The 71,002-nt window shown below is 52.2% G+C and overlaps 1 protein-coding gene across 1 annotated transcript; it reads left to right on the forward strand.

The window, feature by feature from the left end:
- The first annotated feature begins 5,277 nt into the window (after positions 1–5,277).
- On the forward strand, positions 5,278–41,725 carry LOC128903421 (olfactory receptor 5B21-like). The gene is made up of 3 exons (XM_054187431.1): positions 5,278–6,232; positions 41,301–41,438; positions 41,691–41,725. The coding sequence occupies exons 1-3, from the start codon at positions 5,278–5,280 to the stop codon at positions 41,723–41,725; spliced, it is 1,128 nt and encodes a 375-aa protein (XP_054043406.1).
- Positions 41,726–71,002: the final 29,277 nt, after the last annotated feature.

Below are 71,002 nucleotides of genomic sequence, written 5' to 3' on the forward strand. Positions count from 1 at the left end.
AAGGCTAAGCCTGGCAGGGACCTGGACAACCAAATCTCTGTTCATGCTTACAACAGTGTGCTGGGACAGAGGATCTCCAGAGGCCCCATTCCAGCGGGAACTCATTTATGAGCCATTGTTTGTCTTGGTATTGTAGGAGGTTTGGAAGTCACTCGTTCAGGCCAAATCCTCAGTCCAAATCCAAGATAGGACGATGGGCGAACCCAAGAAAAGCAACTTGAGGTGCTGAGGATCATCTTTGCAAAGATAGTTACAGAAGAAGCACCTCTTCTCCTCAGCTTTGGTGGAAGGATCCCCATGGAGGTGTCAACCATGCTCGAGTGCCTTAGTGGGCTGGTTTTGGCTGGGATAGACTTAATTTTCTTGACAGTAGCTATTATGGGGCTATGTTTTGTATTTGTGCTGAAAACGGTGTTGATAATACAGGGATGTTTTCACTCATGTGTAAGCTGAGCACTGCTTACAGAGAGTCAAGGACTTTTCAGCTTCTTATACTGCCCTGCCAGCGAGGAGCCTGGGAGTGCACAAGAAGACAGGACAGGACACAGCTGGGACAGCTGACCAGCCTACCCCTACTGATCAAAGAGATATTCCATGCCATGTGATGTCATGCTCAGCCTATAAAGCTGGGGTAAGGAGAAGGAAGCGGGGGTGTATGGAGTTAACGGCATTTGTCTTCCCAAGTAACCATTGCATGTGATGGAGCTCTGCTTTCTTGAAGATGGCTGAACACCTGCCTGCCAATGGGAAGTAGTGAATGAATTTCTTGGTTTGCTTTGCTTGCATGTGTGGCTTTTGTTTTACCTATTGAGCTATCTTTATCTCAATCTATAAGTTTTCTCATTTTCACTCTTTGGACTCTCTCCCCCATGCCACTGAGGTGTGTGTGAGCGAGCGGATGTGTAGTGCTTAGATGATGGCTGGGGTTAAACCACAAAGCTTTTGCTTTCCTTGCAAATCTGGCTGGTGGCCATGACTGTGGATGTGCTGCCTTCTGTGCTTACTGGGGCTGCTCAGAGCCACTGTTCCACCATCCTGCCCTCTTGGGCTGCTCTTCTCATCTGTTGGAACCGTCAGGCTCCTTGGAAGTCATGGTGATGCATTCAGAGAGACAAGATGGACAGAGACTAAAATCTCTTGCTCACTGAGGGTGAACCTGTAATTCAAGGGAAAGTTGTTCTTCCCTCTAGACAGGGTATCTTCTCCTTGCAGTCCAGGGAGCAAGCATACAGGGAGCCACAAGTGGACATGTTTTCAAGAGTTTCCAGGAAAGTCTTGTGAGAGCCTTATATTACCTGGAGAATACAGAAGCACGGGTACACCTCTGACCATAAAGTTGAGTGAACTCAATCCCTCCTGTTCACAGAATCATAGAATGGTTCGGGTTAGAAGGGGCCTTAAAGATCATCTAGTTCCACCCCCCTGCCCTGGGCAGGGACGCCTCCCACTAGACCAGGTTGCTCAGAGCCCCGTCCCACCTGGCCTTGAACACCTCCAGGGATGGGGCAGCCACAGCTTCTCTGGGCAACCTGGGCTAGGGGCTGACCACCCTCACAGCAAAGAATTTCTTCCTAATCTAAGTCTCCCTTCTTTCAGTTTAAAACTGTTACCCTTCGTCCTATCGCTCCATTCCCGGATAAAGAGTCCCTCCCCATCTTTCCTGTAGGCTTCATTTAGGTACTGGAAGGCTGTTCCTGCACTTCAGGCTCCTCTCTCCAGCCATGCCCAGGAGGCTGGAAGGTTGACATTTCCTCTAGGTTGGAAGGGCAACTGGTAGGATGCCTGGACATCTGTCCTCCTTCTGGTGAGTCAAATGAGGGGACAAGGTCTGGTGATGGACAGCACTGGACCAAGAAGTACAGACCAGTTGTGGTGATGGCTGCAGGGGTCAGCCGAGAGCCCAGTCAGTACTCAGTAGGTCAGTCATAATGGGACAGGTTTGAGGTGGGTTGTGAAAGGCAAGTCAGGAGGTTGGGATCAGGGCCAAGTCAGTGAGGAATGAGACCAGGTGGGACTGTACCTGCAAGAGGGAAAGGGCAAGGGGAAAACCTGAGCTGAAAAGCAAGCATCTGAGTGTGGATTGGCCTCTCTATGGGACCTCTCTATGGGGCTGGCCCTGGGCCCACACAACCCACTGCCCCCAGGTGGGACAAAGGCGTCTGCCTCAGGGCCCTTTGCAGTCTGGACTCTATGGGGCACCAGCTGAGTAAAGGAGGCCCTGTCAGGGATTTTTTTCATGCTTCTTCCTTAATGGAAAGTGTCCAACAGCTTGGGGTGAGAGGACCTCATTTCCCATGTTCAGTTATTCCCTGTGCTGAGAGGTTGAAAAAAGAAATCTCAGTTCCAGAAATATCCTTAAGTGAAAATATGTCATACCATGTTTGGGGAGCAGAGAGGTCCAGCTTCTAAGGGATGGAGAACTGTGAACCCAGCACAGGAGCACAGCCACCAGGGCAGGGATCTACCTAGCAAGAGGACTGGGGCAGGCCTGGAGATGGCGGCCTGGGTCAACTGGGAGTCCAGATCATCAGATGGCTTTGTGGTGATGCGGCAGGATCAAGATCAAGACAGGAGCACAGATGAGCAAATCAGGATTAGATTCAATGAGGGTAATGAGGGTCAGAGAGAGGCCAGTACTCAACAGGCAGGTCCACAGGGACAAGGCAGGTCCCAGGTCCTGTTATTGCCCTTGGGGCCCTGACATCATCAGGACTGGGAGCAGCTCTGTGGAAAGGCCCTTGGTGCTGTGGTGCACAGCAAGGTGGCTGTTAGCCATTTGTGTGCTCAAGCAGCGAGGAGTGCACACAGCACTGAGGGCTGCATGAAGAGGAACATGGCCTGGGGGTGACGAGACATGATCCTTGTTCTCCAGTCAGCACCTCAGAGAACATAACATCCCTTCATCCTATCACGCTCCAGGCCCTTGTGCCTCAGGGAGAGGTTCGGAGGCCCTCTTCCAACAGGGAACAGAGCCTGTCACCTGAGGAGGACTCAACCCATCCAACAGGGCAAGTCTCTGTGGCTGGAGAAAATGCTCCTGGCTCTGGCTCTGCCTCTTCCTCCCTACTGGCCACTGGAGCAAGCTGGAGGGACCAGCTCAGGCCACCAGGGCTGTATTAGTCTAAAAGTCAATGACAGCGCAGTCATCTGTGAGGAGAGGGGCTGAATACCATTTCTGGGATCCCATCATGTCTTGTGTTCCCGATAACCAAGTTCAGACATGCCCGTGCTCACTGCTCTGCCTCACTTTCCCTTTTTGAAAGAGCAGGTTTCAAGTCTACCCTAGAGGTTTTAGGGGAGCTCAGCCCTTTCTTGAGATGTTTATTAAGAGTAATCCTTAGGGAGAGCTGAGACACAGAGAAAAAAAACATGTGGGAGACTGAACACTGCTCTAAACCCCAGGACACACTGGAGAACAGGAGCATTTGGGTGCTGCTGAAAAGTCACTGCAGGAGCTGCTGGGGGAAGACAGCAAGGGCAGAGACAGGGTTTTGACAGGGCTGAGACACTCTGGTTTGCAGAGAGCCCAGGGAAAGGAACAGCATGGTGGAGAAAAAGCAGAGAGTGAGACCCTGACCTCAGTCCTCATTTCCAGCCACTGTCAGCACAGAATTCACCCCTTCATGCTGAGGTAGGTGCTGAAGATGCTGAGGGTGGAAGGGTGGAATCATTCTATGATTCTATGATTCTTAGATTCTAAGTAAAGTCTGGGTGTTGTTGATGAAACTGCTGGATCTTTCAAAAGAAGAAACTTGTAAGGGGAGAACAGGGTCCTGTCCTTTCCTGTATGTCTTCCAACCCCAGCCCCCTCCTTCCCCCAGAGACCCTGAGTCCAGGCACCATGGACCAGAGAAGCTTGGGAGGAGCTGGTGGTGCTGGGTTACAGCTGGGCTGGGGTGTGTTTGACCATCCCTGGGCACTCACTGCCTTGGCTGGGATGGAAGACGTGTCTGGGCAGGGTGTTTTCAGCCAGACTGCCTGTGACCTTCATTTTGCCACGCAAATTGCTGCTTTGTTTCTGTTTTTTTTTTACTTTTTCTCTGATTGTATGATGATCATGTAGGTTTTGATCTACAGTGGTCATGTTTCTCACTTCTAGTCTGTGAGGAGGGCTGGAGACATTAGTGACTCTGCAGTGACTCTAGTAACCTCTCCTAATGGTGTCTGTCATCATCACCTGCAGAAGCAATTCATCCAGACCAGGAGATGGGATTTCAAGGGATCCCTCTTCCAGGGAGTGCTGAGCAGAAGGATGTTTCTCAGGCATGGACTTCCCCTGGCTGCACTCTCAGGCATGTTCTGTGCACTTTTACACGCCCCCGACCCTGCTCTTGTGCCACCTCACCCCCAGGCACCCTGGGGACACCCTTGCCAGTGCCCAGCAATGCTGGGCAGTGAGCCCTGTGAGCACAGATGGCTGGGATGACCTCATGAGGTCCTGCTACTGGTCTGGGATGTGTAGGGAGGCAGCCCCAAAGCCCTCAGGAACCACCAACGAAGAGGGAAAGACATGACTGAAATGATCCTCCCTGTCCCTTTCCCTTCCTTCCTGCACAGTCTCTCCTGTTTCCCGATTCTCTCAGTTATGGTTTTCCTCCTGTTTAGTTTTTCAACTTCTGTACCAGTTTTTCCTCCATGGTTTGATACACAAAGTGATTTTAGGCATCCTCTCAGAGAGTCCCACAGCATCGACAGCCCCACCCTGCTGTTTCTCCAAGGCAGGAATTCCAGACTCAGTTTGCCAGTGGAAGTGATTGTTCTGGGTCAGTGTGGGAAGTAAGTGGCTTTGGGGGGACTCCTACATGAAGTGCTGGGACCACTTGCTTTGTGCAGCGTCCATCCTCTTCTTCGGAGGGAGAAGGGTCTCTGGTGTCGCATAGTTCACACAAAGGACTTTCAGAGTGAAAGGAGTGTGTTATATCCAATACCTTTCTCTCTCCTGAGAGCAGAAGGACCTCTGTCCTTGATACCTAAACTGGGTCTTCCTGGGAGCAAATTTGGGCACACGAAGGAAAGCTCTCTCTGAGAGACCAAGTGCACGTTTTGGTTTTGTTCTGTAGTGAGAAACATGCAGCTCTACAGGGCAGCTCAACTCCTTGGTATGAGGAGGTCTCTGGAAGAAACGGTTTCGCTGCTGTCTCTAGGCACAGAGTCCACAGAGTCAATGTGAAGAGATTTCTTTAAAAAAATCTTTTTAAAAGTAAAGACAGAAATACACATTCCTTCTTGGTGCTCCTCTTCTTGGGAACTGCAGAAATAAAAGAGAAACACCACAGCATGGATGGAGGGCAATGGGTCAATGGGACACCACCAGTGGAGTTCCTGCTGCTGGGAATGAGTGATGATCCCTCTCTCCAGACACTGCCCTTCATCCTTTCACTTGTCATCTACACTGTGACTGTCTTTGGGAACATCCTCATTGTTGTGCTGGTGATGGCAGATCAGCATCTGCGCACCCCCATGTACTTCTTCCTGGACAATCTGTCCTCCTTGGAGATCTGCTACAGCTCTACCATCTTGTCCCGGCTGCTGGCCAGCTTCCTGACTGGGGACAAGACCATCTCTGCTCATGGCTGTATGGCTCAGTTCTACTTTTTTTCCACTTCTGCTGGTACTGAGTGTTACCTGCTGGCAGCCATGCCCTATAATCGGTACTTGGCCATCTGCCAGCCCTTACTCTATGCAAGCCACATGACCTGGAAGGTGAGTCTCCAGTTGGCAGCTGCGTCTTGGCTGGGGGGATTGCTGCTATTTGCAGTACTCATCTTCCTCTTATTTCAGTTGAAGTTCTACAGCCCCAAGGCAATTGACCACTTCTGTGATTTTACTCCGTTGATGGAGCTCTCCTGCAGTGACACCAACGTGCTTACAGGGGCCGCTTTAATCTTTGTCTTCTTGGATGCAGTATTCCCTTTTCTGTTCACACTGGCCTCCTATGTGTTTATCATAGCTGCCATCCTGAGGATCCCGTCCCATCAGGGCAGGCAAAAAGCCTTCTCCACCTGTTCCTCTCACCTTACTGTCGTCACTCTCTTCTATGGCACTCTTATCATTGTCTACATGCTGCCCAGGACAACTCCACCGAGGCAGCTCAACAAAGTATTCTCCTTTTTCTACACTGTCCTCACACCCCTGATTAACGCCCTCATCTCCAGTTTGAGGAACAGGGAGGTCAGGGAGGCCCTCTGGAAGGTGCTCAGGAAAGCAAAGGCCTGCACCCAGAACTCCTGGCGTGAGGGTGACAGTAGGAACAAACCACTTGCAAGTCTTTCACAAGGGCAAGTGCTGAATACTGGGCACACCTCCAGAAGTGTGTGCCATTGCGCCTACTTGAAACTAGCGCAGGGATGAAAGAGGAGAGTTCTCATAAATAAATACTCTTGTAGAGGACAGACTGTGAAAAATGCAATGGGTTGGCCTTTCCCTTCATGATAAATGGTTTGGTGACCTTATTTGTGTGAACTTCTTAAATGACAGTTCTCCTTTACTGAGAAAGTAGAAGATCAAATTTGGGCCGACATCCGAGTATCATCCAGACAAGCATGAGGGCATATCATTCCCTCCTCTGTTCCCTGAGGGGTCAACAAGCCCCTGCCCCAGCTGCACTCCTCTGGCTCCAGCTGTACCTTTGTTCTTTTCTCTTCACCTTTCTGGTAGGGAAATAGGGACAGCCTGATCCTAGCTTCTTCACCTTGAAGGATCAGGCTTTCCTTCTCAGCCATATTTCTCCACTGGAAAGCCCTGATTCAGCCTTCCTCCAGAGCCCAGGGACAGGAGTGGGCTTGGGGTCTGGATTCCCACAGATCTCGATTGCTTCAGTCCCCTTTGGGATGGGAGCCTTTGCCACCAGCACACACAGCTGACTCCTCTTCAGCTTCCTCACCAAGAGCCCTGTGGCCTCTTCTGCAAAGCTGTTCTCTGATCACTTGGCCCCTAGCTGACGCTTTGCACGGGGCTTTTGGGTTTACTGCACCCCAATGTGCAGGACTCTGCCCCTGCCTTGGCTGGATTTCAGGATGCTCCTGAAAGTCCCATTCTGCAGCATGTCATATAATAGAATCATATAATCATTTTGGTTGGAAGAGACCTTTAAGATCATCAAGTCCAAGCACTAACCTAGCACTGCCAAGTTACCCCTAAACCATGTCCCTTAGCACTACATTTACATGTCTTTTAAATACTTCCAGGGATGGCGACTCAACCACTTCCCTGGGCAGCCTGTTCCAATGTTTGATAACCCTTTCAGTGAAGACATTTTTCCTTATATCCAGTCTAAACCTCCCCTGGTGCAACTTGAGACTGTTCCCTCTTGTCCTATCGCCTGTTACTGACCAACCCCCACCTCGCGACAACCTCCTTTCAGGTCGATGTAGAGAGCAGTAATGTCTCTCCTCAGGCTCTTTTTCTCCAGGCTGAACAACCCAAGTTGGCTCAGATGCTTTTCAGAAGACTTGTGCTCTAGACCCCTCACCAGCTTCGTTGCCCTTCTTTGGATACGCTCCAGCACCTCAATGTCTTTCTTGTGGTGAGGCGCCCAAAACTGCACACAATATTTGAGGCGCGGCCTCACCAGTGCCGAGTCCAGGGGGACCATCACTGCCCTAGTCCTGCTGGCCACACTATTTCTAATACAAGTCAAGATGCAATTGGCCACCTTGGCCACCTGGACACCCTGCTGGCTTATATTCATCCAACTGTCAACCAACACCCGCAGGTCCTTTTCCGCCGGGCAGCTCTCCAGCCACTCTGCCCCTGGCCTGAGGCGTTCATGGGGTTGGTGTGACCCAAGTGCAGGACCCGGCACTTGGCCTTGTTGAACCTCATACCATTGCCTGGGTCCATCGATCCAGGAAGGCTGTAGAGCCTTCCTACCTCAAGCAGATCAACATCCCTCCCAACTTGGTGTCGTCTGCAAACTTACTGAGGGTGCACTGAATCCCCTTGTCCAGACTGTTGATAACGATATTAAAGAGAACCGGCCCCAATACTGAGCCCTGGGGAACACCACTTATGACCAGCTGCCAACTGGATTTAACCCTGTTCACTACGACTCTGGGCCATCCAGCCAGTTTTTCACCCAGTGAAGTGTACTCACATCCAAGCCACGGTCAGCCAGTTTCTCCAGGAGAATGCTGTGGTAAATGGTGTCAAAGGCTTTACTAAGGACTAGGCAGACAACATCCACAGCCTGTCCATCATTCACTAAGTGGGTCACCTTATCATAGAAGGAGATCAGGTTTGTCAAGCAAGACTTGCCTTTCGTAAACCCATGCTGACTGCGCCTGAGCAGCTGGTTGTCCTGTACGCGTCACGTGATGGCACTGAAGATGATCTGCTCCATGACCTTCCCCACCACCAAGGTCAGACTGACAGGCCTGTAATTCACCGGATCCTTCTTGCAGTCCTTCTTGTAGATGGGCGTCACATTTGCTAACCTCCAATCAACTGGGAGCTCCCCGGTTAGCCGGGACTGCTGATAAATGATGGAAAGTGGCTTCGTGAGCACATTCACCAACTCCCTCAGTTGGATCCTCCCTTAGGTGGATCCCATCCGGCTTCATAGAAATTTCAAGATGCCCCTCAATAGCAACCTGGCTTCCAGAGTCTCAAGCAGCAGTTAACAGAGACCAGAGCTCTTGGGTCAGCGGTGGATGGGCACTGAAGGATCTTCCTTTGGTTTAACTTGGGAGAGGCTCAAGAAAGGCCCTATCACAAAGGGATAAAATGATCCTTGGTCTCCTGTAAAGAGCAAACTCCTTGTGGGATAGTGAATGGGGTTTGTGGGAATGTATGAAGAGGACTGTAGGAACACACAAAGGTTATGCTAGGTTGTTCAGAAGGGCCAAAGGCAGGGATCTGGAGGGATCCAGGTCACTGTCCTGGTTTGAGGTGAACCAATTTTCTGTTCATTAATTTTACCTTTTAGCTGAGCCTTATGGAGACACTGTTCATTCTCAGAGCGATAAGACCAAGGGATGGTACGCAGAGAGGCTCTTGCTTATACTTACCACTATAACAACCAAGGCCAGATAACTTTTGTTATTTGCCCCATTGGAGGGACAAAAGTGGGAAAGCATAAAGGGGTCGCACCCACAGTGAGGAGAGTTCAGGATAGGTGACCCAAATGTAACCAAGAGGGTATTCCATCCCATCTGCCCCATGCTCAGAATAAAAGCTGAGGGATCAATGGGTCAGCCTCTTTCTTCAATGGCTGGCGTCCGAGGAGGACTCTGTCTGTTCATCTGCCTTTGATCCCAATCTGTGCCTTCCTGAATCCAGATCCAGAATCCAGTTCCCATCCATTGCTGAGTCCAGTCTGGGACTTTCCCAATGCCTGCTGGTAACGTGATCATCATCCTGGGAGCTTACTACAGTTTTGTGTATATTTTATATATTTCATTCTTTTCTTTTTATTTTATTATTAATATTTCATTAAAGTAGTTCAGGTTTTTTCCTAAACTCGTAAGTTTCTTTTTCTCTGTCCCTCCTCTCCTTGGAGACAGAGGTGGGGGAGAGCATCTGTCATTCATCTCGGTGGCCAGTCTGGCCCAAACCGTGACAGATGCCCAATGTGGGGCTTGAGTGGGGCTTGACCAGAGCTCTGATAGATTGCCTGAATAGTTTGAATTCCAGCTTGCTCAGAGATTAAAACAGAAAGCTGACATCATATCATTCTTAAGCAAAATGTTGTATCACGCCTTTAGACAGCTCTGTTTGAAGTTAGTTGTTGCAACGCTGCTTAACCTGCTGAATGTGTTGCATGGTTTATTTGCTCTTTGGGTTTGAATGCGGTGGTTTAAATGTGCAATTTTGCTGTAGTTTGGAATTCAGATGTATAATATGGTTACTTGGATAACAGTTCTTCCTGCATATCTTGGGCATCAAGTGATGTATTCTATTACTAATTACACTTTCAATTTTACCTGGGGAAAGTTTACTTCGCCCTTTAATACTTACCCCAAAGTCACACCATCAGAGCTAGGGGAAACCTTTTGGGCTGTTTAAAAAATGAATGTTACTTTCATAAAATCATGATTTAGTTGTTGGTATTTCTGAATGTGTTGCAGGGGTAGTTTTTTATTAAACCAGTGCAGGAGTGAGCGTTGTGTAACATGTGCTGCTGCTACTCAAAGACAACGAGCCACTCCCTGACCTGTACTGGCACCAGCCACTCTGCCGCCTGCACTGGCACAAGCCCCTCTGCAGCCTGTACTGCCACAAGCTACTCCAGCCTCAACAACGAGCACCGTCACTACTCCAGCTGCTTTAACAACAAGTACCACTGCTACTCAAACTCCATCAGAACTGGTACAAGTTGCCCCAGTGACCAGGAAGCAGAAAAGGAGGTCAGCTCATTCCCCTGCCCCTTATGAAAAAGACCAGCACAAGCCAGACAGCATGGGAGTTCTGATGAAGATCCAAGAGAGGGTCCTTCTAAAGCAAACAAAGGAAAGAGTCCTTCTAAAACAGACAAAGGAAAGATTCCTTCTAAAGCAGATCAGGGAGAAGGTCCTTCTCAGGCAGTGTCAATGCAGGAGGAGGATTCAGAGGCAGAGATAATTGTTAAATCCTTCTCTATGAAGGATTTGTGAAATATGAGGAAGGACTTTAGTTGTCATGAAGGTGAGATACTTATCTGCTGGTTGCTCTGATGCTGGGACAATGGGGCTGATACCATAGACTTAGAAGGTAAAGAAGCTAGGCAGCTGGGAAACCTGGCCAGAGACGGAGCTATCAATAAAGTGATTGGGAGAAAGACAAACACTCTCAGTCTCTGGAGGCAACTGTATCAGCCATAAAAGGCAGATATCCCTTCAGGGATGATATTGAATGCCATCCAAGCAAATGGACCAGCATAGAAAAAAGTAATTAAGTACCTGAGAGAAGAGGCTGGGCGAAAGGTGATTTGTGGTGACAGTAATGTCTGTGGTGATGGAGCTAAATGCAGTTTTGAAAGAACTGTATATTTTTCATTCTTTTATTTTTATTATTTTCCTAAAACTTCCATTAAATTAGTTTAGTTCTTCTAAACTCGTCTCTTTCTCTCTCTTCCAAGTCTCCTCAGAGAGTTGGGTAGAACATCTCTCTTTAATTTAGGTGGACCGTCCGTCCCAAAAAAGGACACTCAACTGTTAGGGCCAGTTCAGTTTGGCTTCCGGGTCTTCCTCAGCTCCATTTCTGATTGCAACTTCAGTCCTGAAGGCAACTCAGCTGGGATGTTGGACAGACTAATCTAGGCAGCTTGAACGAAGTTACCTTGGCTCCTGGTAGCAGCTCAGCTAAGCTCTTGGGGCCAGCGAATGGGACACACAAAGCTCAGCTCCGGGGGCTCACTGTGCTCAGCATGTGGGGCATCTTAGCCCGACTCCTGAGCTGACTCCGCTCCAAACTCGGCACAGCCTTGCCTTGTCTTTTAGCGCTAAGTCAGATGGGCTCCTGTGGCCAGCTCTACCCAAATCCTTGGCCGGCTCATCTCGGATCCTGGAATGGCTGGTGGAGGCTCCTACGCTGGCTCCGCAGGGTTCCTAGGGCCAGCTCTGCTCCTTGCGCTATCAGCCTGCTTCCTTCTGTGCTCTGAGCTCACCTCCTTGGTCCACCGCTGCTCTGCACCTGGGGCCGCATCAGCTTGGCTCTTGTGACGGACTCACCTGAATGTTTGTATCCAGCGCAGCTTGGCGTTCGGGCTGAGTTTGACTCGCCTACTGGGAACACCTCAGCTCGCCTCCTGGGATACCTCCAGAAGGCTCCTGGCCTGGCTCTGCATCGATCCTACGGCACACTCAACTCAGCTCCCTGCACCAACTCAACATGCCTCCTTCTGTCCCCGCACCTCCCATGTTTGAACCGCATCAGCTTGGCTCCTTGGGCCAACTCGACTCCTGGTGGCAGCTCAGCTCGCATTCTGAGGCCAGCGAAGCTCGACATTTGGGACGCCTCCACTCTGTTTCTGGGACACACGCGCTCGGCTCCTGGGGCTCGCTGCGCCCAGCATGTGGGGCATCTTGGACCAACTCCTGAGCTGACTCTGCTGGGACCTCAGCGCAGCCTTCTTTGAACCGCCTCGGTTTGACTGCTTGCACCAAGTCACCTCGACTCCTGGTGGCAGCTCACCTCACATTCTGAGGCCAGCGAAGCTCCACTTTTGGGGACGCCTCCACTCGGTTCCTGGGACGCACGCGCTCGGCCCCTGGGACTCACTGCACACGGCATGTCGGGAATCTTGGACCAACTCCTGAGCTGACTCCGCTCAGACCTCAGCGCAGCTTTGCCTTGTCTTTTGGCGCAAAGTCAGATGGGCTCCTGTGGCCAGCTCTGCCCAACTCCTTGGCCGGCACATCGCAGCTCCTGGGATGCCTGGTGGAGGCTCCTACGCTGGCTCCGCAGGGTTCCTAGGGCCAGCTCTGCTCCTTGCGCTATCTCAGCCTGGTTCCTCATTCGGACCCAGCTCGACTCCTTGGTCCACCGCTGCTCTGCACCTGGGGCTGCATCAGCTTGGCTCTTGTGACGGACTCACCTGAATGTTTGTATCCAGCGCAGCTCGGCGTTCGGGCTGTGTTCGACTCGCCTCCTGGGACACCTCCAGAAGGCTCCTGGCCTGGCTCTGCATCAATCCTAGGGCACACTCAACTCAGCTCCCTGCACCAACTCAACATGCCTCCTTCTCTCCCCGCACCTCCCATATTTGAACCGCCTCAGCTTGGCTCCTTGGGCCAACTCGACTCCTGTTGGCAGCTCAGCTCGCATTCTGAGGCCAGCGAAGCTCCACTTTTGGGACGCCTCCACTCTGTTTCTGGGACACACGCGCTCGGCTCCTGGGGCTCGCTGCGCCCAGCATGTGGGGCATCTTGGACCAACTCCTGACCTGACTCTGCTGGGACCTCAGCGCAGCCTTCTTTGAACCGCCTCGGTTTGACTGTTTGCACCAAGTCACCTCGACTCCTGGTGGCAGCTCAGCTCGCATTCTGAGGCCAGCGAAGCTCCACTTTTGGGGACGCCTCCACTCGGTTCCTGGGACGCACGCGTTCAGTTCCTGGGCCTCACTGCACACGGCATGTGGGGAATCTTGGACCAACTCCTGAGCTGACTCCGCTCAGACCTCGGCGCAGCTTTGCCTTGTCTTTTGGCGCAAAGTCAGACGGGCTCCTGCGGCCAGCTCTGCCCAACTCCTTGGCCGGTTCATCGCAGCTCCTGGGATGGCTGGTGGAGGCTCCAACACTGGCTCCGCAGGGTTCCTAGGGCCAGTTCCACTCCTTGCGCTATCTCAGCCTGGTTCATCGTGCGGTCTGAGCTCGCCTCCTTGGTCCACCGCTGCTCTGCACCTGGGGCCGCATCAGCTTGGCTCTTGTGATGGACTCACCTGAATGTTTGTATCCAGCGCAGCTCGGCGTTCGGGCCGTGTTCGACTGGGCTACGGGAAACACCTCAACTCGCCTCCCGGGACACCTCCGTAAGGCCCCTGGCCTGGCTCCTCATGGATCCTAGGGCACACTCAACTCAGCTCCCTGCACCAACTCAACATGCCTCCTTCTGTCCCCACACCTCCCATGTTTGAACCGCCTCAGCTTGGCTCCTTGGCCCAACTTGGCTCCTGCTGGAAGCTCAGCTCGCATTCTGAGGCCAGCGAAGCTCCACTTTTGGGGACGCCTGTACTCGGTTTCTGGGGCACACGCGCTCAGTTCCTGGGGCTCACTGCACACGGCATGTGGGGACTCTTGGACCAACTCCTGAGCTGACTCCGCTCAGACCTCGGCGCAGCTTTGCCTTGTCTTCTGGCGCAAAGTCAGATGGGCTCCTGCTCCCAGCTCTGCCCAACTCCTTGGCCGGCATATCGCAGCTCCTGGGATGCCTGGTGGAGGCTCCAACGCTGGCTCCGCAGGGTTCCTAGGGCCAGCTCCGCTCCTTGCGCTATCTCTGCCTGCTTCCTCGTACAATCTGAGCTCGCCTCCTTGGTCCACCGCTGCTCTGCACCTGGGGCCGCATCAGCTTGGCTCTTGTGACGGACTCTCCTGAATGAATGTATCCAGCACAGCTCGGCGTTCGGGCTGTGTTCGACTCGCCTCCTGGGACACCTCCAGAAGTCTCCTGGCCTGGCTCTGCATCGATCCTACGGCACACTCAACTCAGCTCCCTGCACCAACTCAACATGCCTCCTTTTGTCCCCGCACCTCCCGTGTTTCAACTGCCTCAACTTGGCTCCTTGGGCCAAACCACCTTGACTCCAGGTGGCAGCTCAGCTCAGATTCTGCGGCCAGTGAAGCTCCACTTTTGGGGACGCCTCCCCTTGGTTCCTGGGACACACGCCCTCGCTCCTGCGGCTTGATGCACCCAGCCTGTGGGGCATCATGGACCAACTCCTGAGCTGACTCCGTTCGGACCTCGGCGTAGCCTTGCCTTGTCTTTTGGCGCAAAGTCAGATGGGCTCCTGTGGCCAGCTCTGCCCAACTCCTTGGCCGGCACATCGCAGCTCCTGGGATGCCGGGTGGAGGCTCCTACGCTGGCTCCGCAGGGTTTCTAGGGCCAGCTCCACTCCTTGCGCTATCTCAGCCTGGTTCATCGTGCGGTCTGAGCTCGCCTCCTTGGTCCACCGCTGCTCTGCACCTGGGGCCGCATCGGCTTGGCTCTTGTGACGGACTCGTCTGAATGTTTGTATCTAGCGCAGCTCAGCGTTCGGGCTGTGTTCGACTGGGCTACTGGAAACACCTCAGCTTGCCTCCCGGGACACCTCCGTAAGGCTCCTGGCCTGGCTCCTCATGGATCCTAGGGCACACTCAACTCAGATCCCTGCACCAACTCAACATGCTACCTTCTGCCGCTGCACCTCCCATGTTTGAACCGCCTCAGCTTGGCTCCTTGGGCTAACTCGACTCCTGGTGGCAGCTCAGCTCGCATTCTGAGGCCAGCGAAGCTCCACTTTTGGGGACGCCTCCACTCGGTTCCAGGGACACACGCGTTCAGTTCCTGGGCCTCACTGCACACGGCATGTGGGGAATCTTGGACCAACTGCTGAGCTGACTCCGCTCAGACCTCGGCGCAGCTTTGCCTTGTCTTTTGGCGCAAAGTCAGATGGGCTCCTGTGGCCAGCTCTGCCCAACTCCTTGGCCGGCACATCGCAGCTCCTGGGATGGCTGGTGGAGGCTCCTACGCTGGCTCCGCAGGGTTCCTAGGGCCAGCTCTGCTCCTTGCGCTATCTCAGCCTGCTTCCTCATGCGGTCCCAGCTCGCCTCCTTGGTCCACCGCTGCTCTGCACCTGGGGCCGCATCAGCTTGGCTCTTGTGACGGACTCACCTGAATCTTTGTATCCAGCGCAGCTCGGCGTTCAGGCTGTGTTCGACTCGGCTACTGGGAACACCTCAGCTCGCCTCCTGGGATACCTCCAGAAGGCTCCTGGCCTGGCTCTGCATCGATCCTACGGCACACTCAACTCAGCTCCCTGCACCAACTCAACATGCCTCCTTCTGTCGCCGCACCTCCCCTGTTTAAACCGCCTCAGCTTGGCTCCTTGGCCCGCTCAACTTGGCTCCTGCTGGCAGCTCAGCTCGCATTCTGAGGCCAGCGAAGCTCCACTTTTGGGGACGCCTCCACTCGGTTCCTGGGGCACACGCGCTCAGTTCCTGGGGCTCACTGCACACGGCATGTGGGGAATCTTGGACCAACTCCTGAGCTGACTCCGCTCAGACCTCGGCGCAGCTTTGCCTTGTCTTTTGGCGCAAAGTCAGATGGGCTCCTGTGGCCAGCTCTGCCCAACTCCTTGGCCGGTTCATCGCAGCTCCTGGGATGCCGGGTGGAGGCTCCTACGCTGGCTCCGCAGGGTTCCTAGGGCCAGCTCTGCTCCTTGCGCTATCTCAGCCTGCTTCCTCGTACAATCTGAGCTCGCCTCCTTGGTCCACCGCTGCTCTGCACCTGGGGCCGCATCAGCTTGGCTCTTGTGACGGACTCGTCTGAATGTTTGTATCCAGTGCAGCTCGGCGTTCAGGCTGTGTTCGACTCGGCTGCTGGGAACACCTCAGCTCGCCTCCTGGGATACCTCCAGAAGTTTCCTGGCCTGGCTCTGCATCGATCCTACGGCACACTCAACTCAGCTCCCTGCACCAACTCAACATGCCTCCTTCTGTCGCCGCACCTCCCCTGTTTAAACCGCCTCAGCTTGGCTCCTTGGCCCGCTCAACTTGGCTCCTGCTGGCAGCTCAGCTCGCATTCTGAGGCCAGCGAAGCTCCACTTTTGGGGACGCCTCCACTCGGTTCCTGGGGCACACGCGCTCAGTTCCTGGGGCTCACTGCACACGGCATGTGGGGACTCTTGGACCAACTCCTGAGCTGACTCCGCTCAGACCTCGGCGCAGCTTTGCCTTGTCTTTTGGCGCAAAGTCAGATGGGCTCCTGTGGCCAGCTCTGCCCAACTCCTTGGCCGGCACATCGCAGCTCCTGGGATGCCGGGTGGAGGCTCCTACGCTGGCTCCGCAGGGTTCCTAGGGCCAGCTCTGCTCCTTGCGCTATCTCAGCCTGGTTCCTCATGCGGTCCCAGCTCGCCTCCTTGGTCCACCGCTGCTCTGCACCTGGGGCCGCATCAGCTTGGCTCTTGTGACGGACTCGTCTGAATGTTTGTATCCAGTGCAGCTCGGCGTTCGGGCTGTGTTCGACTCGGCTACTGGGAACACCTCAGCTCGCCTCCTGGGATACCTCCAGAAGTCTCCTGGCCTGGCTCTGCATCGATCCTACGGCACGCTCAACTCAGCTCCCTGCACCAACTCAACATGCCTCCTTCTGTCACCGCACCTCCCGTGTTTGAACCGCCTCAGCTTGGCTCCTTGGCCCGCTCAACTTGGCTCCTGCTGGCAGCTCAGCTCGCATTCTGAGGCCAGCGAAGCTCCACTTTTGGGGACGCCTCCACTCGGTTCCTGGGACGCACGCGCTCGGCCCCTGGGACTCACTGCACACGGCATGTGGGGAATCTTGGACCAAGTCCTGGGCTGACTCCGCTCAGACCTCGGCGCAGCTTTGCCTTGTCTTTTGGCGCAAAGTCAGATGGGCTCCTGTGGCCAGCTCTGCCAAATTCCTTGGCCGGCACATCGCAGCTCCAGGGATGTCGGGTGGAGGTTCCAACGCTGGCTCCGCAGGGTTCCTAGGGCCAGCTCCGCTCCTTGCGCTATCTCAGCCTGGTTCCTCATGTGGTCCCAGCTCACCTCCTTGGTCCACCGCTGCTCTGCACCTGGGGCCGCATCAGCTTGGCTCTTGTGACGGACTCGTCTGAATGTTTGTATCCAGCGCAGCTCGGCGTTCGGGCTGTGTTCGACTCAGCTACTAGGAACACCTCAGCTCGCCTCCTGGGATACCTCCAGAAGGCTCCTGGCCTGGCTCCGCATGGATGCTAGGGCACACTCAACTCAGCTCCCTGCACCAACTCAACATGCCTCCTTCTGTCCCCGCACCTCCTGTGTTTGAACCGCATCAGCTTGGCTCCTTGGGCCAACTCGACTCCTGGTGGCAGCTCAGCTCGCATTCTGAGGCCAGCGAAGCTCCACTTTTGGGACGCCTCCACTCTGTTTCTGGGACACACGCGCTCGGCTCCTGGGGCTCGCTGCGCCCAGCATGTGGGGCATCTTGGACCAACTCCTGAGCTGACTCTGCTGGGACCTAAGCGCAGCCTTCTTTGAAGCGCCTCGGTTTGACTGCTTGGACCAAGTCACCTCGACTCCTGGTGGCAGCTCAGCTCGCATTCTGAGGCCAGCGAAGCTCCACTTTTGGGGACGCCTCCACTCGGTTCCTGGGACACACGCGTTCAGTTCCTGGGGCTCACTGCACACGGCATGTGGGGAATCTTGGACCAACTCCTGAGCTGACTCCGCTCAGACCTCGGCGCAGCTTTGCCTTGTCTTTTGGCGCAAAGTCAGATGGGCTCCTGTGGCCAGCTCTGCCCAACTCCTTGGCCGGCATATCGCAGCTCCAGGGATGCCTGGTGGATGCTCCTACGCTGGCTCCGCAGGGTTCCTAGGGCCAGCTCTGCTCCTTGCGCTATCTCAGCCTGCTTCCTCGTACAATCTGAGCTCGCCTCCTTGGTCCACCGCTGCTCTGCACCTGGGGCCGCATCAGCTTGGCTCTTGTGACGGACTCGTCTGAATGTTTGTATCCAGCGCAGCTCGGCGTTCAGGCTGTGTTCGACTCGGCTACTGGGAACACCTCAGCTCGCCTCCTGGGATACCTCCAGAAGGCTCCTGGCCTGGCTCTGCATCGATCCTACGGCACACTCAACTCAGCTCCCTGCACCAACTCAACATGCCTCCTTCTGTCCCCGCACCTCCCATGTTTGAACCGCATCAGCTTGGCTCCTTGGGCCAACTCAACTCCTGGTGGCAGCTCAGCTCGTATTCTGAGGCCAGCGAAGCTCGACTTTTGGGACGCCTCCACTCTGTTTCTGGGACACACGCGCTCGGCTCCTGGGACTCGCTGCGCCCAGCATGTGGGGCATCTTGGACCAACTCCTGAGCTGACTCTGCTGGGACCTCAGCGCAGCCTTCTTTGAAGCGCCTCGGTTTGACTGCTTGCACCAAGTCACCTCGACTCCTGGTGGCAGCTCACCTCGCATTCTGAGGCCAGCGAAGCTCCACTTTTGGGGACGCCTCCACTCGGTTCCTGGGACACACGCGTTCAGTTCCTGGGCCTCACTGCACACGGCATGTGGGGAATCTTGGACCAACTCCTGAGCTGACTCCGCTCAGACCTCGGCGCAGCTTTGCCTTGTCTTTTGGCGCAAAGTCAGATGGGCTCCTGTGGCCAGCTCTGCCCAACTCCTTGGCCGGCACATCGCAGCTCCAGGGATGCCGGGTGGAGGCTCCTACACTGGCTCCGCAGGGTTCCTAGGGCCAGCTCTGCTCCTTGCGCTATCTCAGCCTGCTTCCTCGTACAATCTGAGCTCGCCTCCTTGGTCCACCGCTGCTCTGCACCTGGGGCCGCATCAGCTTGGCTCTTGTGACGGACTCGTCTGAATGTTTGTATCCAGCGCAGCTCGGCGTTCGGGCTGTCTTCGACTCGGCTACTGGGAACACCTCAGCTCACCTCCAGAAGTCGCCTGGCCTGCCTCCGCATGGATCTTAGGGCACACTCAACTCAGCTCCCTGCACCAACTCAACATGCCTCCTTCTGTCCCCGCACCTCCCATGTTTGAACCGCCTCAGCTTGGCTCCTTGGGCCAACTCAACTCCTGGTGGCAGCTCAGCTCGCATTCTGAGGCCAGCGAAGCTCGACTTTTGGGACGCCTCCACTCTGTTTCTGGGACACACACGCTCGGCTCCTGGGGCTCGCTGCGCCAGCATGTGGGGCATCTTGGACCAACTCCTGAGCTGACTCTGCTGGGACCTCAGCGCAGCCTTCTTTGAAGCGCCTCGGTTTGACTGCTTGCACCAAGTCACCTCGACTCCTGGTGGCAGCTCACCTCGCATTCTGAGGCCAGCGAAGCTCCACTTTTGGGGACGCCTCGACTACAGTTTCTGGGAATGCCGCAGCTCAACCCCTGGGGCTCGCTGCGCTCAGCATCTGGGGCATCTTGGACCAACTCCTGAGCTGACTCCGCTCGGAGCTCAACGAAGCTTTGCCTTGTCTTTTGGCGCCAAGTCAGATGGGCGCCTGCGGCCAGCTCTGCCCAACTCCTTGGCCGGTTCATCGCAGCTCCTGGGATGGCTGGTGGTGTCTCCTACGCTGGCTCCGCAGGGTTCCTAGGGCCAGCTCTGCTCCTTGCGCTATCTCAGCCTGGTTCCTCATGCGGTCCCAGCTCGCCTCCTTGGTCCACCGCTGCTCTGCACCTGGGGCCACATCAGCTTGGCTCTTGTGACGGACTCGTCTGAATGTTTGTATCCAGCGCAGCTCGGCGTTCGGGCTGTGTTCGACTCGGCTACTGGGAACACCTCAGCTCGCCTCCTGGGATACCTCGAGAAATTTCCTGGCCTGGCTCTGCATCGATCCTACGGCACACTCAACTCAGATCCCTGCACCAACTCAACATGCCTCCTTCTGTCACCGCACCTCCCCCGTTTCAACCGCCTCAGCTTGGCTCCTTGGGCCAATTCAACTTGACTCCTGGTGGTAGCTCAGCTCGCATTCTGAGGCCAGCGAAGCTCCACTTTTGGGGACGCCTCCACTCGGTTCCTGGGGCACACGCGCTCAGCTCCTGAGGCTCGCTGCACACGGCATGTGGGGCATCTCGGACCAACTCCTGAGCTGACTCCGCTCGGACCTCGGCGTAGCCTTGCCTTGTCTTTTGGCGCAAAGTCAGACGGGCTCCTGTGGCCAGCTCTGCCCAACTCCTTGGCCGGCACATCGCAGCTCCAGGGATTGCGGATGGAGGCTCCTACGCTGGCTCCGCAGGGTTCCTAGGGCCAGCTCTGCTCCTTGCGGTATCTCAGCCTGGTTCCTCATGCGGTCCCAGCTCGCCTCCTTGGACCACCGCTGCTCTGCACCTGGGGCCGCATCAGCTTGGCTCTTGTGACGGACTCGTCTGAATGTTTGTATCCAGCGCAGCTCGGCGTTCAGGCTGTGTTCGACTCGGCTACTGGGAACACCTCAGCTCGCCTCCCGGGACACCTCCGTAAGGCTCCTGGCCTGGCTCCTCATGGATCCTAGGGCACACTCAACACAGCTCCCTGCACCAACTCAACATGCCTCCTTCTGTCCGCGCATCTCCCATGTTTGAACCGCCTCAGCTTGGCTCCTTGCGCCAACTTGGCTCCTGCTGGCAGCTCAGCTCGTATTCTGAGGCCAGCGAAGCTCGACTTTTGGGACGCCTCCACTCTGTTTCTGGGACACACGCGCTCGGCTCCTGGGACTCGCTGCGCCCAGCATGTGGGGCATCTTGGACCAACTCCTGAGCTGACTCTGCTGGGACCTCAGCGCAGCCTTCTTTGAAGCGCCTCGGTTTGACTGCTTGCACCAAGTCACCTCGACTCCTGGTGGCAGCTCACCTCGCATTCTGAGGCCAGCGAAGCTCCACTTTTGGGGACGCCTCCACTCGGTTCCTGGGACACACGCGTTCAGTTCCTGGGCCTCACTGCACACGGCATGTGGGGAATCTTGGACCAACTCCTGAGCTGACTCCGCTCAGACCTCGGCGCAGCTTTGCCTTGTCTTTTGGCGCAAAGTCAGATGGGCTCCTGTGGCCAGCTCTGCCCAACTCCTTGGCCGGCACATCGCAGCTCCAGGGATGCCGGGTGGAGGCTCCTACGCTGGCTCCGCAGGGTTCCTAGGGCCAGCTCTGCTCCTTGCGCTATCTCAGCCTGCTTCCTCGTACAATCTGAGCTCGCCTCCTTGGTCCACCGCTGCTCTGCACCTGGGGCCGCATCAGCTTGGCTCTTGTGACGGACTCGTCTGAATGTTTGTATCCAGCGCAGCTCGGCGTTCGGGCTGTCTTCGACTCGGCTACTGGGAACACCTCAGCTCACCTCCAGAAGTCGCCTGGCCTGCCTCCGCATGGATCTTAGGGCACACTCAACTCAGCTCCCTGCACCAACTCAACATGCCTCCTTCTGTCCCCGCACCTCCCATGTTTGAACCGCCTCAGCTTGGCTCCTTGGGCCAACTCAACTCCTGGTGGCAGCTCAGCTCGCATTCTGAGGCCAGCGAAGCTCCACTTTTGGGACGCCTCCACTCTGTTTCTGGGACACACACGCTCGGCTCCTGGGGCTCGCTGCGCCAGCATGTGGGGCATCTTGGACCAACTCCTGAGCTGACTCTGCTGGGACCTCAGCGCAGCCTTCTTTGAAGCGCCTCGGTTTGACTGCTTGCACCAAGTCACCTCGACTCCTGGTGGCAGCTCACCTCGCATTCTGAGGCCAGCGAAGCTCCACTTTTGGGGACGCCTCGACTACAGTTTCTGGGAATGCCGCAGCTCAACCCCTGGGGCTCGCTGCGCTCAGCATCTGGGGCATCTTGGACCAACTCCTGAGCTGACTCCGCTCGGAGCTCAACGAAGCTTTGCCTTGTCTTTTGGCGCCAAGTCAGATGGGCGCCTGCGGCCAGCTCTGCCCAACTCCTTGGCCGGTTCATCGCAGCTCCTGGGATGGCTGGTGGTGTCTCCTACGCTGGCTCCGCAGGGTTCCTAGGGCCAGCTCTGCTCCTTGCGCTATCTCAGCCTGGTTCCTCATGCGGTCCCAGCTCGCCTCCTTGGTCCACCGCTGCTCTGCACCTGGGGCCACATCAGCTTGGCTCTTGTGACGGACTCGTCTGAATGTTTGTATCCAGCGCAGCTCGGCGTTCGGGCTGTGTTCGACTCGGCTACTGGGAACACCTCAGCTCGCCTCCTGGGATACCTCGAGAAATTTCCTGGCCTGGCTCTGCATCGATCCTACGGCACACTCAACTCAGATCCCTGCACCAACTCAACATGCCTCCTTCTGTCACCGCACCTCCCCCGTTTCAACCGCCTCAGCTTGGCTCCTTGGGCCAATTCAACTTGACTCCTGGTGGTAGCTCAGCTCGCATTCTGAGGCCAGCGAAGCTCCACTTTTGGGGACGCCTCCACTCGGTTCCTGGGGCACACGCGCTCAGCTCCTGAGGCTCGCTGCACACGGCATGTGGGGCATCTCGGACCAACTCCTGAGCTGACTCCGCTCGGACCTCGGCGTAGCCTTGCCTTGTCTTTTGGCGCAAAGTCAGACGGGCTCCTGTGGCCAGCTCTGCCCAACTCCTTGGCCGGCACATCGCAGCTCCAGGGATTGCGGATGGAGGCTCCTACGCTGGCTCCGCAGGGTTCCTAGGGCCAGCTCTGCTCCTTGCGGTATCTCAGCCTGGTTCCTCATGCGGTCCCAGCTCGCCTCCTTGGACCACCGCTGCTCTGCACCTGGGGCCGCATCAGCTTGGCTCTTGTGACGGACTCGTCTGAATGTTTGTATCCAGCGCAGCTCGGCGTTCAGGCTGTGTTCGACTCGGCTACTGGGAACACCTCAGCTCGCCTCCCGGGACACCTCCGTAAGGCTCCTGGCCTGGCTCCTCATGGATCCTAGGGCACACTCAACACAGCTCCCTGCACCAACTCAACATGCCTCCTTCTGTCCGCGCATCTCCCATGTTTGAACCGCCTCAGCTTGGCTCCTTGCGCCAACTTGGCTCCTGCTGGCAGCTCAGCTCGCATTCTGAGGCCAGCGAAGCTCCACTTTTGGGACGCCTGTACTCGGTTTCTGGGGCACACGCGCTCAGTTCCTGGGGCTCACTGCACACGGCATGTGGGGAATCTTGGACCAACTCTTGAGCTGACTCCGCTCAGACCTCGGCGCAGCTTTGCCTTGTCTTTTGGCGCAAAGTCAGACGGGCTCCTGTGGCCAGCTCTGCCCAACTCCTTGGCCGGCACATCGCAGCTCCTGGGATGCCGGGTGGAGGCTCCAACGCTGGCTCCGCAGGGTTCCTAGGGCCAGCTCCGCTCCTTGCGCTATCTCTGCCTGCTTCCTCGTACAATCTGAGCTCGCCTCCTTGGTCCACCGCTGCTCTGCACCTGGGGCCACATCAGCTTGGCTCTTGTGACGGACTCGCCTGAATGAATGTATCCAGCGGAACTCGGCGTTCGGGCTGTGTTCGACTCGCCTCCTGGGACACCTCCAGAAGTATCCTGGCCTGGCTCTGCATCGATCCTACGGCACACTCAGCTCAGCTCCCTGCACCAACTCAACATGCCTCCTTCCGTCCCCGCACCTCCCGTGTTTCAACTGCCTCAACTTGGCTCCTTGGGCCAAACCACCTTGACTCCAGGTGGCAGCTCAGCTCAGATTCTGCGGCCAGTGAAGCTCCACTTTTGGGGACGCCTCCCCTCGGTTCCTGTGACACACGCCCTCGTATCCTGCGGCTTGATGCACCCAGCCTGTGGGGCATCATGAACCAACTCCTGAGCTGACTCCGTTCGGACCTCGGCGTAGCCTTGCCTTGTCTTTTGGCGCAAAGTCAGATGGGCCCCTGTGGCCAGCTCTGCCCAACTCCTTGGCCGGCACATCGCAGCTCCTGGGATGCCTGGTGGAGGCTCCAACGCTGGCTCCGCAGGGTTCCTAGGGCCAGCTCTGCTCCTTGCGCTATCTCAGCCTGGTTCATCGTGCGGTCTGAGCTCGCCTCCTTGGTCCACCGCTGCTCTGCACCTGGGGCCGCATCGGCTTGGCTCTTGTGACGGACTCGTCTGAATGTTTGTATCCAGCGCAGCTCAGCGTTCGGGCTGTGTTCGACTGGGCTACTGGAAAGACCTCAGCTCGCCTCCTGGGATACCTCCAGAAGGCTCCTGGCCTGGGTTCACATGGATGCTAGGGCACACTCAACTCAGCTCCCTGCACCAACTCAACATGCCTCCTTCTGTCCCCGCACCTCCCATTTTTGAACTGCCTTAACTTGGCTCCCTGGGCCAACTCAACTTGGCTCCTGGTGGCAGCTCAGCTCACATTCTGAGGCCAGTGAAGCTCCACTTTTGGGGACGCCTCCACTCGGTTCCTGGGACACACGCGTTCAGTTCCTGGGGCTCACTGCACATGGCATGTGGGGAATCTTGGACCAACTCCTGAGCTGACTCCGCTCAGACCTCGGCGCAGCTTTGCCTTGTCTTTTGGCGCAAAGTCAGATGGGCTCCTGTGGCCAGCTCTGCCCAACTCCTTGGCCGGCACATCGCAGCTCCAGGGATTGCGGATGGAGGCTCCAACGCTGGCTCCGCAGGGTTCCTAGGGCCAGCTCTGCTCCTTGCGCTATCTCAGCCTGCTTCCTCGTACAATCTGAGCTCGCCTCCTTGGTCCACCGCTGCTCTGCACCTGGGGCCGCATCAGCTTGGCTCTTGTGACGGACTCGTCTGAATGTTTGTATCCGGCTCAGCTCGGCGTTCGGGCTGTGTTTGACTCGGCTACTGGGAACACCTGAGCTCCCCTCCTGGGATACCTCCAGAAGGCTCCTGGCCTGGCTCCGCATGGATGCTAGGGCACACTCAACTCAGCTCCCTGCACCAACTCAACATGCCTCCTTCTGTCCCCGCACCTCCCGTGTTTGAACCGCCTTAACTTGGCTCCTTGGGCCAATTCAACTTGACTCCTGGTGGCAGCTCAGCTCGCATTCTGAGGCCAGCGAAGCTCCACTTTTGGGGACGCCTCCACTCGGTTCCTGGGGCACACGCGCTCAGTTCCTGGGGCTCAACGCACACGGCATGTGGGGAATCTTGGACCAACTCCTGAGCTGACTCTGCTCAGACCTCGGGGCAGCTTTGCCTTGTCATTTGGCGCAAATTCAGATGGGCTCCTATGCCCAGCTCTGCCCAACTCCTTGGCCGGCACATCGCAGCTCCTGGGATGCCGGGTGGAGGCTCCTACGCTGGCTCCGCAGGGTTCCTAGGGCCAGCTCCGCTCCTTGCGCTATCTCAGCCTGGTTCCTCATGCGGTCCCATCTCGCCTCCTTGGTCCACAGCTGCTCTGCACCTGGGGCCGCATCAGCTTGGCTCTTGTGACGGACTCGTCTGAATATTTGTATCCAGCGCAGCTCGGCGTTCGGGCTGTGTTCGACTCGGCTACTGGGAACACCTCAGCTCGACTCCTGGGATACCTCCAGAAGTCTCCTGTCCAGGCTCCGCATGGATCCTAGGGCACACTCAACTCAGCTCCATGCACCAACTCAACATGCTACCTTCTGCCGCCGCACCTCCTGTGTTTGAACCGCCTCAGCGTGCCTCTTTGGGCCAACTCAACTCCCGGTGGCAGCTCAGCTCGTATTCTGAGGCCAGCGAAGCTCCACTTTTGGGACGCCTCCACTCTGTTTCTGGGACACACGCGCTCGGCTCCTGGGGCTCGCTGTGCCCAGCATGTGGGGCATCTTGGACCAACTCCTGAGCTGACTCTGCTGGGACCTCAGCGCAGCCTTCTTTGAAGCGCCTCGGTTTGACTGCTTGCACCAAGTCACCTCGACTCCTGGTGGCAGCTCAGCTAGCATTCTGAGGCCAGCGAAGCTCCACTTTTGGGGACGCCTCCACTCGGTTACTGGGACACACGCGCTCAGCTCCTGGGGCTCGCTGCACACGGCATGTGGGGCATCTCGGACCAACTCCTGAGCTGACTCCGCTCGGACCTCGGCGTAGCCTTGCCTTCTCTTTTGGCGCAAAGTCAGACGGGCTCCTGTGGCCAGCTCTGCCCAACTCCTTGGCCGGCACATCGCAGCTCCAGGGATGTCGGGTGGAGGCTCCTACGCTGGCTCCGCAGGGTTCCTAGGGCCAGTTCCACTCCTTGCGCTATCTCAGCCTGGTTCATCGTGCGGTCTGAGCTCGCCTCCTTAGTCCACCGCTGCTCTGCACCTGGGGCCGCATCAGCTTGGCTCTTGTGACGGACTCGTCTGAATGTTTGTATCCAGCGCAGCTCAGCGTTCGGGCTGTGTTCGACTGGGCTACTGTAAAGACCTCAGCTCGCCTCCCGGGACACCTCCGTAAGGCTCCTGGCCTGGCTCCTCATGGATCCTAGGGCACACTCAACTCAGCTCCCTGCACCAACTCAACATGCTACCTTCTTCCGCCGCACCACCCGTGTTTGAACCGCCTCAACTTGGCTCCTTCGGCCAGCTCAACTTGGCTCCTGGTGGCAGCTCAGCTCGCATTCTGAGGCAGTGAAGCTCAACTTTTGGGACACCTGCACTCGGTTTCTGGGACACACGCTCTCAGCTCCTGGGGCTCGCAGCACACAGATTTTGGGGCATCTCGGACCAACTCCTGAGCTGACTCCGTTCGGACCTCGGCGTAGCCTTGCCATGTCTTTTGGCGCAAAGTCAGACAGGCTCCTGTGGCCTGCTCTGCCCAACTCCTTGGCCGGTTCATCGTAGCTCCAGGGATGTCGGGTGGAGGCTCCTACGCTGGCTCCGCAGGGTTCCTAGGGCCAGCTCCACTCCTTGCGCTATCTCAGCCTGGTTCCTCGTACAATCTGAGCTCGCCTCCTTGGTCCACCGCTGCTCTGCACCTGGGGCCGCATCAGCTTGGCTCTTGTGACAGACTCACCTGAATGTTTCTATCCAGCGCAGCTCGGCGTTCGGGCTGTGTTTGACTCGGCTACTGGGAACACCTCAGCTCGCCTCCAGAAGTCTCCTGGCCTGGCTCTGCATGGATCCTAGGGCACACTCAACTCAGCTCCCTGCACCAACTCAACATGCCTCCTTCTGTCGCCGCACCTCCCCTGTTTAAACCGCCTCAGCTTGGCTCCTTGGGCCAACTCGACTCCTGGTGGCAGCTCAGCTCGCATTCTGAGGCCAGCGAAGCTCGACTTTTGGGACGCCTCCACTCTGTTTCTGGGACACACGCGCTCGGCTCCTGGGGCTCGCTGCGCCCAGCATGTGGGGCATCTTGGACCAACTCCTGAGCTGACTCTGCTGGGACCTCAGCGCAGCCTTCTTTGAACCGCCTCGGTTTGACTGCTTGCACCAAGTCACCTCGACTCCTGGTGGCAGCTCACCTCGCATTCTGAGGCCAGCGAAGCTCCACTTTTGGGGACGCCTCCACTCGGTTCCTGGGACACACGCGCTCAGTTCCTGGGGCTCACTGCACACGGCATGTGGGGAATCTTGGACCAACTCCTGAGCTGACTCCGCTCAGACCTCGGCGCAGCTTTGCCTTGTCATTTGGCACAAAGTCAGACGGGCTCCTGTGGCCAGCTCTGCCCAACTCCTTGGCCGGCACATCGCAGCTCCTGGGATGTCGGGTGGAGGCTCCTACGCTGGCTCCGCAGGGTTCCTAGGGCCAGCTCCGCTCCTTGCGCAATCTCAGCCTGGTTCCTCATTCGGTCCCAGCTCGCCTCCTTGGTCCACCGCTGCTCTGCACCTGGGGCCGCATCAGCTTGGCTCTTGTGACGGACTCACCTGAATGTTTGTATCCAGCGCAGCTCGGCGTTCGGGCTGTGTTCGACTCGGCTACTGGGAACACCTCAGCTCGCCCCCTGGGATACCTCCAGAAGGCTCCTGGCCTGGCTCCGCATGGATGCTAGGGCACACTCAACTCAGCTCCCTGCACCAACTCAACATGCCTCCTTCTGTCCCCGCACCTCCTGTGTTTGAACCGCCTTAACTTGGCTCCTTGGGCCAACTCAACTTGGCTCCTGGTGGCAGCTCAGCTCGCATTCTGAGGCCAGCGAAGCTCCACTTTTGGGGACGCCTCCACTCGGTTCCTGGGACACTCGCGCTCAGCTCCTGAGGCTCGCTGCACACGGCATGTGGGGCATCTCGGACCAACTCCTGAGCTGACTCCGCTCGGACCTCGGCGTAGCCTTGCCTTGTCTTTTGGCGCAAAGTCAGACGGGCTCCTGTGGCCAGCTCTGCCCAACTCCTTGGCCGGTTCATCGCAGCTCCAGGGATGGCTGGTGGTGTCTCCTACGCTGGCTCCGCAGGGTTCCTAGGGCCAGCTCTGCTCCTTGCGGTATCTCAGCCTGGTTCCTCATGCGGTCCCAGCTCGCCTCCTCGGTCCACCGCTGCTCTGCACCTGGGGCCGCATCAGCTTGGCTCTTGTGACGGACTCACCTGAATGTTTCTATCCAGCGCAGCTCGGCGTTCGGGCTGTGTTTGACTCGGCTACTGGGAACACCTCAGCTCACCTCCAGAAGTCTCCTGGCCTGGCTCCGCATGGATCCTAGGGCACACTCAACTCAGCTCCCTGCACCAACTCAACATGCCTCCTTCTCTCCCCGCACCTCCCATGTTTGAACCGCCTCAGCTTGGCTCCTTGGGCCAACTCGACTCCTGCTGGCAGCTCAGCTCGCATTCTGAGGCCAGCGAAGCTCCACTTTTGGGACGCCTCCACTCTGTTTCTGGGACACACGCGCTCGGCTCCTTGGGCTCGCTGCGCCCAGCATGTGGGGCATCTTGGACCAACTCCTGAGCTGACTCTGCTGGGACCTCAGCGCAGCCTTCTTTGAACCGCCTCGGTTTGACTGCTTGCACCAAGTCACCTCGACTCCTGGTGGCAGCTCACCTCGCATTCTGAGGCCAGCGAAGCTCCACTTTTGGGGAGGCCTCCACTCGGTTCCTGGGACACACGCGCTCAGTTCCTGGGGCTCACTGCACACGGCATGTGGGGAATCTTGGACCAACTCCTGAGCTGACTCCGCTCAGACCTCGGCGCAGCTTTGCCTTGTCTTTTGGCGCAAAGTCAGATGGGCGCCTGCGGCCAGCTCTGCCCAACTCCTTGGCCGGTTCATCGCAGCTCCTGGGATGCCGGGTGGAGGCTCCTACGCTGGCTCCGCAGGGTTCCTAGGGCCAGCTCCGCTCCTTTACGCTATCTCAGCGTGGTTCCTTGTGTGGTCTGAGCTTGCCTCCTTGGTCCACCGCTGCTCTGCAGCTGGGGCCGCATCAGCTTGGCTCTTGTGACGGACTCGCCTGAATGATTTTATCCAGCGCAGCTCGGCGTTTTGGCTTTGTTCGACTCCACTCCTGGGAACGCCTCAACTCGTGTCCTGGGACGCCTCCATAAGGCTCCTGGCCTGGCTCCTCATGGCTCCAAGGGCACTCTCAACTCAGCTCCCTTTACCAAGTCAACAAGCCTGCTTCTGCCGTCTCGGCACCACTTTTGCAACTGGCTTGTCTCAGCTCCTTGGGCCAACCCACCTTGACTCCCGGTGGCAGCTCAGCTCATATCCCCAGGCCAGCGAAGCTCGACTGCCTCCCCTCAGTTCCCAGTCTTTCTCAGTAAGGCTCCTCATCTTGCTCTGCATGGCTCCTGGGGTCAACTCAGCTCCTTGTACTTATTCACTCTATTTCCTAGTTCTAGCTGAGCTCTACTTTTAGCGACCTTTGCTAATCTGTGGATCATCACCTAGCATGGATCAGTGAATACAAATCATAAAACCGGATCTCACATCGTTATATTGTAATAGTCTAATTAGTTTGTAAATCTATTTGCATCCATGAACTGCTCCTTCTTGGTACATTCAGTGCAACTAAAGAAACCCCCCAAAGTCACATTTCTACTTTGTCACAAATTGAGACTTACAGACATAGAACACAGCAGTGCAAGTGTAAATGATCAGATACTTTGTTTATGTTATATAAGTATCAATAATACGAAGTCTGTACTACTTTTGTGTTCTTTACTAATCAACCATCAAAACATGAAGGTAACTTTATCCAATCTGTTTATCTCTAGTATGACAAAGAGGTACCAGATAGAGCACTTTAGTTTCTAAGAAAGAGCAGTGATAGTCTAGACACTTCAAAGTGCAAGTTTACAGGAGTGAATAAAGTCAGTCCTCTAACAAAGAAATAACAAAAATGTCAGCAGCATAGTCTTTAGAACAGTGTTGCTTCGTGGAAGCCCAAGCACTGTGTTCAGATATCTAGCACACTTAGCCATGAAAGTGCCAAAATACTGTGTTACGTATGCTACATTTACTAAACAATAGTAGCAATGTCACCTGTAAACCGTTCCTAGGATTTTGTGTGACTTAGGAGTCCAGGGACCTCCTAAAAAAGGTCTTAATTGCCAGAATTTTCTTTAAGATAATCTTACCATACAATGGTTTCTTCATCTATCTACCTTGAAGAACATCTACCTAGCCAGAAGGCACACCACATCTCAAGGGTCAAAACTACGCACATGACTCCCTCTCTGAAATGCTTATATACCAATGCATGGAGCATGAATAATAAACAGGAAGAGCTGGAGATCTGTGTGCGGTCGCAGGGCTACGATCTCATTGCAATTACTAAGACATGGTGGGACAGCTCACATGACTGGAATGCTGTCATGGATGGCTATGTACTTTTCAGGAAAGACAGGCCAGCGAGGCGTGGTGGTGGAGTTGCACTCTATGTGAGAGAGCAACTGGAATGCACCGAGCTCCCACTTAGGGAGGATGAAGAGAGGGTTGAGAGCTTATGGGTAAGGATTAAGGGGCAGGCAAATATGAGGGACACTGTTGTGGGTGTTTATTACAGGCCACCTGATCAGGATGGGGAAGCTGATGAGGCTTTCTAGAGACAGCTGAAGGTACCTCGCAATCGCAGGCCTTGGTTCTCATGGGGGACTTCGATCACCCCGATATCTGCTGGGCAGACCACGCAGCCAGGCACACACAGTCCAGGAGGCTCCTCCAGTGCATTGATGACAACTTCTTGACACAGGTGGTGCAGGAGGCAACAAGGAGAAGAGCACTCCTGGACCTGGTACTGACAAACACAGAGGGACTGGTGGGGGACATTAAGGTTGGGGGCACCCTAGGTTGTAGTGATCATGAAATGATGGAGTTCAGGATCATGGGTACTACGCACAAAACAACAAGAAGTAAAATTACAGCCTCGGATTTCAGGAGGGCTAACTTTGACCTCTTCAAGAAACTGCTTGGAGAGATCCCATGGGCTAGGGCTCTGGAAGGCAAAGGGGCTCATGAGAGCTGGATGGTATTCAAAGACCACTTTCTTCAAGCTCAGGATCGGTGCATCCCGAAGAGAAAGAAATCACCCAAGGGACACAGGGGACCTGCATGGTTGAGCAGGGAGCTTCTGAAAAAGCTCAAGTGGAAGAAGGAAGTCTACAATACGTGGAAGAAGGGACTAACCCCTTGGGAGGATTACAGAAATGCTGCCAGAGCGTGCAGGGATGAAACAAGGAAAGCCAAGGCCGCCTTAGAATTAAACCTGGCCAGGGATGTCAAGCTCAACAGGAAGGGCTTCTACGAGTATATTGGAAGCAAAAGGAAGAGCAGAGAAGTTGTGGGCCCACTGTTGAATGAGACAGGAGCCATGGGGACAGAGGATGCGGAGAAGGCGGAGTTACTGAATGCCTTCTTTGCTTCGGTCTTTACTGCTCAGCCCAGCCCTCAGGAGTCCCAGGCATTGGGGGAAGTAACAGGGAAAGAAGACAACTTCCCTTGAGGTTGAGAAGGATCGAGTGACGGACCAGTTAGATCAATTAGATACTCACAAGTCCATGGGACCCGATGGGATGCACCCGAGAGTGCTGAGGGAGCTGGCAGAAGTCATTGCTGGGCTGCTCTCCATCATCTTTGAAAGGTCCTGGAGAACAGGCGAGGTGCCTGAGGACTGGAGGAAAGTCAATGTCACTCCAGTCTTCAAAAAAGGCAAGGAGGAGGAGACGGGGAACTACAGGCCGGTCAGCTGCACCTCCATCCTTGTAAAAATGAGGGAACAGCTCATTCTGGGTGTCATCTCAAGGCATGTGGAGGAAAAGAAAGCTATCAGAAGTACTCAACATGGATTCATCAAGGGGAAATCATGTCTCACTAATCTGATAGCCTTCTATGACGGCATGACTGGATGGATAGATGAGGGGAGGGCGGTAGATGTGGTCTACCTTGACTTCAGCAAGGCATTCGACAAAGTCTTCCACAGCATCCTCGTAGGGAAGCTTAGGAAAAGTGGGCTTGATGAATGGACAGTAAGGTGGATAGATAACTGGTTGAAAGACAGAGCTCAGAGGGTCCTGATTAGGGGCACAGGGTCTAGTTGGAGGTCAGTGACAAGCGATGTTCCTCAGAGGTCAGTACTGGGTCCAGTCCTCTTCAATATATTCGTCAATGACTTGGATGAGGGGATAGAGTGCACCCTCAGCAAGTTTGCCGATGACACAAAGCTGGGAGGGGTGGCTGACACACCAGAAGGCTGTGCCGCCATCCAGAGAGACCTGGACAGGCTGGAGAGTTGGGCAAAGAGAAACCTTAGGAAATTCAACCAGGACAAGTGCAGGGTGCTGCACCTGGGGAGGAATAACCCCGTGCACCAGGACAGGTTGGGGGCTGACCTGCTGGAGAGCAGCTCGGTGGAAAGAGACCTGGGAGTCCTGGTGGACAACAGGATGACCATGATCCAGCAATGGGACCTTGTGGTCAAGAAGGCCAATGGCCTCCTGGGGTGCATCAAGAAGAGTATGGCCAGCAGGTGGAGGGAGGTCATCCTCCCCCTCTACTCTGCCTTGGTGAGGCCGCACCTGGAGTGCTGTGTCCAGTTCTGGGCTCCCCAGTTCACGAAGGACAGGAAACTGCTGGAGAGGGTGCAGTAGAGAGCTACCAAGATGCTGAGGGGACTGGAACACCTCTCATGAAGAAAGGCTGAGGGATTTGGGTCTCTTCAGTCTGGAAAAAAGATGGCTGAGGGGGGATCTTATCAACGTTTATAAATACTTAAAGGGTGGGTGTCAGGAGGATGGGGCCAGGCTCTTTTCAGTGGTGCCCAGTAATAGAGGTAATGGGCACAAACTTGAGCATAGGAAGTTCCACCTAAACATGAGGAGGAACTTCTTTACTTTGAGAGTGGTAGAGCCCTGGCACAGGCTGCACAGAGAGTTGGTGGAGTCTCCAACTCTGGAGACATTCAAAACCCGCCTGGACGCGTTCCTGCGCAACCTGCTGTAGGTGACCCTGCTCTGGCAGGGGGGTTGGACTAGATGATCTCCAGAGGTCCCTTCCAATCCTATGATTCTATGATTCTATGAAAATGCTTGGCTAAAGCATGAACACTCTGCGCCACTGCTTTCAGAGCTGTCACCTAAAAACCATTCACCCAATGCCACCAGTGCTTGAGACCAGCAGAACAAAGAGACCCCGCCATCTCAGTTCTATTTCTTGGAGCATCAACAGCCACGCTTCTCAGCTGCTCAGGGATTTACACTGAAACGGAAATGAAGCTGGCAGTGCTAGAATTTGGATCACAGAAAATTTGGGGGGTTTTGAGCTTGCTTTCACAAGTAGGGCAGAATTGGCTCCATCTAAAGTGGTGTCTCCGCTCTGGGCCTATAGGATCCTGACTGCTCTGAGTCATCGACTCTGGGTCAGGAGTGGAAAAGTACCAGCATATCCCAGTGTCCGAGTTGGGCCAGAGTGGAAAAATACCTGACAAAAGTCAATTATCTTGGACCCTGTAAGGAGCAATTCCAGCGAGACCCTTTCAGCTCTCCCAGATTACAGTGGGCTGTGGCCAGCACCTCCCCCGAGTCGGGAGCCGCTTAGACAAACACCTCAAGGACTGGGCAGCCAGCGCAAGTCAACCCCCCTCGAGTCCCAGTTATCACCTACTGAGGAATGCCAGTGTATTGCGAGTATTTAAACTCAAAGAGGGAAATTTTAACTATAGGCAAGCCTCTCGTTCATCCCCCTCTCTCTATACACATCAGCTCCTACGAGAGTGGGTGTTCTCATGCTTTACTGGATCCAAATATTTGTCTGTGCGCACGTAAAAGAAAGATTCATAACACTCCCTAACATAGAGGGCCGCTCTACCGCCTCTCCTTCCTGGCCTATCATAGAATTAATCATAGAATCACAGAATGGTTTGGGTTGGAAGGGACCTTACAGCCCACCCAGTGCCACCCCCTGCCCTGGGCAGGGACACCTCCCACCAGCCCAGGTTGCTCCAAGCCCCGTCCAACCTGGCCTTGAACCCCTCCAGGGATGGGGCAGCCACAGCTTCTCTGGGCAACCTGGGACAGGGGCTCACTGCCCTCACAGCCAAGAATTTCTTCCTCAGATCTAATCTAAATCTCCCCTCTTCCTGTGTAAAACCATTACCCCCCATCCTGTCACTGCACTCCCTGATCCAGAGTCCCTCCCCATCTCTCCTGGAGCCACTTACGTACTGGAAGGCTGCTATAAGGTCTCCCGGAAGCCCTTCTGAAGCGTTTATAGCCATCCAATGCAGCACTCCAGTCATGCTCCACCACGGTTCTGTGATGGCAGCTCTATCAGTTATACTGCTGCACAATGGCTTCCAGCTCCTCCTGTTCATTGCCCATGCTGCGTGCATTGGTGTAGATGCACTTCAGCTTTGCTATTGAACCTGTCACCTTTCTGGAGGGAGAAGGCCTAATTCCTACCTGACCTTTCCCAGGCGCTTTGGTGATTTCTAGCCCATCACTATCCCTTGTGTCTTTGCTATCGCGTGTCTCTCCATCCCCTACCTCCCCTGGGACAACAGACTGAAGGACCTCACTAGCACACCATCCTACAAACTTTCAAGCAGCGCCAGAGCCAGGAGCATCTCCCAGCCCCCCACCGCATCCCCCCACGCCACGCCACATCACTCCATCCCACCCCAACCCGTGCCACGGCGCACTGAGATGGTAGAGACCATGCTGAGCCCCGTCACGAGCATCAGGAGTGAGGCCAGGTGAGCCGGGGAGGGACGTTGGAGAGCCCCCTGGCAGCAGCTCCGAGTCACCAGCACAGTCCCGCGATGTGGATCCCCAGTGACCTCCTGGGTCCCCAGTGACGGGACCCCCAATGCTGCTGGGGTGGCAGAGGCCGAGGCTGCACTCTGCCCAGACGATGCCAGACTGTGGTGCCCAGCACCCACTGACAGCTCCCGCAGCGCCTGCGCCCCCTTTTATAGTACACCCCCCTGTGACATCACAGGGCAGTCAGAGCACCCCTTTGTGACATCACGGGGCAGGCACCAGGGGCCTCATGATGCTACCAAAGTCCGTAACAAAATTATCACTCTCCAAACTAGGTTTGTAGTTTAGAAAGCCGACATTAGTCTAGTTCCAGCACTGGGTGCATGGGGGATCTCTCCTCCTGTCACACTCACCCATCGGAACGCTCCAGAAACTCTGCAGACACCCTGGTCGTCTCCTCGAAGCCATGGAGGGTGAACACCTGGGCTGCTTCTTGCAGGTCGGGGCAGTACTAATAATAATCTGTGAGTCTCCAGATGCCGACGCAGTTTTCCAAGCACAGCTGGGATTTTAAGAACTCGCTGCACGGTCTGATGTTGCCCATGACATTGAAACGCTCTGCCGCCATTAGCGGACTCTAAACATTGCCAGCCGTGCCCAGCACTGTCCCGGTGCAGGCGTACTCCATAAGGAGCTGCAGCATTTCAGGTGGAGTGTCGGAGATTTATTTGGGTAGTAGCGCATGAGGGGGATCGCACGAGGGGTCACATGAAGGTTTGCACGAAGGTTTGTGGGGCACGAGGGAGGGATGGGGGGGTTGAGGGGGGATTTGGGAGGTGGGGGAGGGGTCATGCGAGGCAGCTCGTATGAAGATTTGCACGAGGATTCACACAAGGCCTTGCACGTGGGTTTCACGGGGCTGGGGGCATGGGGGAGGGATTGATGCTGGATTTGGGGGTGGGGGAGGAGGGAGGGGGTTGGATTATGGCACACGAGGGGTTTCACACAAGAAATTGCATGAGGATTTGCACAAGGCCTTGCACCAGGATTCACACAAGGGTTTGGGAAGGGAAGAGAGATTGGGGAGGGGGGAGGGGGTTGGGTGGCAGCACATGATGGGGCTTGTACGAGGATTTGCACGAGGATTTCACACAAGGCCTTGCACAATGGTTCACCTGGAAGTTTGTGTGAGGGTTCACTGGGCTTGTGGGTGGTGGGGGAGGGGTCTGAGGGGAAATGTGGGGGCGGGGGGTCATACGAGGGGGTTTTGCACAGGAGGATTTCCATGATGACTTGTTGGAGAGGGCTGGGGGGAGGGGGGGGGAGGGCATGTGGGGGGGTGGGGGAGGGGGTTGTGCGTGGTGAGGGGTGGTTTTGGGGAGGAGTTGGGGGGGGTTCGGGGGGGCGTGATCTTAGAGGGAGATAGGGTGTGGTGCACTACGATTTACGCATGAGGGCTCGCACAAAGATTCACAGGAGGATTCACAGGACGCCTTGCACGAGGGTTCGCAGGGGGCTGGGTGGGTGGGGGAGGGGTTTCATGGGGGATTTGGTGGTGGGGAGGGGGAGAGGTCAGGTGTTGGCACATGAGGGGGCTCGCATAAGGATTTGCACGAGGTTTTTGTGGAGGGGTTAAAGATTGGGGTGTGGGGGAGGGGTTGAGGTGGGATTTAGGGAGGGGGGAGGGGTCAGGGAGGTGGATGATGGGGCATGAGGGGTCTCGCATGAGGCTTCACACGGTGCCTTGCACAAGGATTCACACAAGGATTCCCGGGAGGGGTTGGGGAGGCAGGTTGCAGGTTGGATAGGAACAGGATTTCGAGTGGGGGAGCGGTGTGGGAGCTGGGGGTTGGGAACAAGGGGGCTCACAGGAGGATTTGTGCAAGGGTTCGTAGGGGGCTGGGGAGGGATGGGGGGTGGGTGGGGGAGGGGTTGGGAGGGATTTAGGTGTTGGGGAGGGAGTGGAGGATTTGCATGGGGATTCACAGGAGTGTTCATACGGGACCAGGGGGTTGGAGGTGTGGGAAAGGGGGGATTTAGGGGGTGGCACATGAAGGGCCTTCATGAGGACTTGCACAAGAGTTTGCACAAGGATTTACATGCGCGTTTGTAGGGGGGGGTGGGGGAGGGGTTTAGTGGGAATTTGGGAGAGGGGGAAAGATGTCGTGTGAGGGTTTTTTTCACAAGGGTTTGAATGAGGATTTCCAGGAGGGCTTGTGGTAGGGAGTTCTCCCCTCCTCAAAACATTTGCCAACGTTTCCTTCGGCTAGAGGCACTTCCAGCACAGGGAATGCCCCTGGGACTGATTCCTATGGATTATCCTCGGCATTGGCCCCGCATAATTCCCTGTGTCTCTGCCTGGAGGGGTTGGAGCGTGGGTTTAGAGGGGATTGGGGTGGGGTGGGGTGGCTTTGGGGGTGGGGGAGGGGTGGGGGAAGTTGGGGGTGAGGCATGAGGGGGCTTGCACAAAGATTTGCACGAGGGTTTGTGGGGGCTGGGGATGGGGTTGAGGGGGGACTTAGGGGGTTGGGGGAGTGGGATGGATGGTGGCCCATGAGGCGATTTTTCAGGAGGATTCACACGAGGCCTTGCACTAGGGTTCACCGGGAGCTGGGGGTGTTGGGGGGTCGAAGAGGGGGCTCACACGAGTGCTTGCACAAGGGCTTATAGCGGTTGGGGGGGCTTCGGGGTGGTATCTGAGGGGGAATTTGGGGGGTGTGGGAGGGGGTGGATGATGGTATGTGAGCGTTGGCACAGGGCTTGTGGGGGGTGGAAGATTGGGGTGTGGGGAGGGGGCTGAGGTGGGGTTCAGGGGCTGGGGGAGGTAGACGTCATGCAAGGGGACTTTGCACGGGGGTTTGCATGAGCGTTCGTAGGGGCCTGGGGGTGTTGTGGGTAGTGGGGTGTGCTGAAGGGGCATGGGGGAGCTGAGGAGACATTTTGGGGCCTTGCGGGGACTGAGGGGCCCCAGAGTGAGTTAAAGGGGACACGGGGGGCTAAGGGGACAATGGTGAGGGACTATGGGGGGCTAAGAGCACATTGGGGGTTGTTTAGGGGACATTTTGGGGGGCTAAGAGCACATTGGGGGTTGTTTAGGGGACATTTTGGGTGGCTGAGGTGACATTGGCGGGGGCGAGGGGGCCTGAGGGCACCCAGAGAGTGTTTAATGGAGCACGGGGGTGTTGAGAGGACACTGGAGAGGCTGAGCAGACGTTGGGGTGGGGCGGCTGAGGGGACCCGGGGCCGCTGAGGGGGCTGTGGGTGCTCGGGAGTCTGAGGGTACCCGGTGGGGTGTGAGGAGGACCTTGGGGGGGCCCATGGAGGGGTGAGGGGACGCTGGGGGACCCGGGGGCACACCAGCCAGAGGACGCTGAGCCGCCGCCGTGTGCCACTCCCACCCAAATGCCGCCGTGTGCTCCCCGCTGTGGCCACGCCCCCGGAAGTTAATGGCGGCCTGAGCCGCGCCCCCACCCCTCGGCCCCACCCCCGCTGTGCGCTTTACGGCTGCTTTGCGTCCGCGCTTTCCGGCCTCATCGCGACAGCGCCCGTTGGGCTGGCGGGGACCTGGTCGTCCGGGGAGTGACTGCCCCGCACGCACTCAGGGGAAACTGAGGCACACATAACCTTGAGGGTGGTGGTGGGGGGGTGTCCTGGAGGGCCCCAGGCACCCAGGCAACTCCCATCCCTCCTCGGTTCCCTCCCGCTCCCGGGGCGGGGGCACCCAGATGCCTGGGTCCCCTGGAGAGGAGCAGAGCGAGCACACCAAGGGGGGGGTGTCCCCAGATTTGGAGGGGGGCACAGATGGGGGGCGGGGGCCTATTGGGGGGGTTCCCATAGATTTGGGGGTTGCTATTGGGGAGGGTGAGGGTCTCCCCAGTGCCGTGGCAGTGCCGGCACTTCCTGGTGAGGCCTGGGCACTGCTCAGGGGCTCCCCACTGCTGCCCTTCGGAGCTGCTCCACGGCCAGGAGCAGGGTCGGGAGGCATCGGGGCTGCGCTGGGGGACTCTTGCTGACAGGCAGAGCAGGGGCACGTCAGAGAGGAGGTTTGGGTGAGGAGCTGCAAAGAGCAGCCCTTTTTTCTGAGCTGAGGGCAAGCGGCAAGCGCCATGGAGGGCTGCTGCACCGTGGCCGTCAGCTTGGAGCTGAGCAGCTTGTTCCCCTCCCTCCTGTGTCTCTCCACCAAGGCTAAGAGGTTTAGGAGCTGCTTCCCGAGGGGTTGCACTGGGGCTGTCGGTGTCAAAAGCTGGAGCTGCTGGACTGTGGGGGTGGCTGGGCAGGGCTGGGGGGTGCAGCGAGAGCCCCTCCTGAAGGCTCAAGGCACAGTGTGGCATCCCAGACTCCTGGGTTGTGATGCTGGGGCTGCCCTGAGCCCTGAGGCTCCCGTGGGAATGTCTTGGTGCCCTTGCGAGGGAAGCCATCCACAGCCAGCTTTCCCTGGGCGCTGGTACCTCTAAGGGTTCTGGCCCTGGGATGAAAAATTAGCCCTTCACCTTGGACTGGTCTCCTTTGGGAGAACCTCTCTTCCTCTCCACGGGGTCCTCTTGTGCCACCAGGCTGGCAGACCATGTTCTGGCCTCTGGGGTGCCATTCCTTTGTGGGGGTTAGGTGGCCACAGCCCTGGTCGTGAGTCCTTCCCATGTCCCCATTTCTGCTCCAGCCCTGCCCCAGGAGAAGAGTAAGGCTGGCAGTCTGAAATTGGGGCACAGCCCAGGTCCGCAGCCGTGATGGCAGTGTCTGGCTGGGCTGTTTGTGGATGCCTGCATCTGTCACCCCCTGGGCGAGGAGCATGTCGAGAGGCTGTGAGCTGGCTGTCCCCAAGCCTGACACCTCTTTCCCTCGCTTTACAGAGGTTGTGACTATCTGGGATGCTGTGTCTGCGTACATCCTGGGACAGCTGAAGCTGGACAAGGTGGGCTGGCGTCTTGGTCCCCCTTTGCCCTGGAGAGCCCGGGCCCCGGGGAGCAATCCCTCCCTGAGCATCCTGGCAGCACACCGAGAAGACCCCATATGCCAAGAGCTGCTACTTGGTCAACCAGGGGAGAAACCAAGTCCAGATCCAGCCTGAGAAAGCGTCTGGCAGACGATAGGGCTTTGCCCTTTGCTGTGATCAGAGTGAAGAGACCTGGCAGAGACACAGGGCATTATGCTGGGCCAGTAATGCCAAGGATAATCCATAGGAATCTGTCCCAGGGGTATTCCCTGTGCTGCAAGTGCCTGGGATCCTCTCTAGCTAAGGGATGTTGGCAAATCCGGGCCCTGCATTTTGATCACAACAACCCCGGACAACGCTACAGGCTTGGGGCTGAGTGGCTGGAAAGCTGCCCGGCAGAAAAGGACCTGGGAGTGTTAGTGGACAGCCGGCTTAACATGAGCCAGCAGTGTGCCCAGGTGGCCAAGACGGCCAATGGCATCCTGGCTTGTATCAGGAATAGCGGGGCCAGCAGGAGTAGGGAAGTCATCGTGCCTCTGTACTCGGCACTGGTGAGGCCTCACCTCGAGTACTGTGTTCAGTTTTGGGCCCCTCACTACAGGAAAGACATTGAAGTGCTGGAGCGTGTCCAGAGGAGAGCCACCAAGCTGGTGAGGGGTCTGGAGAACAAGTCCTATGAAAAGAGGCTGAGGGAACTGGGCATGTTTAGTTTGGAGAAGAGGAGGCTGAGGGGAGACCTCATTGCCCTCTACAACTACCTGAAAGGAAACTATAGAGAGGCAGGGGTTGGCCTCTTCTCCCAAGGGAATAACGACAGGACCAGAGGAAATGGTATGAAGCTGCGGCAAGGGAGATTTAGATTAGATATTAGGAAGAATTTCTTTACTGAAAGAGTGGTCAGGCACTGGAACAGCCTGCCCAGGGAGGTGGTGAAGTCACCATCCCTGGAGGTATTTAAGAAACGTGTAGACATGGCTCTTCAGGGCATGCTCTAGTGCCCAAGATTATTGGTTTGTGGTGGGGTGTTGTGTGTGGGGTTGTGGGTGTGGAGTTTAGTTGGTGGGTGCTTTTTTTTTGTGTGTTTTTTTTTTTTTTTTTTTTTTTTATGTGGTTGGACTCGATGATCTCAAAGGTCCCTTCCAACCACTAAGATTCTGTGATTCTGTGAAAAGTTTTGAGGAGGGGAAGAAAACAAATGGAGAACATGGGCCTTTTCCACAGCTTTCCCTTTGCCCCTCTGAAGTCCTCACTCACCAGCTTTTGGTCTTTTTCCCGGGCAGGGCGTCCTGCTCCCAGGACTCGGGACCTTCACTATGGTCCAAGAGCGATTCCAGGGTGAAGAAGAGGTGTTTATGGCTCGAAGACCAGTCTTCCAGCTGAACATGGACAAGGCGTGTCTGCAGGAGCTCACGTTCCCCACAGGGGTTATCCCTGGTGAGAAGCCAGAGGCCACATGCCACTTCCCCACTCCGTGTCTAGGGGCAGGTGTGTGCTCTCTGCTCTTTGGAAAGGGCCGGGAGAAACAAAGAGTCGCCTCCAAAGGTCGAGGGATGGCTTGAACGCCCCCAAAACAAACCACTCCCCAAGAGCTGTGTTGATAAATGACCTTTTCTGTGGCATTTTGTTACGAATCGTACATGGAAATTTAGCCTGCTGTGGCAGCGATGATGTTTCTCCTCCTTGCAGAGGATGGCGAGATCAAGCCGCTGAACTACAGGTGACTATCACAAGCCACCTCCTTCCCGCGCCACATGGTGGATGACTGCATGCGAGACACCGTACTCCTCTACTCTTTCCAACTGAGGAACAAGCAGCACCTCTCCTTTGCCTTCAAAGACATTGGCGTTCTCTCCTGCCAAGATGGTGTCCTGTGCATGCGGTTTTATTACGACTACGTCACAGGGCTGGAGAGCAAGGCCAGCCGCATGGCACTGCTTCACACTGTAAGCTGCTCCACTTTTGAGGACACCTCAGTGTCTTTGGGAAGCCAATCGCCGTTGGCCAGCCTGGATGTGGCAGGGCAGTGACATGCCTTTCTTTCCCCGTGCTCACCGCCACTGACTTCTGCCTTGGCAAAGAAAGTTTCTTCGGAGGTTCTGGGTCCTTGCCCTGTGAAAAGCCTGGCAGTGTTATATTGCGCAGTCTCAGGGTTTGCTCTGCAGCTTCTTCAGAGCAGAGCAAGGGCTAATGTTCATAATGTTCATGGAGGAAGGTTTGGGAGAGGGCTGTTGAGAAGTGGCTTTCTTTTGAAGTAGGACACAGTGCCCGCTTCGTTTGGGAGCCAAGAAAAAACTGCTTTGGGAAGCTTCTAACAGCTCTGTGCCACTTTGCAGAGGCTGTGGGTGCGATGTGCAGTGGTCTCCGGTGGAGCGGCCACCACTTGGGGGATGCAGGCTGCTCCTGACCGCATGTTCCCAAGGTGAGTGCGGTTCCTCTGCAGCCCTCGACTGACTGAGCAGGCGGCTTCCCAGCTCCTGCTCAGGAGCGCATGTTGTTGGGGCTCAGCACTCAGCATTGAGTCAGGGATGAGTCCTGCAGTGACTGGTTTCTGGTGAACTAATGCTGAGTTTGGGCTACACCTGTATTCTCCCGGGGTGGCCAGGCATTGTGATCGTGTTTCTCATGCCCAGCCTGGCATCATTCCCATCAGAGAGAAGCAGCTGCACATGGAGAGGACTTTAAGCTACATCTTCTGGTGTTGGGTGGAGATTGCAAATAAAACCTCTGCATGGCCACAAAGGGAAAGGGGTGCCATGCCTTGCACGACAGCCAGGAGGACTGGTGCTGGGGAGCTGCAGAGGGTAGGGGTCACCCTTCTTCAAACCTGTGTCATCACTTGCTTTCCAGTTTTCGATTTGTTGTGATCAGCACCGTGGTGGTGGAGGCTCTCGCCAACCAGCACAAGAAGGCTGCAGAACAGCAGAGGATCAGAAGAGGTATGGGAATGGGTCGCAGCTCTCCAGGTGGGGCCCTTCCCCATGCTGGGTGACCACAGCCTGGTTGAAACGCACTCCCCTCGGGGCTGCTCTAAAGAGCTTCCTCCTTTCCCAGGCAGAGTGTGGCATCCTGAGAAGCTGCTGCAAAGTTTTCCCTCCCCATGCTGTCAAGCCAGAGTCCAGGCAGAAGGCAGCAAGACCTGGGGGAGAAGACTTCTGCCAGGTAAGACCCTGGACCGGTCTTGGGACCTGCGTCTAACCTGCCATGAAATCAGCTCTTCCCAGCAGGACATTGCCCAGGAGTTACTTTGTTTGGTGCTGTTCTCCTTCAGAAGCACGGTACGCACCAAGCATGCCCAGAGCTGCGCCTGTGCCAGGAGAAGATGTCAGGCACAATTGGGGCTGATGGCCACCGTTCCTGCCAGCTGTCCAGGTCAGGAAGATGTAGGTAAGATGCCCACAGAGCGGGCACCGACTGGTTGTCACAGGAAAAGGATTGAACTGCAGAAGGGAGGTGGGACGAGAGGGCCCATGAGGTCAAAAAGCACTGGGACTGCTGGAACAGTCACAACAACAGCTGAGGGAGAAAGACAATCAGGTGACCTCGCTGGGACAATGCTTCTGAGGTAGCATCTGCCTCAGAAAGACAAAGACAGACAGAGGCACTGGGAGGTTGTGGAGTGGGTGAGAAAGGTGCCTGGGAGAAAGGAGAGCATGTGGAGATGGGAATGGGAGACAGATGAAGGCGAAAAAGCCAGGGTGTTGGCAGTGAGGATGCTCCTGCTGTGCAGGTGCCTGTGATGCCATGGGTGGGTGAGTAGGCATTAGGGCAGGAGCAGGCTCCTGGCTTGTGTAGGTTCATGGGATGTCATATGGATTTGAGCTGTTACAGGGCCGGAGCAGGCTTCTGGCTTGTGCAGCTGTTTGCAGTGTCATAGGTGGATGAGCAGGTGATGGGGTAGAAGGAGGCACTTGGCTTGTTCATGTGCCTGAGTAGGTGACAAAGCTGGAGCAAGAACGTTCCATGTGCAGCTGCTTACGGTGTCACAAGTGCCTGAGTAGTTGACACGGCGTGTGCGAACTCCTGGCCTGTGCAGGTGCCTGTGATGCCATAGGTGGATGAGAAGGTGGTGGGGCAGGAGCAGGACCTGGCTTGTACAGCTGCTCCTGATGTCCCTGGTGGCTAAGTAGCTGTTTGGGTATGGATGAACGCCTGGCTTTTGCAGGTGCTTGTGATGTCAGTGGTGGCCTTGCAGCTAGAAGAAGTATGCAGCCGCTTCTCCAGATGCTCTTTATGGGCTCGGTGGATGAGGAGGTGATAGGGTGGAAGCAGGCCCCTGGCTCGTTGTTTCAGGAGTGCACACAGCTGCCATCTAGATCACGGTAGGAATTTTGCAGGTGCCACCTCAACAGGGCAGAGAAGGTCGAGATGGGTGCCTCCAACGAGGGACGCCTACTGCAGATCTCACCCCCTAGTTGTACCCTTACAGCCAGGTTTCCCGGGACGTACCACCCATCATCTGATCCCCAACTGCAACCACTTAATCCTTGTTGGTGGTCTCTTGCTTTTTTACTGGTTTTCTTGGTAACCGGGCTGGCCTTTTTTCTGATGTTACCTCTTTCTCTTGGAATTGTTTCCTTGGTCCTTTTCTTCTTCATTATGCTTACATCTGCCAGTTTCCGCTAGTTCTGCGGTTTGTCCCCAGTCAGCTCCCAGTCAGCACCGTGGAGGCATTAGCCTTTGGGATGGAAGTGTGTTTTGGTATTATAATGACATTATAATGAGCAAAGTTTGCACAAAGGACAGCATTTCATCAAAATTTGACAAAATGTTGGCTCCAAGCATTGAGCGGGCAGCTAATGGGCAGCTTATCTGTTTCATGGTATCGTCCCATTCCCATATCTGCTACACATCATAAGGTAAAGCCATGGAATAATTGCATCCTGCCCCATACCTCATGTAGCTTCACAAGCATCCTTATCAGGGAACCACAGATGCACAGATGTTGTATTCTTCATGCCCGCTGCGGCTATTTTCTACCTCAGAAGCCCACAAACCTTGGGGCTGCAGGCTTTCCTGGCACCTTTGTCCTCAAAACCACACTTTCTCACTTGGCGCAGCACCAGCCTCAAAAATTTCTATACGTCCAGAGATTGCTCCCATGCCCAAGGATCCAGGAGGGAAAACGGTGGCTTGTTCTAAAGCTCTCTGGGAACCACTTGTATGACCTCCACTCCTACTAGGATGCATCTTTTCTCACCTGATGATCTCAAGGGCCCAATATAATCAATCTGCCGGGAATGCCACAGTGTTTTCTTGTCCCGAATGTGTAAGGGAGGTGCCTTACTCGGATGATATTTACTGAGTCGTAGGCGACACTGTGAACAGGCAGTCACTACTTGTTCGCACAGCTTAGCTGATACAGGCCACCCTCAGGCCAGACCTTCCTGATATAGGTCAGCACGGCCTGTGTGGCCGTGCTTAACATGTAACCATTCAAGTAAGCGTTCCCATTCCCGACCATCATCTACAATATCAATTTGCTGCAGCCACATGAGGCTATCTACCGGTTGGTTGAGCTGAGCAGTGATCGAGTTTGAACGATCATGGCCTTTTACCCAACCAATGCGCAACATTCTCTGTCCTCCTGTGTTCCAACAGTTACTTCCAACTATCTGTCTCCCAAACTGGGACTCTGTTCACCTGCCAATCATTGGCTGCTCAGTGACCATCCATTCGGTTCTCCTCTCCTGGTTTGCTCCTGCACCACCTGTGTCAAAAGGGATTTGTGCATGGGAGGGAGTCAAGTCCCTTTCTGTCTCCAGGGCTGAAAACACAGGAGGAGGTGACTCAGTTGGCTCAGCTGCATCCCTTCCCTCTGCAGGGCTAACAGAGATCCCTCCCTGGCACTATCTGGGTGCCCTGTGTAACGATGGCACAAGGAAAGGCTGTTCTCATGCCCAGTTGTTTTCCCGATATGAGAAATGACACTGTTGGAAAGAAGCCTCTGTCCCTGGCTGAAGGAGGAAACATCAGCCATTCCTTCAGCCTGTTTCCCAGCACCTTCCCCTGGAGCTCCAGGGACACCTGGAGGGAGCCCAGTGGGGGCAGAGAAAGGGCTGCCTTGGGCTGGTCCTCTGCTGCTGAGCTGGGCCAGGCTCCTGGGACGGAGGGAGCTCCTGGCAAGTGGGCAGCGCTGCAGAGAGACAGCTGTGCCCAGGAGCCACGCCTCTGTGAAGTGCAGCAGGGCCAAGGGCACTGCCTGCAGGCACCGAGCGGAGAGGAGTGAGGCACAGACAGGGTGTGGAATAATTACTAAATTGGCTAAAAATACAAAAGTACAGCATTGTTCACACATTAAGGAACAGTATAAAATCAAGAGACTTCTGAGGTAGAAAATAGCTGCAGCTGGCATGAAGAATACAACACCCGTGGTTCCCTGATAAGCTACATGAGGTATGGGATGGGATGCAATTATTCCGCGGCTTTACCTTATGATGTATAGCAGATACGGGAATGGGACGATACCATGAAACAGATAAGCTGCCCATTAGCTGCCTGCTCGATACTCGAAGCCAACGTTTTGTCAAATTTTGATGAAATGCTGTCCTTTGTGCAAACTTTGCTCATTATAATGTCATTATAATACCAAAACACACCTCCATCCCGAAGGCTAATGCCTCCAAGCTGCGACCACTCCTTCTTGAGTCTGCGCCCTGAATTTCTCATAAACTATACCTTTAATTATGAAGCGAGAAAAATTTACACCAACCATAATAAAAGTATGTATGACTAAAGTCACTCAGACTCCATCTTGAAGATAACAAATAGTATAAAAATAGCTCGAGAGAGGGGGGATACCCAGGGAAGACACCATCACGAAGAATTCCATCACTGACTTCTGGGATCAGTCGCCGGGCTGAGCCTCTCTTCCCCCCCCATAGGGACGCCTTTGGGTAAGACTTAGATCATACCGAGTGCTTTCTCGGGAAACTTAGAAATGTCTCTGGAGAATCTCTTTTCTACATTTATAGCCAGGCTGTATCTTTATAACTTTGTCACGTGTTTTGTATATGTAACAATACTTCCATTTGCACGTGCTTTGCAGACAGTGTATTTATCACCGGCAATCCTAAGAACCTATATATCTGTTGTTTAAATTAACTGCACTTTTTTAAGTAGCTAGTCGTTTTGGTTTCTAACTGAACGTGACCAAGACTCGAGAGTGGCCGTGCTAGTTCATGAGCACGACTAGACTGAAGGTGCAGCCCACTATTAGTGTGTCCAAATCGTAACAGTTTAATACGTATTAAATGCGATTGGACTGATAGTGCTGAATTGGGCATCACTCAGAATTTAAACCTAGCCGCACCTAGCCTCCCACCTCGATGAGGAGTGTTAGAATGCAGGGGGGTTTATTATCTGCCAAAACCGCTTTGCCCCTTTTCTCACAACAGAATTTTGGTGTCGTTGGCAGGATTGCCATGGATAAACTGCTGCAAAAATATGATTGTGTCCCTTCCCAGGCTGGGAAGGAGTGGGCCCAAAAATTTTGGAAGGATGAAGAGAAAGTGGTGGAACGTACTGAAGAGTGTTGGGCTTCACTAGAGCTCAGAGCGGGGAAAGGCAAAGGTGTGATCTGTGCGGTGTTAGGTGCCTGTTTAGCTCATGCACAACCAGAAGCTAGGGAAACCCCTGCTCCTAATCTAATTTCTGCTGTAGAATATGCAACTCTGAAATCGGAAAATGAGGTGTTGAAGTCATCACTAGCTTTTCAGAAGGAGACAGGAGAAAAATTAAGAACTCAAGTTGGTAAGCTTGTGAGTGAGAATGAACGCTTAGGAAACCCTAATGCTATACTCAGGAATGAAGATCACCAACTTAAAATGTTATTGGAAAGGGTGACTGGCTCTTAGATAAAATGCAGCCCTCGACCCAGGTCCAACAAATTCGTAAGTTAATGTGTTATCCAAGTTCCGTAACCCAGACCGGAGATTTTTGGTCTAATAGTGAAGATGAGGAAGAAGGTGAGGAGGGAAGGACTTTTACTGTGAAATCCCGAGTCTTTCCTTTACGACCTCTGATTAAAACTGAAACCACAGTTGATGAGGATGATGATGAAGTCCGCAACACTGTGCGTACTATTCCTTAGACATGAACAGAGTTAGCGAAAATAAGGGAAAAATATTCGAGGCAGCCAGAAGAGTCGGCTGTTGAGTATGTGTGGCGAGTTTCTTCTGAAGGAGGACATAGAATTATGTTGAGTGAGGAAGAAGCAGGAGACTCTTGGGGACCAGGAGTGTTTTTAACTACAATGGACGGGGATCATAATTATTCCCTAACTGCTCGAGCAGCCTATTGGGCAGGTGGTATTGATCTGCGAGAGAGGGGGGAGTCGTTAGAGATTAGAGCTCCAGGCTACTCTGATCTGTTTGCGGCTGTACGGAAAGCAGCTTGTCTGCAAGCCATGTCATACAGGGAGGAATTTCGGAAATCCCCAATGTCAACCGCTATCGACCCCAATCGACTATCCCCTCTCATCCGTGGTCTTCCCAATTGCCTGAAACCATTCCTTGTCCGCACTCAAGATCGTATACGAGATGCTCGGGATGCTCATGGCCGGGGCCATCGTCCCTAGATGCCCACCTGGAATGAATATGTACAGGAAATAGACCAATATGGGTGCCGAATGGGCTGGGCCAGCCTAACTAGTGAAAAATCCTCCGAACACCCCGGAAAGGTTCGCCAAGTCCGAACTCACACTCAAAACCCCGAACCGGTGGAAAGGTTTAAGCCTGATAAGGACCAGAACGAGTTGTGGCGTAAAGCCCTACAATTAGGGGTGCCCCGACAATTCTTGCACGGTGTCCCTACGGGAGATCTCCGTACGCTGGTCCAATCTCTAACTAGAAAGAATAATGCGGCTGGGGAGAAAAGTCTAACCAGAGAATCCCCAAGCCATGAGAAAATTGTGCCTTCTGCATCGGTGCGTAATTTGATTGATTTGTCAGAGTCCCAGTCAAAAAACTCCTATCCCCGGGGAGGGCAGTGAGCCACCCTGTCCGGCCGGTACTAGCTATTCAATGGCTCTCTCATAAAGATTCTGAACCTATTATCACCATTCCTGTCGGACCCTGGAGGATGTCGGTAAACTTTATTATTGATACCAGAGCCCAAATGTCTGCAATCACTAACGAAATGGCACAACTTCTAGTTATAAATCCCACCAGACATAGAGTCAACTTCACAGCAGTTGATGGTGTGGTAAAAACATGCACCGTTGCAAAAATTAACCTCTGGTTGCCAGGAGACCAGCGAATGACTAGGGCGGAAGTGTTAGTGGGTGCCTCACGTACTAACCTCCTAGGATTTGACGTGCTGCGTGGGCGAACGTGGAAATTCCCAGATGGAACTGTGTGGAGTTTTGCACGATGCGAAAAAGGAATAGACACAGTGAAATTGAGTCTGTTGGAAACTTCCATACCTTTACCTCCCTCTAAAATCACTAACGTCCAGCAGTACCCACTGCCTGCAGCTGCACTTGCAGGAGCAGACGGGGTGGTATCAGATTTAGAAAAAAGAGACATCGTTAAGAGGACTCACTCACCTTATAATTCACTGGTGTGGCCAGTAAAGAAACCAAATGGGCAACGGCGTTTCATAGTAGATTACCGAAAGTTAAACGCCAACACTGCACCCCTGACCGCCGCAGTTTCAAATATCGCAGAAATTGTGACAATGGCACAAGGAGCTGCCCATCCTTGGATGACTGCCTTGGATGTTAAAGACATGTTTTTTATGATTCCCCTCCTTGAGCAAGACAAAGTGCGGTTTGCATTCACATGGAAAGGAGTCCAGTATACCTTTAACCGACTTCCACAAGGATACAAACATTCCCCCACTATTGCTCATAATGCTTTAGCTAAAGTGCTGTCAGAGATTCCTGTTTCACAGGGATGTATGGTATACCAATATATTGACGACATCCTAATAGGGGGAGAGAACCAAGAAAGTATAAAAGACATGATGGAAAACATCCGAAGAACATTACTGGATTTAGGATTGGAAATTCCAGACTCAAAGTGTCAGGGACCTGCACAGGAAGTTAAATTCCTGGGGGTCTGGTGGATTAAGGGAGCCTTCTGTCCCTCAGGATACCCTGGAAAAAATAGAGCATGGACAGAATCCATCCAGCATGAAGGAGTTACAGCAAGTTCTGGGAACTTTAAGCTATTGGCGTAAACACATCCCTGTCTTTTCCATCATTGCTTGCCCCCTTTATTGTTTGCTCAAAAAGGGTAAATCCTGGGAGTGGACTGAACAACATACTAATGCTCTGGAATTGCTAATAAAGGAGCTAAGGATATTCCAACAGCTTGATCCTATACATCCAACTGACCCTGTCCATGTAGAATTGTTGGAGGATTTTTAGTACAAAGGGGTCATCCTGTGAACACTCCAAGCACCGAAGAATTGCTAACAACTATGTAGGCTTTGCACCGAAGAATTGCTAAAAACTCTGTAGCCTTTGTTAGTTTGAAGGTTATGTGAAAACATTGTAGTGATGTTAGAAATGCTGAGACAACTAAGATATGAGAAAGTGTGCTGAACTCAGCGTGCCAAATGCAGAACTTCACCCAGGATATAGGAGGGGTGATTGTCCGCGTGGACAGATGCTTTAAGCCAATTATAATATGTTGCTTACCGCATGCACAGCTCGTGCAACCAGTCGGCAAATTGTCGGCGTGTGATACAGAATCAGAACGTCTATAATAACTGAGCTATCCGTGCAATAAACTGGCATTAACCTGATCATATTGGTCGTTGTGTTATTGTCCGAGCCTTCCGCGTCAACATAGAATGGAGGTTCAGTGAATATGGTTCCCATTGTAATTTATGGCAGAAGGGACCAGCAGGACTGAAGAGACCATTAGAATTTAGCTCTCACTCCTTTAATGATACTGAGAGCAGCTATTCAGACCTTGAGAAGGGTTTACTGTCCCTGGTGCGAGCATTGCAACGAACAGAGCAGATAAGAAGAGAACAGAGTGTGATCATTCAGGGACCTTTCTGCCTCCTAGATGTGGTCCGTAAAGGGACAACACCACCAGCTGGCATTGCCCAGAAACCTACAGTTCAAAAGTGGTATGCTTATTTAGAAGGCATTAATGAAATCATGCCAATCTCTGAAGGCAGTATTAAAGTATCCAAGCTCTAAAAGAATATAGATGGTGCCCTATTGGTCCAATCCCCACCAAACAGACCATCTCCGATCCAAGAAGCACCTCCTCTGAAGGAAGGCAGACTTATCACAGGAGTGTGGTTTACTGATGCATCATCTCACCGTGAGAACAATAAGTGGAAATACGAGGCCGTAGCACTGGAAGTAGCAACGAGAGAAAGAGCAATTGAAACAGGAGAAGGTAGTGCACAAGTAGGGGAACTCAGAGCCGTCCTAATAGCGGCACAACGTGGGGCTACTTATATTTACACTGACTCATATGCTGTTTTTAAAGGAGCCACTGAATGGATAGGTCACTGGGCAGACAACGATTGGCGGGTGAATAGAGTCCAGATTTGGGAATCGGACAGTTGGAAGCAACTGTTAGAAATAGGAGGACAGAGAACATTGCACATTGGTTGGGTAAAAGGCCATGATCGTTCAAACTCGATCACTGCTCAGTTCAACCAACAGGTAGATATCCTCATGTGGCTGCAGCAAATTGATATTGTAGATGATGGTCAGGGATGGGAACGCTTACTCGAATGGTTACATGTTAAGCATGGCCACACAGGCCGTGCTCACCTGTATCAGGAAGGTCTAGCCCGGGGGTGGCCTTTGTCGGTTAAGCTGTGCGAACAAGTAGTGACTGCCTGTTCACAATGTTGCCTATGACTCAGTAAATATCATCCGAGTAACACACCTCCCTTACACATTCGGGACAAGAAAACATTGTGGCATTCATGGCAAATTGATTATATTGGGCCCTTGAGATCATCAGGTGGGAAAAGATATGTCCTGGTAGGAGTAGAGATTATCTCCAGACTCAGTATGGCCAGCAGTTTCAAATCAGCTACTGGGGACAACACAGTGAAAGGCCTAAAACGGTGGTTCAGCACACTTCCCCTTTATCCCAAAGCTCATCATCAAGGGGCAGATTCTTAAGTCCGCTCAATAAGGTGTCATTGTCGGGGGTTTCAGATAGTGGCAGTGGAACCAGACTAGTCTGTGGAGTTGGGTCAGGTTCGACTATATCTATCTTGAGTTCGAGTAGCAGCGCTATTTCATCTTGTTGCCAATGACAGGTTACAAAAGTGGGTTCCACGAGGGTAAAATTATACCAACAATCTCCCTTATCAGTGATACAGTGTTTTGTTGTCATTGAGCGTGGGTTCTGAGGGCGAGATATTTCTATTCTTGTGGCCTTCTCATGGTTTGAGCTGTTGATCATTCTACATCCTACTTGGACTTCCTCTCCTGGCCTGCCTTTCAGGGTTGGGTACCAGCTATTCCAGGTCCACTCATGTTTTGAAAACACCTCATTTTCATGTAGGACTACAGTGGCCAGGCTCAATTTTCCTTTTCTTGTTCCTGCCTTCGCATTGTGTTTTACATAAGCTTGAGACCACGGCCATTCTGGGTCTCTTTGAGTACAAACAACAGCGAGTAAAAAGGTAAAACTGAATAGCATCAATTCCATCTGCCAATTCGTCATTTTGAAATTTAGGCCTCCAGATGGACATACATAATAAAAATAATATTATTGCCAGGATCAATGTCAGGATACCCTGGAGACACTCGAGGTTAGCGTAGGCCAATGCGTCTGTCCACGTACAGTTCATCCAAGGTTCCTGTAAGACACAAAGGAAAAGAAAATCTGCTCGGTCTCATTTGACCGACGGGGTTAAAAAGAGGGCGAGATCCACCGGGTGCTGATCCGATGTATCTTCCCTGAACAGTCTTTGGCTTCCCATGCATGGGGGTTTTTGGGAGTAGCTAGCACCATTGGTACTGTGCCAATTTGAGGCATTTTCACTAACACAGGTCGCCCAGGGTGAAATTGTCCTAGGTATTTTCGTGGTTCATTGGGAACTTTTGGAGTGATGATATCGGCAGATACACAGAAAGCTTTCATTTTAGGACAGCCATCTCCACTCCATCTGTTATTTAATTGATAGATGGCATCATCCAATCGCAAATGCCAACCAGGTTCATGAGTTTTTGCAAAACGCTTAACTAATCCATTGGTGCGTTCAACAATGCCATTAGCCTGAGGATAATAGGGAGTATGAAATACCCATCGAATCCCTTCTTCTTTGGCCCAATCTTGTACCACTGTAGCGGTAAAGTGTGAACCGTTATCACTTTGGATTTCCTCAGGAAGGGGAAGTGTGCTGAACCACCCTTTTAGGCCTTTCACTGTGTTGTCCCCAGTAGCTGATTTGAAGCTGCTGGCCATACTGAGGCCAGAGATAATCTCCACTCCGACTAGGACGTATCTTTTCTCACCTGATGATCTCAAGGGCCCAATATAATCAATTTGCCATGAATGCCACAATGTTTTCTTGTCCCGAATGTGTAAGGGAGGCGCCTTACTCGGATGATCTTTATTGAGTCGTAGGCGACATTGTGAACAGGCAGTTAGTACTTGTTCACACAGCTTAACCGAGACAGGCCACCCCCGGGCTAGACCTTCCTAATACAGATCAGCATGGCCTGTATGGCCACGCTTAATTTGTAACCATTCGAGTAAGCGTTCCCATCCCTGACCATCATCTACAATGTCAATTTGCTGCAGCCGCGTGAGGCTATCTACCTGTTGGTTGAACTGAGCAGTGATCGAGTTTGAACGATCATGGCCTTTTACCCAACCAATGTGCAATGTTCTCTGTCCTCCTATTTCCAACAGTTGCTTCCAACTGTCCGATTCCCAAATCTGGACTCTATTCACCCGCCAATCGTTGTCTGCCCAGTGACCTATCCATTCAGTGGCTCCTTTAAAAACAGCATATGAGTCAGTGTAAATATAAGTAGCCCCATGTTGTGCAGCTAGTAGGACGGCTCTGAGTTCCCCTACTTGTGCACTACCTTCTCCTGTTTCAATTGCTCTTTCCCCCGTTGCTACTTCCAGTGCTACGGCCTTGTATTTCCACTTATTGTTCTCACGGTGAGATGATGCATCAGTAAACCACACTCCTGTAAGATCACTGCCTTCCTTCAGAGGAGGTGCTTCTTGGATTGGAGATGGTCTGTTTGGTGGGGATTGGAATAATAGGGCACCATCTATATCCTTCTGGAGCTTGGATACTTTGATACTACCTTCAGAGATTGGCATGATTTCATTAATGCCTTCTAAATAAGCATACCACTTTCGAACTGTGGGTTTCTGGGCAATGCCGGCTGGTGGTGTTGTCCCTTTACAGACCACATCTAGGAGGCAGAAAGGTCCCTGAATGATCACACTCTGTTCTCTTCTTATCTGCTCTGTTCGTTGCAATGCTCGCACCAGGGACAGTAAACCCTTCTCAAGGTCTGAATATCTGCTCTCAGTATCATTAAAGGAGGGAGAGCTAAATTCTAATGGTCTCTCCGGTCCTGCTGGTCCTTTTTGCCATAAGTTACAATGAGAACCATGTTCGCTGAACCCCCATTCTACATGGACAGGGTCAGATGGATGTATGGGGCCAAGTTGTTGGAATAACCTTAGCTCTTTTATTAGCAATTCTAGTGCATTAGTATGTTGTTCAGTCCACTCCCAGGATTTACCTTTTTTGAGTAAACAATAAAGGGGGCAAGCAATGATGGAAAAGCCAGGGATGTGTTTACGCCAATAACTTAAAGTTCCTAGGACTTGCTGTAACTCCTTCATGCTGGAAGGATTCTGTCCATGTTCTATTTTTTTCAGGGTATCCTGAGGGACAGAAGCAGCTCCCTTAATCCACCAGACCCCCAGGAATTTAACTTCCTGTGCGGGTCCCTGACATTTTGAGTCTGGAATTTCCAATCCCAAATCTGGTAATGTTTTTCGGATGTTTTGCATCATGTCTTGTACACTTTCTTGGCTCTCTCCCCCTATTAAGATGTCGTCAATATATTGGTATACCGTACATCCCTGTGAAACAGGAATCTCTGATAGCACTTTAGCTAAAGCATTATGAGCAATGGTGGGGGAATGTTTGTATCCTTGTGGAAGTCGGTTAAAGGTATATTGGACTCCTTTCCACGTGAATGCAAACTGTGCTTTGTCCTGCTCAAGGAGGGGAATCATAAAAAACATGTCTTTTACATCTAAGGCAGCCATCCAAGGATGGGCAGCTCCTTTTATCATTGTCACAATTTCCGCGATATTTGGAACCGCAGCGGTCAGGGGTGCAGTGCTGGCGTTTAACTTTCGGTAATCTACTGTGAAACGCCATTGCCTGGTTGGTTTCTTTACTGGCCACACCGGTGAATTATAAGGCGAGTGAGTCCTCTTAACGATGTTTCTTTTTTCTAAATCTGATACCACCCCGTCTGCTCCTGCAAGTGCAGCTGCAGGCAGTGGGTACTGTCGGACGTTGGTAATTTTAGAGGGAGGCAAAGGTATAGATGCTTCTAATAGGCCCAGTTTAACTGTGTCTAATCCTTTTTTGCGTCCTGCAAAACTCCACACAGTTCCATCTGGGAATTTCCACATTCGCCCACGCAGCACGTCAAATCCTAGGAGGTTAGTACGTGAGGCACCCACTAACACTTCTGCCCTAGTCATTCGCTGCTCTCCCGGCAACCAGAGGTTAATTTTTGCAGTGGGGCATGTTTTTACCACACCATCAATTCCTGTGAAGTTGACTCTGCGTCGGGTGGGATTTATACCTAGAAGTTGTGCTGTTTCGTTAGTGATTGCAGACATTTGGGCTCCGGTATCGATAATAAAATTTACCAATATCTTCCGGGGTCCAACAGGAATGACAATAACGGGTTCGGAGTCTTTATGAGAGAGCCATTGAATTGCTAGTACCTGCCGGACAGGGTGGCTCACTGCCCTCCCTGGGGATAGGAGTTTTTTGGCTGGGACTCTGTCAAATCAATCAAGTTACGCTCCGGTGCAGAAGGCACAATTTTCTCACGACTTGGGGATTCTCTGGTTAGACTTTTCTCCCCAGCCGCATTATTCTTTCTAGTTAGAGATTGGACTAGTGTACGGAGATCTCCCGTAGGGACACCGTGCAAGAATTGTCGGGGCACCCCTAATTGTAGGGTTTTACGCCACAACTCATTTCAGTCCTTATCAGGCTTAAACCTTTCTTCCGATTTAGGGTTTTGAGTGTGAGTTCGGACTTGGCGAACCTTTCGGGGGTGTTCGGAGGATTTTTCACTAGTTAGGCTGGCCCAGCCCATTCGGCGCCCATATTGGTCTATTTCCTGTACATATTCATTCCAGGTGGGCATGTAGGGACGACGGCCCCGCCCATGAGCACCCCGAGCATCCCGTATACGATCTTGAGTGCGAACAAGGAACGGTTTCAGGCAATCGGGAAGACCACGGATGAGAGGGGCTAATCGATCGGGGTCGATAGGGGCTGACATTGGGGATTTCCGAAATTCCTCTCTGTCATACATGGCTTGCAGACAAGCTGCTTTCCGTACAGCCGCAAACAGATCAGAGTAGCCCGTAGCTCTAATCTCTAACGACTCCCCCCTCTCTCGCGGATCCATACCCCCTGCCCAATAGGCTGCTCGAGCAGTTAGGGAATAATTATGATCCCCAGGCATAGTGGTTAAAAACACTCCTGGTCCCCAAGAGTCTCCTGCTTCTTCCTCACTCAGCATAATTCTGTCCCCCCCTTCAGAAGAAACTCGCCACACGTACTCAACAGCTGACTCTTCTGGTCGCCTCGAATATTTCTCCCTTATTTATGTTAACTCGGTTGGTGTCCATGGAACGGTACGCACAGTGGTGTGAATTTCATCATCGTCATCAACTGTGGTTTCAGTTTTAACCAGAGGACGTAAAGGAAAGACTTGGGATTTCAAAGTAAAAGTCCTTTCCTCCTCATCTTCTTCGCCATCCTCACTATTAGACAAAAAATCTCCGGTCTGGGTTCCGGAATTTGGATAACACATTAACTTACGAATCTGTTGGACCTGGGTCGAGGGCTGCATTTTATCTAAGAGCCCAGTCACCCTTTCTAATAACATTTTAAGTTGGTTTCCTAAATATTCATTCTCACTCACAAGCTTATCAACTTGAGTTCTTAATTTTTCTCCTGTCTCCTTTTGAAAGGCTAATGATGACTTCAGCACCTCATTCTCCGATTTCAGGGTTGCATATTCTACAGCTGAAATCAGATTAGGAGCAGGGGTTTCTCTAGCTTCTTGTTGTGCACAAGATAAACAGGCGCCTAACACAGCACAAATCACACCCTTGCCTTTCCCAGCTCTGAGCTTCTGTGAAACCCGACACTCTTCAATACGTTCCACCACTTTCTCTTCATCCTTCCAAAATTTTTGGGCCCACTCCTTCCCAGCCTGGGAAGGGGCACAATCATATTTTTGCAGCAGTTTATCCATGGCAATCCCGCCGGACTACGCCAAATTCTGTTGCGTGAAACGGGGCCAAGCGGTTTTGGCAGAAGATAAACCCCCTTGCGTTCTAACACTCCTCTCCGAGGTGGGAGGCTAGATGCGGCTGGGTTTAAATTCGGAGTGATGCCCAATTCAGCACTATCAGTCCAATCGCGTTTAATATGTGTTAAACTATTACGATTTGGATACACTAATAGTGGACTGCACCTTCAGTCTAGTCGTGCTCCTGAACTAGCATGGCCTCTCTCAAGTTTTGGTCGCGTTCAGTGAGAAAGCGAAACGACTAGCTACTGAAACAGTGCAGTTTATTTAAACAACAGATATACAGGTTCTTTAGGATTGTCGGTGATAAATACACTGTCTGCAAAGCACGTGCAAATAAGGATATTGTTAAGTATACAAACGTGCGACAAAATTATAAACGATACAGCCTGGCTATAAATGTAGGGTAGAGATTCTCTAGAGAAATTTCTAAGTCCCCAAGAAAGCGCTCGGTGTAATCGAAGTCTTACCCAAAGGCGTCCCTATGGGGGGGAAGAGAGGCTCAGCCCGTCGACTGATCCCGGAAATCAGTGGTGGAATTCTTCGCGATGGTGTCTTCCCTGACATCCCCTCTCTCTTGGGCTATTTTTATATTATTTTTTTATCTTCAAAGTGGAGTTTGAGTGACTTTAGTCATACGTACTTTTATTATGATTAATGTATTCAAGGAGGAGTGTTCACACCTCGGGGGCGGATAGCCTCCGGGATGGAGGTGTGTTTTGGTACATTGTGGTGAGCAAAGTTCGCACAAAAGGACAGCATTTCATCAACATTTGACGAAATGTTGGCTCGGGTAGCGTGTAGGCCGCTTATCAGTTCCGTAGTACCATCTCGTCCCCATATCTGCTATTCGTCACAAGGGAAGGCCACGGAACAAGCGTGTTCCGTTCCATCCCTCGTGTAGTTTCGCAAACAACCTTGTACAGGGAATCACAGATGTTGCATTCTTCGTGTGCTAGCTGCGGCTGTGTTCTACCTCAGAAGCCTCTTGATTTTATGACTTTCCTTAATGTGTGAACAATGCTGTATCTTTGTATTCTTGGCCAATTTAGTAATTATTCCACAGATGGCTAATAGGAAAGTATTCTCCAACGATCTCTCTGGTCTGTACAAAAGGCAGAACGCATCTGGAGTCACTTCTAGCTCTGGGGGTTGTGATAACACCATCCTTGAAACTTCAGATAGAATTGTTTTTCAGAAGACCTGAAAGCAAATTTTCTTCAGCAGAACACCCTCTCTGGTACATGCAACTGGGACAGCACTCTGAGCAACTCGCCTAGGTGTGTTCTTCTGAAGTACGTAAGATTATGGGTCATTTGAAGTTACATCATAAAATAGATAGACTAAACAACCTGCCCACAGCCAAAAAAAGTACAAGCGAGCCATGAAACCAAGGACATTACCTGATCGTTACACATCCCTGGTTTTTATATATCGCATAACAGCCTACCGACGTCAGGAGCATACTCAAGTCACAGATCCACAAAGACAGGTTTCTGAAGGTCTAAGTTAGCCTGAAATTTTGATTTCCAGCTTACTAATGTACTGGGAATGTTGTGATCTGTGTGAGCATTTAGGTAAAGCCTGTAATTGCAGAAGTGAAGCTGTGGAGGCATTCTTTCAGAGCCTCAAGGAAGCTGTTCACGGTAGAAACCAGAACACGTAAAAGTCACAGTAAAAGAACCCTGCACATAATAACCTTACAGCCTGTGAAAGACAAGGAATGCCACTACAAGTATTTCTCGGCTATCGGAACACAGTCACAAAATAAAATGTACTTTCACCAAAATTTGGAATAGATTTTAAAATTAAACACATTTTAAAATGAAAAGTGTGCAATGAAATGTTATCTGAAATTTTCACACAGATTCTTTTCTACTAGAAGTTGAAAATTGCTTTTGACTCTTGAAAAATACAGAAAAATACTAAACACCACAGGAAAATGCAGACCGATGAAAATAGAAATGAAATAAATTGCTCGTTCATACCTTAAGTTCCTCAGTTTGCTGCTTCACTGTCTCCAGACCTGTTCCAACTGGGGACATAGATGCCAACCCGCTGCCAGCAATGTCCACCCAGTCAAACATTGCCTGAAAATCACAGTAGGAAACTGAAGCATGAGCAGAGAAATAGTGTCAGATTTCAAAGTCGCATTAAGTAAAATACCAGAATTTCTTACTCCAGAGAACAAGATTGCTGTGCGCTTTGAAAACAAAGCAAAGCAAAACAAAACCAAACAGCTTTCTCCAGCGGAACCTAGGGGTTTTTGCAATACAAGGGATCCAGTATTAACTAAAGTATTCCACATAATGGTTACGAGAATGTACATGCTGCAAGACTGAACCCCTATTAGCAGCAATATCCTGCCAGTACTATTCATGCGGACTAGTACTCTACTTCTGGAGTAAAATCAGCAATTTTTATGAATACCCCGAAAGGTAAATACAAGACAAACTCTGTTCTGCACTCCTTCGGAGCAAAGATGGAAGGTGGTAGCTGAATGATAACACACTTTAAACGATGATGACAAAAGAACTTCTGTTGAAGGATAACGGTAACTGTATCAGGAAGATGGAACGCGACCCATTCAGTACAGATTAGACAGTGATGGCCAATACCTGAGCTTGACTGAATCTCCTCAGGATAAGGCAGCTGGAACTTCAAAAAACAAATGAAGTCTCCCCAGTTCTGAGGCTTTGTGGGTACTTCCCTTACTCCTGATATAATGCAGAACAACCTCAAGAACACTCTAGTTAAAGATTAAGAACACCTATAGCACTCTGGGCAATTCATTACATAGAGGAAAAAATACCTCTGCCAGGCCCTTTTTCCTCCTGCCTGTTATCTGTGATTCATGACGGAGAAGGGCTTAGGACGGCTTCTCAGAGCTGCCCACTGCTACACAACTCCTTGGCAAAAGGAGAACTAACCCCCCCAACACGCTCAACAGGGTGAGGCAGCTGTAGCTAACAATCTGCCCACAATACTTTTAATATTGTCTATTGAAATGAGCGTAAGGCGGCAGTTACATACAGTTCTTGTACAGAGTACCAAGCTTGTAGGATGCAAAACGTGCAGCCCCAGGAAATACAAAGCTCTCAAAGCAACGGCAATGTTCCTAATGTAACCCTACAAGTCAACCTCTGGGCAGTATGAAAATAAGAGACCTTGGAGAAAAAAACATGGAAAACAAGGTATTGCATTATTATTAAGATGTGTTCTGCTGCTCGGTCTGCACCGAACACACACGCAACTGCCCTCAGTGTCATGTGAAACTCTGTTTTTAAAGATCCAATGAACCAAGACAGACAGTAATTCCACTGGGCAAAAAGACAGCTTTGCAAAATCTGACCATGAAAACCCTTCTACTGTTTCCATCTTCCAGCCGTTCACTGACAAAAGACATGAGGCCTGCCACTCAGCCAAAACTTGCAAAGGATAGGCAAAAAAATGAAATAAAATACAGCGCATATAGAGAAAAGATATCTTAAAAAACTGCTGGAAAGTTTACCTACTGATTTTAAAAGTGAATCATCTTCCAAAGTATTGTGATTTGATAAATTACGCTAAGAATTAGTATGATGGTCCAGTATGTCTATATTCTTAGTATAATTATGCTAAGAATTCCTGTAATGGTCCAGTAACATTATGTTAATATTTTGGGCTTAAAATAGTCAAACTGAAATATTTCACTTATAAAAAAGGTGGAATAAAATTGAAGTTCTTTCACTGCCCTCCGCTCAAAGAAAACAGCTGCAGGTGAGTATACGGACCTGTATTCTGTTCCTTTCGGATCATGTAAACATGTCACACCTTCAACTCGCCTATTATGTTACGTACTGACTGCCACCAGGAAATGTGAGCAGGATTACTATAAACTTGTGTCTTACCAATAAAGGGGACATCAATTTCGAATCTATACATAGAGGAGTATATGAACAACTACATGCAGAAAACAAGCCAAACAGATTTAGTCTTCAATGGAAGAAAAACCTCCAACCCAACCAACCCCGAGAAAAAATATCTGCCTACTGAAGAAAACAGTCGCTAGAATCAGTGACACATGTCACCTTCCCAATCACGTAGCATTTTTGACGACAACCACATTAAGTCCTATTGACTCAAGATTGGGTTAGGTGTATCACACCATCTTACCTTCAGTCCATCCCGGTATTGAACAGCTGCCTGCAGAGCTCCAACAAGCTTATCTGCCCGGTCTTTCCTTGTTTTTCTTAAGGCATCCCAGGCAGAATTCAGCTGCAAATAGGTGAAATTCACTCCAATGGACAAAAGAATGTTACTGCTGCTGTATAATGTGCGTTCACTCATTATTCACTCATCAATAACACCAATAAACTAAGCATGAATAGTTCACATTAATTCCATGTTAAAACTCTTGTTCTCCTTATCACTGCATAGTTACTTTCCTTCAGAATGCACTCGACGTTCTGGATGGCAAAAGCTGTAAAATTCAATACTGATTATTGAATAGTTTCATTAACCTACGGATTACAGTCAATATGGGAAATACTATTATTAAATCATTTGGAATTGCATCCTTATCAAAAAGGTAGCTTAAAAGAAACATACACTGCTGAACACTGGAGAAACTGTCAGTACTCTGTAGTCATCCAAGCAGCATTGTCTCAGTCAAGATGCTGCACTTGGCATAAACCAGATACGTTTCAAATTTATTCCAGCATTCCTATTGCAAAAAGTAGCCATCTATTGCATTCATCAGTGACTATTTCCACAAAAAGCCTTTCTGTCTTTTACAGAACTTCTAACCCATAAATCAATACAATAAAATTGTCTATACATTCTAAACTAATACGAGCCAAGATCCATTTACTTGAAAAGCAAACCTTACGTTATCATAAAAGCTTCACGGGTATCTTACATTTGCCGCAAAATGTTTATTTGCAAAATTTGTTGGGGGCAGGGAGGATATACCAAGTTCAGCTGAACAAGCACCTGGCGTAGCAGATCCAAGCACCTGCATTTCCCATACCTCATCTATGCTCTTGTGGACAATAGGTTTGTCAGGCTCTCCACAAGCAGCTCCAAGGTCAGAGCCAAGGCTCAGAACTGTTGCTAGTTCCTCTTGCAGTCCATCAATTTCGTCTTTAGCAGCCTACAAAGAGAAAAAAAATCAATGCCGCTCACACTAACTTTAATAATCTATGTACAGCTTGTTTTCAAGATAGGACATGGCAGGATTCGGCCTGTGGTTTCTTTAAAGTCCCTTGGACTTACAATCTGACGCTTAAAACACAAGCATCCCTTTGCAGGGTCAGAGTGAAATCACCTGACACCAGTCTAAATTAGAACAATGGCTTATGATGTCACTTTGCATGAGATGAAAAAAAATAAACAGGAAGTTTTCAATTAGATTTCTTTAATCAGAGTGTTTTCTTTTTCAGAGGTTGTCAGTCAACCCTCAAATCTTTAACTATCAGCATGAATAATTACAGGCTTAGAGCATAATACATAGAGCACGATACATGCGTACACCTTTCATTTAGATGTTACCTATTACTCAGGGAATCTCAAGTACGTATCACTTTCAAAAGTCTCAGTGACGTGCTTAGTATATACGTGTTTATAAGCAGATATGCAAATATAAGGACAGGCACCTGTTGCATGCTCATTGCAATTCAGAACTGGTACATGTTATTTACCACAGACTCTCGAGATATCACTATAGTAAATTCCTACACAATTATCCCTCTTGGTCTCTAAAAAAATAGCCTCCTGTGGTATTTCATAGTAAGTCTCTCTTTTCTCCGCATACCGTAAATAACATACTTTAAGTCAACAAAATACTTTCTACTGACCTCAGCGTCTTCTTGCTGTTGCTTGACTACAGACGGGTCAATTCCAGGTCCCTCCAGTTCTCCAATGAGCTCCTGAGTATCTTTAATAGTAGCTGCAAGAGCCATGTGACTACACCACAACTTTGCGGCTAGTTTCGTTACATCCAACAATTTGGCCTCCCTCTCCTCAGTCAAGGTCTGGATGTCTTCCCAAATGAGGACCATTTGGTCTAGTTTATCTTGAACAGCTAAACAACAGAGGAACTAGATTCCTACCTTGGCAAACGATTCTTGGCCATAAATCTCTCTACAGTTCTACAGCAGAAACATATGGGTATCTTTTAAAATTTAGACTGTAAAATTGTTTCTTTACAGGACGACTCATAACCTTAGGTGGAAACAACCACCACAACCTTAAAAAATAAAACAAAGGTCATATCCACAATGAATTATTTTAAACAAATACTTTGCTTTTATACATCTTCTCCAGCTTCTCCAGGAGAACACAATCCCCAGATCAGTGGTCATCAGAAATGAAGATTTTTATATGCTGCAGCTTGCTGCATTTCCACTACATGAAACTTTCCTCCATCTATTACCTTTAGCAGATATATCCTTATCGGCTCCTTCTGAGCGAGCAATCATTTCCTTCCCTCTCTGTTTAAGCGTCTCATACACCGGCTGAAGTCTTTCCAGATCCACTGACACGTTCTTATTTTCACTGATTTGCTCTTTAATCTTCTCAGCCTCTGCTGAGATTGAAGGTGGCTGCCTCAGACGTTCAACTGTGCCTTTCAGACTCTCAAGAGTCAAATCTGTCTTGTCATGAAACTGGTAGGGTGGTAAAGGACAGAAAGAAGTGGCAGAGAAATTAGGAAAAAAAAACAACTGAAAAATGGCATTTGAAATTCTCTTGGAAAAAGGTACTTTAAAATTAACATATTTAACATCTCTAGCCAACAGACGTATGTGCCACTTGCAAGAATGCCCTTCGTGGTTCTTCCCCTCTCTCAATATCTACATTACAAAAATGACCTTGCAAAATGGTACTTCCTCTCAGACTGAGGAATTTTACTGTGAAATCCAGTTTCAGTCCTGAGACGTTCCATCTGAAGATACTATACATAGAGCAGAATCTACTTGCCTTTACTCCTGTGTCATCCATACAGTAGGTTGTACCTTATTTTGGAGAGCCATGACTCGTTGGCTCTTTCATGAGCCATTTCATCATTTTAGCAAGCTGTTTACCTGAGTAGTAAATACATACTTTTTCATATCAGGACCAATACACTGGCATATAACCACTGGTTAAGATTCGATATGTCTGGTCATTCAAAAAGACGTCTGTTAGTGCCCAGGTGATGCTTGTTACTGCAGTAAAGGAGCGTTACTTTCTGCAACTAAAAGCACCCAAGAGCGTGTGTTATGTTGACCCACAGTTGACTGAGCCCAGGGAGGTGTCCAGAAACTCAATTACAGCTCTGTAACATGGTTCACCCTTTGGTATAGGTCCAAAGACAGCCTTTACTACATGCTTTTGGATCCCTAGAGACTCCTAAAAACACCTCACCACCGTGCCCCTTTCAATTTACAGAAATTAGTAAACCTTGGGTGCATTTAACGATCCCTCCGGGATCTACAAAAAGCACTCTTGACTACACTTGGGAAAGGTGCCAGAAAGAGCACAGCATAACAAGATTGCCTGATGGGAACAAATAGCTCCATCCTTTCTATTCAAAGGACTACAGGCAATGCGAATGTAATGACTTCTTCCCACCACACAACCCACTTCAAATCAGACACTGTGACCAACGTTATGGACTCAGTGTTTTTGGTAGAAGTGCGAATATCATACAAGCCAGCAAAATGTGTTCTGGAAGATAAGTAGCCTTCCCACCTTCCGGACTTCTGGAAAACTGATTGCAGCAACAAAACCTTACAAAAGTGGTAAAGACGGGAATTAAATTGGCACTATCAAGGTCTAATTTTAGGAGATATATATATTAAATTTTAAAATTGTTGGTACATTCAGTGGGCTTCCTTGTACTCGTACTTCAATGAATGAGATGAGGTGTTTTAGAACTTCAAAGGAAGAAAATGCAAGTCATTACAACCTCTCATTCTGGCTCCATAGGTTATGGGGTGCCTTTGATACGTAGTGCTGCCACATATTCCTCTTGGATAGAAAAACCTTCCCCTGGGCTCAGCTCCACCAACTGAGGCCCAGGTTTTTCCATCTTACCTATGTGAGGCTTGTGCTCAGCCATCAGCCCACGCAGTTGCTATAACAAACAAAACGACTTACCAGTTTCTTATGCTTGCACCACCACATTACAGCTGTCCACACTTCCAACACATCCAGCTGGCGAGAAATGCCAAACACCCTTCATCCTAATGTCAAGCGCAAATACTATAAAACAAAGGTAGTGATTGCTCTGCCAGTGATGGCTCCCATTCCAACAGAGAGCTACCCAGGCTTTAAACACCACAATTAGAGACGCACTGGAAAGGTCCATGCAATACCCTCGTAGGACAGATGATTGATTACAGGCAAAATATAAGATGTTAATTATGCATATGATCTTGGCAACAGACACTCCCCATATCTAGTACCTATCATGACAGAAATGTCAACGATATTCCAGGCATGTGCATAACACCACTGCATATATACTTTTCATGGTGGTATTTGTCACTTGCCTCAAACCCTTCCATTGAAGAACATCACAGAAAGAGGTACTGGCATTGCAAGAATATGAATTCAAATGATCCTTGCTTTAAGAAGAGAGAAGTAGCACAAGGAAGAGTCAAAAGAACCAGTGAAAAGGAGAAAAGGACAAGGAAGACCGATTAGGAGAGACTATCAACCTAGTTTAGCAGTCTCCTCTCTGGCCACAAGACCCCTCTGTCTTCACAATAGCGCTATTTCTTAATTGACACAAAGCTTAGCAAGTAATTAATAAGTAAATTAAATTTGATCTCAGCTGTCTACTCCCTCTCATCATCCACCCCCTAAGGAAGTCAAAACTCTGCATAAAACTTGTGGAAGTGAAAGGTCACAAGGTGCCTTCCAACTTGCCGAAGGATTTGGGTTTTGTTGACTTGCACCCGTAGATCTGACAAAAGGGAAAGGTTTCTTGTGGGAGTAGCCCCATCCTTCCCTCCACTTTTATTTATTTTCTCAGCTCATTCCTCCCTTTTCAGGACAATCCCACTCTCTTGTCAGGCACTGTCCCTCCCGGTGCTGTGAACTCCACGCGTTTCTCCCCTATAGCCCCTGTGCAGGAACATGAGAGGCACATGCTCTGTTCCGCTCAGCTCAGACTTTGTTTAAGTTAATGAAGGCACAGAAAAGGGCCCATGTCAGTCTCAGTGTAAATACATCCTCTTGTCTTCAACTAAGCTTCTTCCCTTAAAAAGGCATCCTGATACCGGCTCGCTTACTTGCTCCTCCCCAGAAGAGGAGAGGTTAAGATTGACAAGACACTGACCATGACTCTCAGCAGCCCTCTGAGGGCAAAACAGCAATGAAAACACAAATCCCCCTGACTCTAGCTCTTACCCAGAATGTAACTCCTTGTACACCCTGTAGCAAGAAAAATAATGTTGATTAGCCGAGAAGAGGCAAAGGTGAAACTAAGAGCAGCCTGAAAGTTTTTAGAAAATAATTTTGTGTGGTTTATTTCTGTGCACAAATAGATGATTTGACACAAGGCCCACAAGAGTGCACATTTCTGGGTCCAAACCTTACGCTAGTGCTCTGCCCACGGCTTAGTTCAAACCAAACTGACTGCGTGCTACTCACACAGAACTGACTCTATGAATTCCATGACTGGGAATAAAGACAGGCATCAGTAAATACATCAGAACAGAAAGGTAAGTGAATACAGAAAATGGTTTTCCATTCACATTAAGAAGCTTTTTTTTTTGAATACAACAATAAAATCATTTGATCTTGTTCACAATCTACTATTGGGTAAACAATTCCAGTAAACAAGTATTCCAGATCAGATTACGTGTTAAAATTGCCTGACAATAATCTTCTACTTAACAAACAAATCCCAGCTAATGGCATAGCCCAGGGAAAATGCAAAAATAGCAGCTCATCTGAAGGGCCTCTCATGCAAGCAGAATGATTGGGGGGACAATCCTGGAAGTAAAGCAAGCATGATTTGGCTCACAGTGACTAATCAAGCGAGTTTGTCAAGCACATGTTATATAGCTACTCTTAATAGAGCCTGTGTGTTCATTGTGGACATAACAGGAAGACAAATGAGTGAACCCACTGTTTACCAGTACATAATAGTGGCATATCTTCATTAACTGGTCACAGAGCAAAACTTTGAAGCCAGGGTTCATCCTATCTAACTGGAGTTGCTTAATTGAGGCAGCTAAAAACACCCCAAACCTAGTTACTCTGTGCTCAGCAGGGAGAGAGGTCTGTCCAGTAGCCACATGGGTTTGACCTCACTGCACAGTGCGAGCTGCACACTCAGCCTGGGGCCTCTGTGCAGAAGAGAGAGAGAGAAACCAAGAGGCCCAGGGAGCAGGAAAGAAGGGCGACGGGGAAAGTAGAGGGAGAGGAAGGATGACAGAGAGAGAGAGAGGGACTTGGAGAAAAGAGAAAGGGAGACAGGGAGCCGAGCACAGCAGGAGAGAGGAAGGGAGGTACAGGGAGGCGAAAAACAGGACCCAGAGGGAAAGGGGAAGGGCAGGGAGGAACAGGGAGGCAGAAGAGGGCTGACAGGAGCCCAAGGGCCCAGGACTCACCGCAGCTCCCGGCTCTGCAGATCTGTCCTGTCGGCCTGTGCCAGCCTCCCCTCAGCCGACACAAGATGGCCGCCGGGAGCCCTGTGCCGGGTCCACAACTCCCAGCGTGCCCCGGGGCGCCCCCTCCTGCCCTCTGACCCCGCGGGAACCATGGCCGCCTCCCCGGGGCTGCCCTGGCCCAGGGCCAGGCCCTGGAGCACGGCTGGGGCCGGGAGGAGGAGGTCAGGGAGGGAGAGAAGGTTGGGAGAGGGCGGCGGGGTGGGGGGAGAGGGGCGGGAAGGGCCAGAGGGCCGGGGAGAGCAGGGGGGAGCTGGTCAGGGAGGGGAGGGAGGAGAAGTGCTGGTGAGGAGCGGGAAGAGATGGAGGGCAAGAGATGCTGGTTAAGCTGGCAGAGCAGCGCGGAGAGCCGCCTGACAGCAAAGGTGCCCGGTGGCCGCAGAGGAGCCCAGGTGAGCTGATTCTTTTGGAGGCCACCAGGGCAGCCTTCCTCCGCCCCTGGTTTTGGTGAGCGATGGAGCAGTGCAGAGCCGTCCCTCAGGCATGCAGGCCTCAGGAGGGCTTCCCAGTGCCCCAGTGAGAGATCCTGCTCCCAGGAAGCGCCTCCCCATGGAGCAAAGGCCATATCCAGCCACCCGGCGCTGGGTACGGCTGCCCCAAGGGGTGTCTCAAGGAGGACGGGGTCGTCCGTCTGATGGCTCTGACACACAAATGGTGAGCTGAAGCCCCGTGGCCATGGCTGGCTGGGTCAAAGTCTCCGAGTTTAGTGACATTTGGTGAACTCCTGCACTAAGTATCGCATGACTCGAAACATCCCTGAAAAAATGGTGGAGGTTTGTCTGCGTGTTCTGCATGCTTCTGGATGCTAGACTGTGGCTAGGAGGGAACGTGCTTAGTTATCTCTCAAAGGGAGACAAAAGAAGTGCCTAAGTAAGGGTCAGCGTACCTCTTCAGAGCTTTGGCTGTTTAAATGTTGACCTGAACTTCTACAGAAACGGTAAAACGCTTGCACTTTTCTTCTCTTCTAGTTCCTGCGTGGGTACAGGGAAGAAGGCAGCAGACGTACACATTAGCTAAACCCCCTTCTTCTTGCCAGCAATAAAGGCGCCTCTCGGCTGGGAGCCCGAGAAGGACCCCGTGTTACAATTCTTGCTCCTTTATGTGCCACCCTAAGGCGATTCACATATGCATTGTCACAGTCTAGGAAACCTATTGGCCTTGGCCATGAGGTCGCCTGTTACCGTTCACTTTGGAGGAGTTGTTGACGTGACCCGCTTTGCAAGCACGCTTAATTCATATTTAGTAGCTGAGTTTGCACTCTTTCGTTGCACCTTGGCGGCTTTCAGCTCGTTTCCATCTGGTTTCTTGTAAAAATAGACCCACTTGCATAGGTGACCTCACTGCTGGTCAAGTTCTCTTGCGCGTGTCTCGGAAGCCATCTTTACCGAGGAGCTTCTTCTTTGTAGCCCAATGTGCTGGTCAGCTTTTTCAGCAGGGCTAGTTCAGAGCCTACGCGGCAGGACACAGCTGCTGCCTGAAAAGTTTGCCTTCTATCCCACAGGAGCTTGATGGTGAAAGCGCCATTTCTAGCTTTGCGAGGGAGACAGGGAGGACCAAAGCTCCCTGAGCTTTGTTGAGCTGAGCTGGCCTTCGGGATAACTCGGCTCCTTCCTTTGCCACTTGCTTGGCTACTTTTTTCCAACCATTGATGGTTTACTGCCCACTGCTCCTCAACGGCCATCCTCTTGCAAAGGTAATTACGATTTGAGCTTTAGGAGAGATGGTACAGTAGGTAGATACGGGATCAAAGTATAGGCTGGTCTCTACCTTGGGAAGGGTAGGATGAGCTATTACACCTTGATAGGCTGTCCAGATAGGCGCTATGGGTAGAGTTCCTATTTGCTAATTGTTGTTTCTTTAGCATGTGCTGGGGGCTCAGTCCGGAATGACAAGAAGCCCACCCTGAGTGATGCGGTGGCAAGGGAGACAGCAGAGGAGCACAGCAAAGGCAGCTGTTAAAGCAGCGGCTGAAAGCCGGTCCCTCCTGCATCCAAGGTGGGAAAGTGTGGGCTGGAGAACCAGAGGGCTCTGCTGCTAAAGGCAGCCACAGGGAAGCAGCAGGTCCTCTCCAGTGAAGGTGACGCACAGTGCAGTCTTCCAAAAGGGCCTTGGTAACTGCTGTCAGTGAGAGTCCTGTGACAGGGCCAGCAGGGCCATCAGCCTGCAGCTGTGCAGCGGTTGTAACTACCGCTGAAACGGTTGTAGAGGGGGATGCTGTGCTGTGGGTTTGGCTTGGGGTTCTTTTTTTAACTATTTTTTTGGGGTGCAACTATTTCTTTGCACTCAGGTGAGGGGATTGGCGCTGATCTTCTCTTTCTGGAGCACGTCCTGGCATCCTTTGTCACCCAGAGCTTTCCCCTCTGTTCTGTTCCTGACGAGGAGCCATGGCCGCAATGGGGAACGACTCCTGTGAGTAACGACTTCACCAGCAGGCTTGGGCTTTTGTGAATCCCCAAAGGCAAGGGATGTGGCTGGTGCTCCATCCCTGACTGTTGATTTGCTGACAATCTAGAGGCAATTCTGGGGCGTTTCCTGCCAGCAGCCGGACTTACCCAGGTGTTTTCAATTAGACACGGGAAAAGGTTTTTATCCCTCCTGTGCCATTATGTACAGGACCTTGAAAGATGTTGTTTCTCATAGAAAGATCTCGCCTCAGTAGGGTTACCTTTGGGGCTAGATCACTTGAGCTGGTAATGCACTGCAAGACTCCAGCGGGAAAGGAAGGTAGGCCGAGGCACAGAAATCCGAGCGTGGGTTTGTTGGACTGCTGGCAAATTGAGCGGGGGAACAGACTGTTTTCCAAACAGTCA

The sequence above is a fragment of the Rissa tridactyla genome, unplaced genomic scaffold, assembly GCF_028500815.1.
Source record: "Rissa tridactyla isolate bRisTri1 unplaced genomic scaffold, bRisTri1.patW.cur.20221130 scaffold_33, whole genome shotgun sequence".
NCBI lineage: Eukaryota > Metazoa > Chordata > Aves > Charadriiformes > Laridae > Rissa > Rissa tridactyla.

What these genes read in the sequence shown, in the direction of transcription:
- LOC128903421 (XM_054187431.1), top strand. Translation starts at nt 5,278, where the DNA reads ATGGATGGAGGGCAATGGGTCAATGGGACACCACCAGTGGAGTTCCTG. An exon ending in CTGCACCCAGAACTCCTGGC is followed by an intron (nt 6,233 to 41,300) that starts GTGAGGGTGACA and finishes TCCTGCTCCCAG; the next exon opens with GACTCGGGACCTTCACTATG. An exon ending in CCCCACAGGGGTTATCCCTG is followed by an intron (nt 41,439 to 41,690) that starts GTGAGAAGCCAG and finishes TCCTCCTTGCAG; the next exon opens with AGGATGGCGAGATCAAGCCG.